The sequence below is a fragment of the Cupressus sempervirens genome, chromosome 3, assembly GCF_028749045.1.
Source record: "Cupressus sempervirens isolate cs-2001-9-10 chromosome 3, ASM2874904v1, whole genome shotgun sequence".
In the NCBI taxonomy this organism is placed as follows: domain Eukaryota; kingdom Viridiplantae; phylum Streptophyta; class Pinopsida; order Cupressales; family Cupressaceae; genus Cupressus; species Cupressus sempervirens.
In genome coordinates, this window is record NC_143120.1 from 896,163,117 (window position 1) to 896,235,205 (window position 72,089).

The 72,089-nt window shown below is 36.1% G+C and overlaps 1 protein-coding gene across 1 annotated transcript; it reads right to left on the bottom strand.

The window, feature by feature from the left end:
• Positions 1-18,496: 18,496 nt before the first annotated feature.
• LOC149569684 (coiled-coil protein) lies at positions 18,497-60,059 on the bottom strand. Its single transcript, XM_089822406.1, has 3 exons — positions 59,687-60,059; positions 19,248-19,726; positions 18,497-19,023 (listed from the first exon to the last, which is right to left on the bottom strand). Exons 1-3 carry the CDS (start codon positions 59,871-59,873, stop codon positions 18,724-18,726), a joined length of 966 nt encoding a protein of 321 aa, XP_089678532.1. The 5' UTR covers positions 59,874-60,059; the 3' UTR covers positions 18,497-18,723.
• Between the last annotated feature and the right edge of the window lie 12,030 nt (positions 60,060-72,089).

Genomic DNA, 72,089 nt, shown 5'->3' on the forward strand with positions numbered 1-72,089 from the left:
AAGATTTTGTATTAGTCATACCTAATGTCTCTTCTACAAATATGGATTCATATGTTCTAGTATTTAGTGAAAAGAAACATCTCTAATCATCAAGTGAGTATTCTTTAGGAAGTTAGCTATGTCTTGTAGACCTTCAAACATGTTGACTTGGAGGTTTTCCTCCTCTTTTAAAGATTTAGGGCTTCATAAGCTCTTCTCCAATTCTTTTCCTTCTCGGAACCTTAATTCAACTTTATCATATAGAAAAGGTGGTTGAATCCCATATTTATACTTTATTTGATCAGTTGCAATGTAATAGAAGGAGAATTAGTTTCTCTAAAAATAACACTCTTCTATGTCTCCCATCTATAAGTCCAAAAGATCCTATTATTTCACATCGTAACTATTTTTTATGAATATATATTTCATATCCTTCTTATCTAGATTTTTTTCTCTTCTCCCTTAGCACATATGCATATGCCTCATACCCATAAAATCCAAGATGTCCCAACGAAGGCTTATGATCCAATTATGCCTACATAAGTGTTTTACTAACAAGAGCTGATGTATGAAACATGTTAATTAGGTAGCACTAAGTAGCAACAACTTTAGTCCAAAACCTTTATAATAGGTCTTCTCCATGCATGTTAGGATGGATGGACAAAATATAACAGTTACATGCAAATATGACCAATATCGCAAGGGAATAGAGCACACATAAACGAACAGAAGACACAAAGATTTAACATGGTTCACCCAATCCTAGGCTATGTCCACGAAACAATGAGTCGAATATAATAATTGAGTAACTTGAACCTATTACAATCTTCAATCTCCCTTACTGGTTCAATGTTGCTGCAAGAAGCTATATATTCACTTTAGAAAACACAAACCGTTAGCCAATATTGCATGACTTAATTTGGCTTAACAAGTCAACCCTAAACATACTTGACAATTCAACTTTGGGAAATTGTTAATGAGTCAACTCAAAAGTGATTGACAAGTTAACCTAAAAAAATTAGGTTGATGCCTCGAACCCCACGACTTATGAAAAGTGTATTGTACTCCTAATTAGTCACTATGAATCATCACTCCATCTTGTTTATACTTTTTTGCAACTATATTCTACTATGAAGAAAAAAAAATTCTCTTATGCCTATGAATGCCATAATATTTATAGAATCTATTGGAGTAAGTAGAGAAAATTTTACCACCATTATCAATCATCTAACATTTCATTTTTCTTCCAATTTTTAAGTAAGCCATATATTTAAACTATTTAAAATCATTTGAAAACATCATGTTTTCTCTTTATAAAATACACCTATATCAATCTATTTTACTCATCAATAAATAAAACATAATATATGGATTTCCCAATGGTAGTAAGGTCTATGGGACCATCATATTAGAATGGATAAGATCCAACACACTACAAGATTTATGAGAACTCGAGTAAAACTATACATGATTTTGCTTTCCATAAATACAATGCTCAGATAAATCAAAATCAAGATTATAACCATTCAAACCTTTATCATCATTTTTATTTATTAAGGTCCTTAGACCCTTTTCTTTACCATGTCCAGGTCTCCATTGTAATCTTTATCTATACGTAACTGTTACCTAATTTTACCCCTGCCAAAATTTGAATTTTGAATACTTGACCCACCCAACGGCCACTTCCCATCTTTAATATTATTTTAATGCCTGAGAAATACAAAAAATCAAATGATATAACTTTATTGTATTTCTTTTCTCTCCTATTTTGTTTTCGCTGGCCTACAACATTCCCCGCTATTCGATCTTGTTAAGATCTACAGATGTCGCGTACTCGCTATGAAAAGTTGCGAGGTTGTTTCCCATAGCAAGATAGCGACCATCAAAATTTTGATGCGGTACTTAAAAATGAAGTTTGGTGCTAATTTTTGATAAACTATCGGTGCTTGCTATATCACTATCGAGAAGTTTGTAATTTTCACCGATAGCGAGATAGTGACATGCCTGAAAATAATAGACACAGCAGGGTTAAGAAAAATGATGTCATTGGAAATTAAATAATATATATGTGTGCCAAAATGTTGAGCAAGCTCAGCGATAGAGGTATCTTGAACCCACGCCCCTTTCATAAAATACATGAGGAGTTCTGATCATCAGATCAATCTTGGATCTACGATCGTCACTATCTCGCTATGGTGAGTTGCACAAGGGTTATGAATAGCGACATAGCGACAAGGGATCCACCATATTTCTCTTAAGTAATGTATCAATGTCTTCCACACGATCAATCAAAATATACGATGGTCGATATCTTGCTATGGCAAGGTGCTCACTTTTTATGTATAGCGAGATAGTGATTCAATGACACATGTCCTTGCAGGCCCGAGGAGATAACTTTGTGCTTAGCGTTGGTGGTGAAGACTGGCAGTCATGTGACATCGTGGTTAGGGAGTTGCAAGGTGGCTCAGTTAGTTGGTCAACCGTGTGGAGACCTTGCGAGGTGGCAAAAAAGATGAAAGGCTATTGGCCCATGTGGCCCATTTGGGTTGTAAGACTCGGTTGACCTGCTGATTTTTCTTATTCACGAGTTAGAAATGGAGGAGAATCAGGTTTTCTTGCACAATCCGATCTTCATGATCGATTCCAACCACTCTTGAATGAATGCTAAACTCAGTGAACGAAGGATAACACTCCACCACCTCAGTTTATCCATCTACTTGGTCAGAATAGTTTAATGGCATCGTTTCTGTCAAAGCCCTGTTTCAAAAAATATCAGGTTTCATTGTATCTGAATCTGTACCCAGATCAGATTTTCTCCAGATCCTTATCAAGACTTAATGGGAGTGGTTGTGGAGTAACTTCAGTTAGAAAATATCTCAGGTATGCCTGAACTATAAAGGCAATTTTTGTAGATTTTGTACTATCGACTCTTCTCTAACTTCTCTAATATTGCTATGCAATTTCATTGTAAATTCCCTTTGTCTCTAAACTATATGGCATTCTACCTTATCTCCTTCAGCCATTGATGTAAAGTGCAAGAACTATTTGCCTCTCATTGGTGTATTATAGAGATCTGCAATCTTGCATGACTGTATCTCTTTTGGCCTATGAATGGTATATAAGTGAATCTTCTCTTTTCTTGTGTCATTCATTTGAGTTTTCTGATCTGCATGTGATTTTTAGATTAAAGCAAGTCTGGATGTGTATATAATTTTGGTGTCATGATGGTTCAATAGTGCATGTATGGGCAGAGATTGGTTTGAACACTCTATTTTGGTGCACCACCCCCTTAGGTTAGAGTGCGTAGATTTGCTTTCATGCATTCCTTCTCCCTTTCCTCTCCAAAAGTAGTTAGGTGCACCCTGATAGTAAAGGAAGTCGACCTTCTCCGGAGACTCAACCTCACAGTTCAAGTCCCACAGCTTGGAGGTTGTTTCCATGTTTCACAAGGTTGTCCTTAGGTAAAAATTTTGGACAAGGGTGCAAACCTTTGTGACAGCAATTTTTGGTATGCCCAATGGGACAATATTCAAAAAATTTCAAGTCTACTAGTGTCTAAAGGAAGATTTCAAGATTAATACAGAGGAGATAGTACTAGCTTCAGTGTTCAAGCCTTTAAGAGGCTCATTCTTCAAGTACTTGGTGACTGTAAGCTTGAAATACATCTGGTTCCAGACCAAAGTTGTAATAATTCATGCCCAAAGTTGAAACCAGGGCATCTTCTAGAGGTAAATTTCAGTACCAAGAGCTTTCATTTTCAAATCCTAGAAGAAGGAAGACTAGAGTATCTTTATCACCAGTTAGGAGTGCAATAACAACAAATACACCTGCAAAATCCATCTCTACTCCTCCTGTTGTAAAATCTCAGCCTAGATTTCCATCAGTAGATATCAATAGATCACTTGTCTATATGGCACAGCCTATAGCCCATACTTTTACCACCTTTAACGGTGGAAGTCCTCTTTTATTGGCCCAAAGACATGACATACCAATAGCTGCACTCAAAAGTATACCAGAATTTACTAGCAAAACTTCTATCTCTCTCTTAGAACACATTCAAGAAGTTGTAAATGTCTGTAATATCCATGGTATTACAGAGGATGATGTTGCAGTTAGACTTCTAGCCTCATCCTTGAAAGGAAAAGCATTACAATGATATAGAGGTTTGGCTCATGGTTCTATAGCAGATTGGGATGGAGTAGGAGTAGGACTGTGCAAGCACTTTGAGGACAAAAGTGACCATTTGTCACTTTTAGAATAGTTGACTACTATAAAAAGAGCCCCCCATGAATGTATGACTTATTTCAACTATAGAATTCAAAAGACATGGGATAGAATACCTACTTCAGTAAAACCTACCCCTGGTAATGCCTTCTTGCATTACCTCAGAGCTTTTAACAGTGACATTGCCACTACAATCCAAACTATGGGAGGAGATACCTTACCTAATGCTTATGACATAGCAATAAAGTCAGAAAACATCCTAATACAAGGAGGTAAGCTAGCTCCAAGGCCTCCTATGCCTTTTTTTCCTGATGTTCCAAATCACCAACTAGCAATGGCTCCTCTTCCCACAACTTCCACATCACAATCCCTTGCTCTAGTCCCTCAAGCTTCCACATCTTCAAATGGAATAGATGAAATCAGGGAAATGATGCAACCTATGATGCTGAGCATAGATAAGAGATTGCAGGGCCAAGAGAAGAAGTTGGAGGATAGCTTCTCTGCAATGCAAAAAGTGAACAACAAGGTGGTGACTTTAGAGAGATAGCAAGCTCAACGTAGTAAGGCTCATCAATTACAATATCAAACTCTGAATAGTGGTAGGCCTCCAAATCATAATTATGGGAACAATTTTTTTGATCAGAATAGGAAGAATAGCCATGCTTCAACCTCAAATTTAAACCAAAGTAGGGCCATAGTTCCTCAAAACAACATGGCCCAAGATCAAGATTTTTGTCCCTCTTGTAACTACTCCTACACCTGTTGCATGTGTCAAAAGGATGAATCTTATTTGGCTTTGACCATCCAAGAGCTTGCAATAGGACAATCATACAAAGAGGACCAATTTAAAGATGCCTCGTATATGCAAGGACAAGGTGATTGCTCCTTTATGAATCATCAAGTGGAGGAACATTGTAATGTAAACCAGGATTCCATTGCTCACAACACTAGGAGCAAAAGAAGAGCTATTGAAGATGCTACCCCTCCTCCTCCCAATCAATCCTCAACTTCAAATGCAATACCTCATGAGCAAGCAGTAAATGATCAATCAAATACCCTTTAGTAGCAAAGGTGAAATAATGGCAAAAAGGATGTAAGTGATCCTCAGGTTGTTCCATCTCAACCTCCTACAAATGCAGCTCCCAAGGCTTCTACCAAGACACCTACTACACCATTCATTGTGGTAGAACAAATGAAGAGGACAAATGTGAATATTTCCATGTGGGATGTTGTTGCTACTATACCCATGCAAAAGAGGTTGTTGCAACAAGAATTGGCAAGTATTGAACCAAAGGATCAGCCACCCAGCACGGAAAGTGCCACAAACCTAGTACAACCATCAAGGGAGGAAGAAACAAGTAAAAAGGTTAGACCCCCTCCATTTTTTGTCTCTTTAATTATAGGCGTAAACTAGTCCACAATTGCATGATTGATTCAGGGGCTAGTAGTTTAGTGATGCCTAGGTGTGTTGTTGATGCTTTGGGAATGAACTATGAGCCCATTGTTAGGGTTGTATTACAGTTGGATGGTAGTACTGTCAAGACTGTAGGGATCCTTAGGAATGTAGAAATAGCTCTACATGCATGCCCTGGTTGTACTGTAACTCAAGATATATCTGTTGCTGAAGTCAAGCCACATTTTGCCATCTGTCTGTCAAGAGACTTCACTGCCCAAATAGGTGGTTACATATCTTCTAATTGGTCATATATGTCTTTTAGAACAAGATATGGGACCAAAGCTTCAATCAGAGTAGAGCCTCTAGCCCTCCATCATATTGAACCCTACACCCCTAATCTCATCAACATGAACTACACTATCCTAGAAATGGATGAGAATGACATAATGAATGAGCCTACTACTTCCCTAGAAGAGATACCTGATTTTCTCTTAGATGAATGGGCTAATGCATATCAATTTTATCCTATGTTAGAAACCCTTGAGATAGGCCTTAGTACATATTGTATATTAGAGAAGGATGCTCTAGTTCCCAATCTTGTGGAGACTAAAGAAGATGTGAGTGAGATATGGAGCATGTACTTTGATGGCTCAAGGAATAAGAATGGATCAGGGGCTAATGTGATGTTGATTTCTTCTACACAAGTAAGGTACTACTTCTCATTTAGGCTCCCGTTCAATTGCACTAATAATGTGGTCGAGTATGAATCATTGATTCAAGGTCTCCTACTTGCTCAGAAAAGAGCAATTCAAGCCTTAAGCGTATATGGAGATAGTGACTTGGTCGTTAATCAAGTGAGAAATTAGAATACCACCAAGAAAGGTTTGGTCAAGTATTATAAACATAGGGTATGGGATTTTCTTGAGGGTTTCAATGCATTTAATATTCAGAGTATCCCTAGAAAAGAAAATAGACATGCTAATAGACTTGCATCAATAGGTGCATCTCATGATGTGCCAGGGAATCTTGAGGAGAAGAAGAAGCAACAAATCAAAATGGTAGTAAGGCCTACCATCCTTGACAACAACATCCATTGGAAAGTGTTTGAATCTGATGAACAAATTGTAAGCTTCTTGCAAAATGAAGCAGAGTTTTCAGATAGAAACTAGTCGAGACTGCAGGATCAGTATGGTGATCAAATCATTAATCTCAGTTCCAACAAATTGCCTAATGGTCTCATTACCTTAAAGAGTATTTTTAATCTTGATGACCAAGCAAGAGGCAAAGTCATGAACCTAGCTGTTAATGAAGATGATCACACCCCAGTCATGGTTGCTGATGGAAAATCCTTAAACATGGGGAAGGTATGTTCTGAGATTGAGCAAGAAAGTTTTATTCATCTATGTCAAGAATTTAATGATGTATTTTCTTGAACATATGATGATTTAAAGGGTTTTGACCCAAGGTTGTTTCAGCATACCATAAATTTAATTGAAAATGTCAAACCAGTAAGACAAAAACAGAGGCCAGTGAATCTCAAAATTGAACCCTTAATGAGAAAGGAGTTATCCAAATTGATTGAGGCCAATATAATTTTCCCCATTAAGCACTCGTCATGGGTAGCAAACCTTGTCCCTATTAGCTAGAAGAAGAATGGAGAAATTAGATTGTGTGTGGACTTTAGAGACCTTAACCAAACTTCCCTTAAAGATCACCATCCTCTCCCTTCCATGGAGCAGATTTTGCCCAAGGTCAATGGTTCAAAGAGGTTTTCATTTCCTGATGGATTTTCTGGCTACAATCAAGTGCTGGTCAAAGAGTCTGATAGGAACAAGATTGCATTCACTACCAAATGGGGTACCTATGCTTATTGTAAGATGCAATTTGGGCTAACCAATACAGGTGCTACATTTCAGAAGGCAATGGAGATGGCCTTAAAAAACATGATTGAAAATTTTGTATTAGTTTACCTTGATGATATCATAGTGTATTCAAAGAGTGTAGAAGATCATTTTGAGCATTTGAGACAGGTGTTCTCAAGGTGTAGAGATTTGGGATATCCCTTAACCCAAGCAAGTGTGTCTTTGCTACCAATCAAGAAAAAATTTTAGGACACATTGTATCTGAGGATGGTTTAACCATTGATCTAGAAAGAACAAAAGCAATACTTGCTCTCCCTCTTCCTAAACATAAGAAAGGGTTACAAAGTTTCCTCGGTAGGATAAATTTTGTGAGAAGATTTATCTCTAATCTTGCTACCATGGTAAAACCCCTTACAGCTATGCTCAAGAAAAGTATGGTCTTTCCATGGACCAAGGAAGGGAAGGAAAGTTTTGAAGAGATTAAGGTAGCCATAGCCTCAACCCCTACTCTCATTAATCCAAGTTTTGAAAAGGATTTCATCCTTTATACCCTAGGTGGTGAGTCAAGCATTTCTATTGTCTTGACTCAAACAAATGATAAAGATGAAGAGCAGCCCATAGCCTTCTTTAGTGAAGGGTTTAAAGAGTATGAAGACAAATATAGCTATGTAGAGAAGCAAGCCCGTGCAGTCATCAGAGCTTTAAAGAAATTTAGACACCTCCTGTCTCATAATAAAATTCATTTGTTATTACCCCATGCCAGTGTGAAGGATTTCCTTTTGAGCAAAGATATTAGTGAGAAGAGAGTTGGTTGGATTACTAAAGTAATGGAATATGATGTTGACATCTAGATCACCAAGCTAGTAAGAGGGAAGGGGTTGTATAAATAGATGATATCATGTCAGGAATTGGATGAGGAAGTCGCTATGATACTAACAGAGCAACAAGAGACAAGAAATGATGACCCAAGGAACTGGATGGATGATATGAGAAATTTCTTATTAGGCAATAGATATCCTCAAGGATTAGATAGAACTAAAAGGAGACAGTATAGATTACAGTCAATTCCTTATATTATAGTTGATGGTATCCTTTTCAAGAAAGATTTTAATGGAGCCCTATTAAGATACATTGACATAGACCAAGCTGAAAGAATGATCACAGAGCTTCATGATGGTCCTGATGGTGGTCACTTCTCAACAAGGACAACTACAATGAAGGTCATGAGGGCTAGTTACTACTAACCGTCCCTGTTCCATGATTGTCATAGGTATGTGAGGAAGTGCAAAAAATGTGCCTTCTTCTTTGGTAAGCAAAAGCTTGCAGCTCTTCCTCTTCATCCCATTCAAGTGGACCAGCCTTTTGCTCAATGGGGATTGGATTTCATAGGCCCTATCAATCCTTCTTCTAGTTCTGGTCACAAATAGATTTTAGCTACTACCGATTACTTCACTAGATGGACAGAGGCAGTTGCATTGAAAGACACCACCGAATCTTCAGTTGTTGAGTTCCTTGATGAAATTGTGACTAGGTTTGGTGCCCTTTCAACCATTATTTTAGATAATGCAAAATCTTTTGTTGGAGCTCAGATTTGTGCATGGGTAGTTGACCATAATATCTACTTAAGCACATCCTCAAACTACTATCCTTAGGGTAATGGTTTGGTTGAGTCGTCCAACAAAAACCTGATTAGGATTATGAAAAGAACTACAGAGGATAACCAGAGGTGTTGGCATCAAAAGTTGAGGATTGCACCGTGGGCTGATAGAATAACACCTTAGAGGTCAATAGGAAATTCACCATTTATGTTGGTATATGGTAGAGAAGCAAGGTTTTCAATTTCATCAGAATTCCCATCCCTAGAACTAGCTCATCAACTGGAGTTGATTGAAGATGATGCCATGACAGTAAGAATGGCAGAGCTAATGGAGCCAGAAGAGAAAAGAAGTCAGGCCATGCAGACCCTAGAAATACATCAGCAGCAGGTGAAAAGGAGCTTTGACAAGAAGGCTAGGGTCAGAACCTTCAGAGAGGGTGATTTAGTTTTGAAATGGGATACAGACAGGGCAAAACCAGGGAGACACTCAAAATTTGATGCACTATGGAGTGGTCCCTATCTGATTGTCAGTTGCAAGTAGGCCAATGCTTTTCAATTAAGCAAGCCTAGTGATGAAATTTTGCCTATCCCAGTCAATGGGATCTATCTCAAACCATGTCTTTGACAGGGCTTGAGGTTTCATGTACATATGTAACTTAGTTTTCTTTCTATTGGTTTCCTTCTTTCCAAGAAGTGCACGAGCACAAGTTTCTCCCTGTGAGATAGCTGAGTTTTTTTTTTTGAAGTTTTGAAGGTTGCAGAAGGTTTTTTGGTCTCTGGTTCCAAGTTGCAGAGACAGAGGGAAAGTTTTTAGGGTTTTGTTCCCACAGAGGTAGGGTTAGGGTTTCACAGTGCACTTATCCAAATCTTTTGCGACTCTACAGCCCAATGGATGCATAAGGTCACTGGTCACACGATAGTTGGCTTGCGTCCCCTCTTAGTCGCCAAAAATGTTACCTAATTTTACCCCCGCCAAAATTTGAATTTTGAATATTTGACCCACCCAACGGCCACTTCCTATCTTTAATATTATTTTAATGCCCGAGAAATACAAAAAATAAAATGATTAAAACTTGATTGTATTTCTTTTCTCTCCTATTTTGTTTCCGTTGGCCTACAACTTTCCCTATCGTTGGATCTTGTTAAGATATACGAATGTCACGTACCCGCTATGAAAAGTTGTGAGGTTGTTTCCCATAGCGAGATATTGACCATTGGAATTTTGCTGCGGTACTAAAAAATGAAGTCCAACGCCAATTTTTGATAAACTATTGGTGCTCGCTATATCACTATCGAGAAGTTTGTATTTTTTGCCGATAGCGAGATAGCAACATGCCTGAAAATGACAAACATGGCAGGGTCAAGAAATATGATTTCATTGGAAATTAAATAATATATGTGTGCCAACATGTTGAGCCAGCTCAGCAACAACAGTATCTAGGACCCATGCCCCTTTCATAAAATACATGAGGAGTTATGATCGTCAGATCAATCTCGGATCTACGATCGTCGCTATCTCGCTATGGTGAGTTGTACGAGGGTTACGAACAATGACATAGCAACAAGGGACCCACCATATTTCTCCTAAGTAATGTATCAATTTCTTCCACATGATCAATGAGAATCTACGATGGTCTCTATCTCGCTATGGAAAGGTGCTCAATTTTTATGTATAGCGAGATAGCGATTCAGCGACACATGTCCTTGTGGGCCTGGGGAGATAATGTTGCGGTTAGCGTTGGCGGTGAAGACTGGCAGTTATGTGACATCGTGGTCAAGGAGTTGCAAGATGGTTCAGTTGGTCAACCGGTGGCGAAAAAGATGAAAGGCTATTGGCCCATTTGGGTTGTAAGACTCAGTTGACCTGCTAATTTTGCTTATTCACGAGTTAGAAATGGAGGAGAATCAAGTTTTCTTGCACAATTTGATCTTCATGATCGATTCCAACCACTCTCGAATGAATGCTAAACTTAGTGAACGAAGGATAACACTCCACCACCTCAGTTTATCCATCTACTTGATCAGAATGGTTTAATGGCATCGTTTCTGTCAAAGCCCTGTTTCAAAAAATATCAGGTTTCATTGTATATGAATCTGTACCCAGATCAAATTTTCTCCAGATCCTTATCAAGACTTAATGGGAGTGGTTGTGGAGTAACTTCAGTTAGAAAATATCTCAGTTATACCTGAACTATAAAGGCAATTTTTGTAGATTTTGTACTGTCGACTCTTCTCTAACTTCTCTAATATTCCTATGCAATTTCACTGTAAATTCCCTTTGTCTCTAAACTATATGGCATTCTACCTTATCTCCTTCAGCAATTGATGTAAAGTGCAAGAACTATTTTCCTCTCATTGGTGTATTATAGAGATCTACAATCTTGCATGACTGTATCTCTTTTGGTCTATGAATGGTATATAAGTGAATCTTCTCTTTCCTTGTGTCATTCATTTGGGTTTTCTGATCTGCATGTGATTGTTAGATTAAAGCAAGTTTGGATGTGTATATAATTTTGGTGTCATGATGGTTCAATAGTGCATGTATGGGCAGAGATTGGTTTGAACACTCTACTTTGGTGCACCACCCCCTTAGGTTAGAGTGGGTAGATTTGCTTTCATGCATTCCTTCTCCCTTTCCTCTCCAAAAGTAGTTAGGTGCACCCTGATAGTAAAGGAAGTCGACCTTCTCCGGAGACTCAACCTCACAGTTCAAGTCCCACAGCTTGGAGGTTGTTTCCATGTTTCACAAGGTTGTCCTTAGGTAAAAACTTTGGACAAGGGTGCAAACCTTTGTGACAACAGTAACTTTGATTTAGATGAAAAATAATCATTAGGTACCCAAAATACATGACTAGCTAAAGGTAAAACTATTACCTTTTCATGAAGTGTCCACATATATGGTCCTCAGAAGTACTGTTACCCTTAGCAATGTATGCATCCAACTAATGTAATGTGCCAATTTTGACACCTCTAGGAGTCAAAAAGAATCACTACATACCTAACTATTAGTTTTCTCATAAATAAATAAAAATATTTTAGACTACGGTGATATAGCACACTGTTTATCCTTCTTAAGTAACTTGATTCTAAATTTAGTATGACCAAAAGTATTTAAATACAAATTATCTTCCAAGTACACCTTACCTAAATCAAATTCTTCATATTCAAAAAATAAATCTTTATTAGAAGTTGTATGAAAAGATACACCTATGTCAAATAACTAAGCATCATTACATGCATGAATGGCCAAGGCTGCAATAAATGCATCATGGCTTTCATCTTGAACTTAGAATTGGAATCAAATTCATTTTCCTATTTATAGTTTATTCTTTGAGATCATTATGGTTGAATCCAGACATACTACATTTTTAGCTAATAACTTTGGGCTAGCCAAGATATTTGGATCTCCCTTTAGATATTGTACTTTTCATTCTTCTTTCTTTACGATACGCTCTTTCCTCGTGCCCTCGCTCTACCCGCAGACCTTGAGTTTGGCTCCCTCATTTCTCACATCACCACCCTTTACGACATCCCCAACTAGCCCTCTCTTTGCATCACTCCCCCCCTCCATTGTCACATCTTTACCATCTCTACCATCTCTAAGACCGTTAGAACCATGAGTTGTAGTAAGGTTGATGATGAGGAAGGCTTCCAGGCAGAACTCTTCAAGTTGGAGCTCTTGGTTCTTGGATCATCTCTTTTTGTTCTTTTCAATAGAGTGATTTACATTGGCTTTCTGCCCTCTTGGTCCCCCCATATTATCCACCTGATCCGTGAGGTTGGTCCGACCTCTGATCTTGGCAACTACAGGACTATTTTGATTGGGCATACCTTTTCCAAACTCTATGCCACAGTACTACATATCGAGCTCATGAGACAGCTAGATAGTTTGGGTTGCAGGGCTAGAGGTCAGTCAGGCTTCCAAGCTGATTTTCAAACTACCGACCATATCCTCACCCTTAGGGCCATTATTGAGGAGGCTTGGCACCATTCGACAAAATTCTATTGCTGCTTTGTGGACTTTCACGAAGCTTTTGATTCAATCCGTCAGGCTGCATTATTTCAGCGACTCAGAGATATTGGGGTCTCCGAGATTCTTATAGTGGATATCATGAGACTATGCGAGAATGTTGTTGGACGTCTTAGGAATTCACACGGCTTGTCTAACTTCATTTAGAGTTCTATCGGAGTTAAGCAGGGTTGCCTTCTTTCCCCTATGCTTTTCAGCATCTACATTAATGAGCTTGAGACTTTCCTGCGGGGTGTTTCATATACTGAGGATGGGTGTTATCTTCACAAAGTTCAGGTGTCCATCCTTCTCTTTGTAGACAACGTGGTGCTTTTGTCCTCACCTGATGAGCTACAATGTCTTTTGGATGGTTTGGCCTCCTTCTATGACTCTCAGCAGTTGGTGGTCAACTTGGGCAAGACTCGAGTTATAGTTCTCAATAGCTTGAAACCTCTGATCGTCGGTTCTTTTTCAGAGGGACTGAGATCGAGAGGACCTCCAGTTACACCTATTTGGGCATTCTATTTTCAGGATCACATTTCAGCTTGAGACTAGCCATGATGTTGCGGGTGAATAAGGGATTGGGTTCATTGACCTTGCTTGAGCGACGGTGCTTCAGACACCACTTTCAGGATACTACGTCTAAGATGTCTATCTTAGACTCCTTGGTTAGACCTATTGTCCTTTATGGTTCAACCATCTGGGGGCCCTCCCTCTTGACCACTGATTGGGCCTCGGTGGAGAGAGTTCAAACTCTCCTTTTGTGGCTCCTCATCTGTTGTTAGCCGACTACTACTACCAATAATATCTTAGTCGAGTTCAGTGCTCATCCCTTCAGACTCTGCATAATATTTGATCTAGTTTGGTTACTTCACAAACTCAGGGGTTTTACAGATTTTGTTGATGGAAAATATCGATATTCTTAACTGGTATATTAATCCTCGGCTTTGATTGCTGCCTCAGATCCAACTAGTCGTGCTCATTGCTGGTATGCTCAAATTTTTAGGCTCCTCAACACTATTGGTATTGATATTGATCACCTTCCCCCTTTTCAGTATTCCTTGGCCACTCCTGCTCAGCTCCTTCCTTCTCGATCGGAGTTGAACGAGATCACCAAGATGGAGATCTACAGGAGGTATATCCAGGTGACTTAGGTCGATCCTCCAGGGGGTCTCCATCCTCGTATGGCATTCTATGCAAATCACTTTATGGACATCCAAGACAGTGTCATTGTTCATCCTTACTACTCTCGACGATGACCCCATGCCTTACTTATCCATTTGGGTTCTTTCAAAGTGGGTTCTCACCGACTCTGTATTCAAACAGATCATCAGACCAACAGAGTTGAGAGGATTTGTCAGTGTTGTGACATGGATGTGGTCAAGAATGAGATACAGTTTATATTCTATTGTCTCATCTACTATGAGATTAGAGGGAGTTTTCATTGCTTATTCAGAGAGTGCAGGTCCTTGTGCTCATTTTTCAGGTATGATGACCAACAGTGCCTTGCTCTTTATCTATAGGAGGTTTTTAGTCTTCAGGATCTCACCCTCCGAGAGCTTTCCGCCCCAAGGTTTGTGGATCTTCGCCCGCTTATCACCTCTTTTTTCACTCTGGTTACCTTTCCTAGGGGAACCAAGCGGCCTCGGTGTCCACAGATACTCACACTAGATCGAGATCGAGGAGACCATGCAGAGACCATATGCACCACCACCATCAACAATGTACCTGCCCTCTCCAACATCAGGTTCAGACTTCTCGGCGCGCAGCTAGTTATCCCTCCGTCCTGAGCTACTTTTCCACGATTACAAACCACTAGTTTTGCGGTTTTGTAACCCCCTTTTTTTGTTGGTTGTCTTATTTTCTTTTCGCTCTGCTTGTCTCCGCTTTGTTTTGTTGTTTCAAACACCATTTAGTGGTCCTGTTGCCTTCTAGACCCTACTTGTATTCTTAGTCCCTTAGACCCATTTGTAGTCTCTTGTTGGACATTAATAAATTATCTTATCTTATCTTATCTTAGGTTCCACAAATAACTAGGGCCTTATTGGCATTAATGGATACCTTCATCATATCTTTAGAGAGAAAATAACCAACCATAAAATTATTGGTGATGGTTAAGACAATAGAATCTCACAAATCAAACAAAGAACATAGCAAGGTCCCACATTTCTCCATCTCATTCATCTTGATACCAACTGAAGCCAATTGAACCACCAACATTTAATACTTCCAAACTTTTTATAATTTTTTGATCCTCATCCATGCTAAGGAATATAAGTTCTTCATTAAGAAAACCTTATCACTAAAGATTTGGCTTGATACATCTTACCAAGCTTATTATGTAGCTTCTTTTTATAGGTCTTCCCATGGATATTAATCATAGTCTATAAGGTACAATGTGATTGGATCCTTGACTTTATGGTCCTCGACATCACATTTAGAATCCTCATCCATGTTGATAGGTTTCGTTACATTCTCATCAAAAGCGCACGAATCTTTATATATTAACAAATCCTTCATATATGCATATTTATTAATCTATATTCAACCTAAAGAACTTGGTACCACAAAAATAACAATAAGAACACAAGCTCCCACAAAAATATAGATCAAATCAAAAAATCCAACACAAGCTCTCTCTTTTTTCTTAAGACATTGAACTCACTCATGCTTTAGATATGAAAAATAACCTTCTACAAAGTTTTTTCCATGTGGAGTTTTCTCGATTAAATATAGTGCTCATTATGTATAATTCATGTGTGCTCATGTTTATATCTATTTTGATTGAGTGAACAAAGAATTAATCTAATAAGTAGAAGATATTTTTTCACCACAAGTCAAATTATGATATTGCTATCAAGATTTAACTATATAGCTTTTGAGTCAAACACGTTGACACATATTTCATGAGTAGTGATTTACACGAGTCCATCTCTCGTGAGAATAAATGGAACACTTAGCACTCACTGGATCTAGGTGATGCTCACAGAGGTGAAGCATCGAGACTCCCCAAGAGCTCACCCATCTCATTACTACTACAGCTTGAGTGCGCTTAACTACAGAGTTTCCTCCGTAATTATATCCACTCTACTTGCAACCCCATTTGCAAAACCTTCACCAAGTGTTGTGCCTTGTGAACCATTCGTTAGATAGCTCCTTAAGCTCATCAATTGATAAGTAGGAGATAATCTTCCATAGCAAGTCAAATTATGATATTGCTATCAAGACTTAAGTATGTAGTTTTTGAGTCAAACGCATTGACCCGTATTTAATGAGTAGCGATTCACATGAATCCATCTCTCATGAGAATAAATGGAACACTCACACTCATTGGATCTAGGTGATGCTCACAAAGGTCAAGTATCGAGACTTCCCGAGAGGTCACCCATCCCAGTATGACTCCAACTTGAGAATGCTTAACTACGAAGTTTCATCCATAGTTAAACCCACACTGCTTGCAACCCCATTTGCAAAACCTTCACCAAGTGTTGTATCTTACGAGTCATTCATTAGATAGCCTCTTAAGCTCATCAATTGATAAGTACAATGTATTTTTCCACAAGTCAAATTATGATATTGCTATCAAGATTTAACCATGTAGTTTTTGAGTCAAACTCAAGTATCTCTTACTTATCAATTGATGAGCTTAAGAGGCTATCTAATGAATGGTTCATAAGGCACAACACTTGGTGAAGGTTTTACAAATGGGATTGCAAGCAAAGTGGGTTTAACCATGGAGGAGAGTTTGTAGTTAAGCGCACTCACGCTGGAGTCGTGCTAGGATGGGTGACCTCCCAAAAAGTCGTGGTGCTTCGCCTTTGTAAGCATCACCTAAACCCAATGAGTGCCAAGTGTTCCATTTATTCTCATGAGAGATGTGAATCGCTACTCATGAAATATGGGTCAATGAGTTTGACTCAAAAACTACACAGTTAAGTTCTAATAGCAATATCATAATAAAGAATTGATTTAGTATTTTAGGTTTTGAGAACCTAAAGATAGAAGAGATGTAGCAAGCTACTTTTAGAAATTCAATGATGATGTGAAATAAATACGAAACCTTGGCAGCACTCTGGATGTTAAAGATGTGATGGAAAATATTTCAAAGAACTTTACCAAAAAGATGATCAATAAAATTCACCAAGGATAATTATTAAGCACTTTTTGAGTACATTTAAATTATTAATACTCTCAAGCTTTGGAATTGTCAATGCGCGAAAATATTTCAAAGAACTTTACCAAAAAGATGATCAATAAAATTCACCAAGGATAATTATTAAGCACTTTTTGAGTACATTTAAATTATTAATACTCTCAAGCTTTGGAATTGTCAATGCGCGAAAATATTTCAAAGAACTTTACCAAAAAGATGATCAATAAAATTCACCAAGGATAATTATTAAGCACTTTTTGAGTACATTTAAATTATTAATACCCTCAAGCTTTGGAATTGTCAATGCGCGAATAATTTCTAAAGCCCTGCCTTGCCTGAAGTATTTTTCTCCGTACACATTGTATTATCCTATACATTGGTGGGGTTGTTTTAAGGCTTAGTTCTCTATTCCACCAAGTGGTTGTTGAAGGCTCTTGGATCCTCTTTGTAACCTTTCTGATCACACATCACCAGATAGAGCCACTATTAGGACTGATAATAAACTAGGGCTTTTAACTCTTGTTGTCCCTGAAAGCCCAAACACTAAACCCTTGTTTCTTTTTTGGTTCTCTATCATGTTTTTCCATTGACCACCTCCTCCAGTTCCGAATTTCACCTCTCCTCCATGACATACATGGGTTGGCGTCCATTGTACAATGAGAATGGGAGTAAAAACTGTTTTAGGTCGTACGATTCTATATTAACAAGAAAAAGATAAAAATATTTCTAAACATGATAGACATTGGGTGCATGGAAACCCACTAATGAGGAAGTCATGACTAGGAGGATAATCAGTGTGGAGGAAATCGATATAGCTGAACTGAAACTCCAACAACAAACTTTTGGAACAGTTGGACTCTGCACCCCGTTGGACATTACATGAGGAAAATAACCGTGATATGGCTCAGTCAAAGAAAATTGGGCAGTACGGTCTGATACAGGCACAAAGTGATCCTGTTTATTGTTTATTAATTGTATTGATCAAATTGACTGAATGTCAAGTTTAACACCGCTGTATAAGAACAATCGATTGGAGATGCATGAAACGTCAATTCTTGTGATGTGCCAAAAAGCAGGCAATCAGATAAAGCCTCTCGTGGATTACCTTATACAGAATAGGCATATTACCTATTTTTACCCTTTAAATCTCCTGCTAAACCGTAGTGTTCCATCATTGGCATGATTGTGATATGAATTATACTTTGCAAATTGTTTACATTTTTACATATTATATGTTGAATTAGATTAATGAGTTACTGTTAATAAACTGAAAAGATAAATTAAAAAGTTGAGCTTCTTAATAATAATACAGTAACCTACAAATATAAATTACACGTGTACACAATGTACATTGATTTTTAAATGAAGATAAGGAAGCTCTTCAGGTCCAGAATGAAGTCTTTTATACAAAAATTACAATCATACAAATATTATCATATGACATGAGCACAGAAAGCAAAACAAGCATAGCTTAAGCATTCAACAGAGGTATGCAACTGCTTCTCAATCATCTTCTTCAAAATACCTTTCCTCTGCATCCTGGGAGATCTCCTTCAGCCAGTGATCATCTAATGCAACATTATTATCTATATTAGCATAATCTACATGTTCTGTGTCTTCTCCACAAAGGAATTTCTCCTGCATAATACGAGTAAATTGATCCATCTTATCTTGTATCTCTTCCCCTGAAAGGATTCTTTTGGGACGTTTTGAGTCCGATGTCAATTGTTGAGACGATGGTTTTTCCTCCTGAGCAGCACTAGCAACTCCATCATTTGCATTAGGGTCTGCATGCATGATGTCCTGCCAAGAATTACATCAAAGTGAATTCTATAAATCTACAATAAATCCTATTTTTGTTATAAATTTATAAGCCAGAGGTGAATGCAGTAGAAATCTTAAATTTACTTCATTAAGACACAGAGAATTCTTAACATGGAAGAAATAAGGAAAATTGCAAATCCAATGCTTGCTTCACAACAATCTCCAAGTTAAAGATTTTTTTAATAATTATTTTACAAGCATACCTTATCATTTTTAGAGTCTTCCTCTTCCTCTTCCTCTTCCTCTTCCTCCTCCTCCTCCTCCTCCTCCTCTTCAACTTCTTGATCTTCTTCCTCTCGGATGCCAAGACGTTCTTGTTCCTCTTTAATCTTTGCAACTATCCTGGCTTCTTCTGATTGTCGCATAAGTGTCTCTGACCAACGCTCCCCAGGTCGCGAGAAACCCCTGAGAGTTGGATCCTGATACTTTCCAACATATTCATGATGTAAAAAGGGGGCTCTAGATCTCATGGCATCTTCAGAAAAATATTGTCCATCGTCAATAAGTCTATTCATGTATGCCAGCCGACGGTTCTTTGCTACAGCTGCTTGTAATCTACTCTCTTCTTTAGTGGGAACTAGGGAACTCTTGATATGCTTCAAATGCCAAGTGACTTCATAATTGTCTTTAAGGACCTCAAACTCCTGTAGCTCTTCCACATTCAACTTAGATCCATATCGTTCTGCAAAATGAATAATTCAGCACTTAGAGCAGTTGAGAAAGATTGAATGCATATAAATAATTAAAGATATACACACTATTACACAATCATCCAAGACAATCATAACCTCATGCGATCTTTACATTGGAAGCGAGGCACTATGCAGTCTAATATCATGTGAGGCGATAAGATTAATAAAATATATATTGGTTTTAAAAACAACCTCTAGACTAATTCAATATACATACATACATGCATACATATACACAGCTGTATGAACCAAAAGCTTCCAACGAACAGCATCATTATAGTATGTGCAGACATAAAATTTACCACATAATACCATATTAAATACTACCTTCTACCATGTCAATCAAATGCACACGTCACCTATTTGAACCACTAAAAATATCACATGATTACAATCTCTAATTAAGTATATTAATCTTTATTATTTAATTAATGAGTCATATTTAATTAATTCATTAATTCTCCATTAACCAAGCATTGACAAAAGATTGATTTTCTCCATTTCCAAAATACATAAACAATAAACAAATGACTCAACTAGTCACGTGACTATCCATAACTAGTCAATAAAATTTGATCCTCTCAATCAATCTCATCCATCCATTTTCACACAGTAACTTCAAATTTTTAACTAACTTGCTTTAGAAGTAATCAAAAAACTTAAATAGTTACGATAGTTACTAGTATCTCAATCAATCTTAGCTATTTAATTCTCATACTACATCTCCAAATCCCAACCGTTCGCATCCTCAATCAAGAATCTATAAATTTACCTTATCCTCCATCAAATGATAAATGAACAATCAAGCTTTACGGGTACATACTGCCAAAAAAAATGCATGATCCTTGAGCAATCACAAAGCAGGAGCACATCCATTCAAAAATGGAGATTCTTCATTTGCTAACCGAAGGTAGATTATTTGGTCTCCTTTCAATCAATCTATAAGCTATATTTTATTTCAAATGAAGGGTTTAATATAGTTCAAATTTATTTATAATTTGTTCTAAATTTTGCATATATAGTTTGCTGCCATTCTTGTACTGAAGTCGGTCAATAAATCAAATAATTACAAAAAAGCTCCAGAGTTTTCCATAAATTAAAAAAACTAACACCAACATCAATTAACAGAAAGCATAGACAAATTACAGTTCAATGTTAAAACTTATGTGTTGTTGGCACCTGCAAATTTGACACATTTGCAGTGCCCGAAGTTCCTGAAATTCATAGTGCTGGTCACTTGTGTTGCCCTGTCACATCTGCCCGAGTTGCCATCTTTGACAATTAAATTTTCACAACTCAGATGTCTATTGGGTTAAATGTGAGTAAGAAGCTTGTTCAGTTTCATGGTCCCCGGGGTAGTTCTTGTTGATGTTAAAGCTGCAGGAGTTATCTTTCTCTCCTGTATTTGAAATAAATAAATATAATATTGAAGCTAACTCAACACAACTCATAATATCATCTTCTTTTAACGTCAAGGCAATGAAGGGTCAAGACAACGACGGGTTTTCACTTTGTAACAGCAAGAAAATGAAGGTCAAGATTATTTTATATATTCTTCCAGGAGATCATATGAAGACAGATAGATATTTTTATTTTCTGAGAGATTGATAGTAAGGAATTATTATGATCTGCATATTGATGGATGCTAAGATCATTTAGCCTAGTGTTTGGGCAAATTGTAAAACAGTCTTCTGCTCTTTCATCATATATATAAGTGATGTATTTGTGGCTGGGTTTTACTACCTCAAGTTGGAGGGTTTTCCTAGGATAATTCATCGTGTCCATCGTATCTGTTGTGTCTTATTGTTCCTTATTTCTGTTTGTTGTTTATCTTCATTTCTGATATGAAACATTAACATGGTATCAGAACCAGGTTGGGTAACAGCATATAAGGGACTTAACTTCTGCTGTTTTTGTATTCATTAATTTTCACTGTGGGAAGAACAGAGCATCAGAACGCTGCTCAAGGGATCTTTAACAGCCTCAGACGCATAATCAAGGTATATGTGGCTCATCTTTAATTTGCAAAGATTATGATTTTCTTGAATTATTTTATTTCCCCGTAATATATATTTTAGGTGCAAGAAAATGTGTTTGTTTTATATTCTGTCATGATTATGGTTGCCAAATAATGCATGAGTGTATTCCCGTGCATGGAAATAATATATATTTTAGATGCGAGAAAATGTGTTTGTTTTAAATTCTGTCATGATTATGGTTGCCAAATAATGCTCGAGTTTATTCCCATGCATGGAAACACACATTATTGGCACTATTAATACATTCATTGAGACAAATAAGAATTGAAACACACATCTCTACTGGTGTGGGCCCCAAAGTGTTTTGAGGTAGACATCTAAATTATGAAGATACTAAGGTAGAACATTTACGGTAAAGATGTGCTAGGAATATGGGCAAAATTGTTTTGCAAATATTATTCACAGAGGATTTTTTTTAAGTTCAAGCAAAATATTTATAGAATATTTGGTATTTCCAATATGTTTTAACAATTGCAGAGAATGAATATTTCATCAGACTTCATGCATTCAGAGATTATAATGTATAAGGATGGTTATTCTAAAGCCTGAAGCAAATATTAATTAATTCAAACATCCAGACTGGTTGGCTTTTCACCACTGAAAGAAATCTCTGTCGTGTCTGGTATCTATTGAGCAAACATGACAATTGTATTCTCTGGAGGTCCCAGTTGGCTGCCGTTTTATGGGTACGTTATTTCAATACTAGTGTTTGTGGCTTCTTGTAGACCAGAAACTAATCTGATCTCAGTGTTCTTGAAGATTGCTAACACTTGCTTGGACAAGCCCCTATACAATCATATTCACTGTTCATTGTGAGCATCTGCACATTATCGGGCTGGAGAGATTAATGCTATGTATGTGGATTATTTGTTGAGTCTATTGTCTGAGTGTTGGAGTGTTCTTTGTTGGTTGCAGATGGTGTGTACGCAGAGTCGCAGACATTAGGAGACAGCACATATTCCTGTAGTGCAGAGCTCCTGTAAAAACAGGAGAATTCTGTGTTTCCAGCATTGGCACGAAGAACAGTCACAATATATATATAGAGAGAGAGAGAGAGTGCATAGCTCATGTAAAAACAGGAAAAATTTTATGTTTCCAGCATTGGCACGAAGAACAGTCACATTCTAATGAGATATATATATATAAATATCCTGATGATACCTCTAACATTCAAAGGGAGTCTGATGCACCATTTGAGTCTACTGATCCAGTTGATGTACCTAAAGATTTTTCATTGGTGTTGAATACTGCTCTTGTTGAGAGGGAGTCTCGACGTCAATGACCCTTCTATGTGCTAGAATGCATATTTCTGTGAGACAGAGAAATATGAGGTGAAAGTCCTTGAAGAGATGTTGCTCTTTAATGCATATTTCTCCAGTGAAACCCTTTGAGAGATGTTGCTCTTTCCACTCATGGGAGTAGCCATGGTGGATGTCATGTTGAGAGATCCCATGACAACATTACATTGACTCTGTGATGCACACTTGTGTACATGTTAATTTCCACACATGGGAGTAGCCATGGTGGACATCATGTTAAGTGATTTCATGACGTTATCACACTGAGAGATTATATGATAAAAATCTCTTCCACAAATCGTGGGTGTCATGTTCAGTAACTCCATGACCTTATCAGGTTGAGAGATTTTGTGATAAACTCTCTTTTATCAAATGGGTGTACCCATTGTGAGTGTCATTTTGAGGGAACATAACATGAATATCTAGAAAGATACCTCCCTAGCTAAGAGGAAGTGTTGATGTTATAGCTGTCGGATTTGCCTCTCTCTTGTATTTGAAATAAATAAATATACTTTTCAAGCCAAGTCAACACATAACATCATCTTCTTTGTAATGTCAAGGCAATGAAGGTTCAAGACAATTTTTTATATTCTTCCAGGAGGAATTCATATGTAGACATATTGATATCTTTTATTTTCTGAAAGATTGATACCAAGGAGTTATTATGATCTGCATATTGAGGGATGCTATGATCAGTTAGTCTAGACTTTTGGCAAATTATAAAGCAGTCTTCTTATATATATAGATATATAGATATATTGATGGATGCTATGATCAGTTAGCCTAGTCTTTTGGCAAATTGTAAAGCAGTCTTCTTATATATATATATATATATTTGCTTCTGGGTTTTCTTCCTCAAGTTGGAGAGTTTTCCAAGGATAATTCATTGTGTATTGTTGTATCTGTTGCTAATATTGTTCTATATTTCTGTTTGCTGTTTATCTTCAATTCTGATATAAATCATTAACAGTTCTAACATGATTTTTAATATATTTGAGATTGCAACAAGGCCTCCCAAAAAAATTCAACTCTTGCAGTGTAAGGAAAGCCAGTTCATATTTTGGCCCTAATAGCTTAGGGTCAGTTTCATTCCGCTCCAAGCTCAATTGGATTTAAACAAAAACATTTTTTAAGCCTTGCACCCCCCTCAAGCAGGGGGAATTACAAAGGAGGTCCACACAATCTTCATGCAACGCAAATTTCAGAAACACGTGTTTTAATTAATAATTGATTAAGTCTCTCTGCAAATATTCACAGCTCCCAGATGTCTGGTGTGCCCATGTATGTGCCACTTTCTCACCCACCAAGAAATTCAAATAGGTGTTTGAAGTATTTTTATGCAGGGGGAGTTACAAAGGAGGTCTACACGATCTTCATGCAACGCAAATTTCAGAAACACGTGTTTTAAATAATAATTGATTAAGACACTGCAAATTTTCACAGCTCCCAGATATCTGGTATGCCCATGTATGTGCCACTTTCTCGCTCACCAAGAAATTCAAATAGGTGTTTGAAGTATTTTTATGTTTGAAAGTACTTTTTAATCACTGTTATAATTTAAATACTTACGTGAGCAGATTTTATTTGGCAAATATTGGTTATGAATGAGAAAATGTAAGTCTAGGCATTTTGCCAATTCACAAGTAGAAAACGAAATGCAAAGTCATGGCAGAGTTGTTAGTGGTGATATATCTGCTATTGGCTCAAGTTGGCTTGAAGATGCTTTCTGGGACCCGTATAATTGATGGGAATTTGTTCCAAATGTTTCTCATGACAGTGTAGTTGTTTGCAGATATTTTGATTCCCAACATTTTAACAAATATTAAATCAAATATTCTGTGGCTTTCGCTCCGTACAAGGTTTCACCATTTTGCAATTAAGGGACTATTGACAGTGTAACCCGAGTGCGCACACCCGAGTCAAAACCCCGGCGCACCCAGTGCCGGTGCGTCACGCACCCGAGTACCCCCGCCGGGAGTTTTTCTGCTGCCGCACCCCCGCCGCACCGGTCAAGCACTCGGGGGGGACGCAGTGCTTGGGTGCTTCCAGGGTGCGCGGGTGCTTCCTGGGTGCTCGCGAGGTGCTTCCTAGGTGCTTCTCGAGTGCTTGCAGGGTGCTTCCTGGGTGCTCGCAGGGTGCTTCTTGGGTGCTTCCCGAGTGCTTGCAGGGTGCTTCATGGGTACTCACTTTGATATGGCTATGATACATTATTATTATTTCATTGTTTCATGCTATTCGGCTCATTGTCATCATGAGCATCTTTATGATATATGATATTCATAGAATCATATTTGAAGAATGAATTTTGAATCTTGCATCTTGAACTAAGTTGATTTGTTAAATGGTCATTAGTAATGGTTATGAAGTTTCAAGTTTCAAGTTTGAACTTATAGTTTGTGAATCAAATTTCAATTTTCTCTTTTCATTGTATTCAACTATATTTGGTATGTTAATGTTATATAATATATTGAAGTATCATTTCATAATTAGCATTTTCAGCCATATATATTATATATATACTATGCAACCCCCTCCCTCCACTCCCCCTCCTCCCCTACCCCCCCACCCCCCCTCCGCTCCCCCACCGCCACACCCCCGCCGTCCCCCTGCCGTCCCCAAATTGAGGCTTTTTTTTTCCCGCACCCGAAACTCGTCCCGACGTCCCCCCGCACCGCCGCACCCCCACGCCGGGGTAACACTGACTATCGATCAAAAAAATTAACATGATCCTACTGATGATGGATCTTGTAGTATGATCTGAAAAATTGATGATGAAAGTTGCAGAACATTTAAACCAGAAATGCAAGAATCGAACATTATGGACTGGAAATTACATGACTCTAAAAGCTTTTAGCATATTAATTTGTCACAATACAAAGGGAAAATATAATGCAGATGCATGTACTATCTCTGTTCTTTCTATATGCTACTGTGAGATTGGTTATTAGGCACCAAAGTATTTTTATCTTGAATGCAACAAAGTTTTAGATGTTTTTATATTAACAGCAGCCAAAAAAGGGTGTTGTCCCTCTTATACAACAGCCCAGTGGGCGACTAATAGCAGATCAACAGTTACAGCATAATAAGAGCACTCTAACCGTATATCAAAAACACACTAACCATCATCAGTGAAGTAAACCATAATAGGAACCATGTCCATAGCAACTACCACTAAAATTGTCATAATCCACAAAGTAACCATGTCCATAGTTATCACAAATCATACCAATAACCAAAACACTATCAGAAACCACTTAATATCACCATTCTGTAATAAAGTCTTAGTAAGAGACCACACAAACTCAAAACAGTAGAAACTAGAAACACAGAGAGAGACAGTACTAAAGACAAGGGCATAGGGGCCCCTAACAGTGACACATAAAGGGGGAAGGGGCCCAGCCCCTGACTCACTTTGGACTTGCATGGTTGAGCAAGCATTCTCATGGCCCAATCTTCAGTAAGGAATCTGTAAAGTTCCTTGTAGTTAAATTTTAGTTTTGCCTCTTCATCCACACCAAGCATGTCTTTCTGCAGAAAATACAAAGTGGTGGCAAAGCTGTGCATAACCTTCAGTGCAAACCGAGAAACTTCTTGGAGACATTTCTCCATGTCAGATTCTGGTTTTTATTTTGTTTAACACTTCCGATTTTACCATATCATTACCAACTTCACCGTTGACTCTAATCTAGCCCTTGAAAATGACAGGTGGCTTGGATTTCTTGGATAATTATTCAAGAAGTGCTTTAGAATCTGAGTATGTTCTTATCGAACTTTATCATTGGGTTAGGATTTTTCCTCGATGTTAGTTTGTGGTGACTGATCATGCAAGTACTGTGACTGATCATGTAAAAGGTTGAAGTTATTGGATAATAATATTGGACTCTCTGTATGGTGGACATAGCCCAAGATTGGGTGAACCAGATTACCTCTATGCCTTCTGTCCATTTATATATGTTTTATTCCTATGTGATTGGTTATATTTGCAAGTAACTATTTTTTTGTCTAAGTACTCCTAACAAGGGGTATCAGAGATAGGTTGTTTCAACTATCCTCTACAGGGAGGTCTCACAGTTGAGAGGGAGTAATGGCAGATAAGGACAATTTGAAAGTTGAGAAGTTTAATGGGCAGAACTTTCAATAACAAGTGGTATCAAAGCCAGGTTAGTTGTAAAAGGATTTCCACAAAAAAGGCATTTATCTTGATGAGATATTTTCTCCAATTGTAAAAATAACTTCTATTCATATTGTTTTAAGGATTGTGGCTACTATAGATTTGCAACAACTTGATGTTAAAACAGTTTTTCTCGATGATGATTTGGAAGAAGAGATATATAGGGAACAACGACATGAATTTGAGGTCAATGGATTTAGTGTGTGAATAATAAGGTTTATATTTCTTGAAGCAAGCACCTTGGCAATGGTATATTAAATTCAATAGTTTTATGACTAAGCATGAATATTGTTGATATCATTCAAACCATAGTCTTTATTTTAAGAGGTTGGATGATGATAGCTACATTATTTTACGTTTATATGTTGATAATATGTTTGTCGCGGGATCTAACATGGATCGCACTAAGGGGTTAAAACACCAATTAGCAAATTCTCTTGTGATGAAGGATTTGGGGGCAGCAAAACAAATCCTTGGCATGAAAATTTGCAGAGATAGGAAGAACAAGATAATGACTATCTTAGGTCGATTATGTTGAAAAGGTGTTGCAGAGATTTTATATGGAGAATGCAAAAGTTGTCAGCAAACCTTTGCCTAGTTATTTGAAATTGGCTAAAGAGATGTCTCTAAAGACACAAGAATGTAGACTTGAAAATAGTATATAGACTTGGAGGCTTCATTTTGCAAGCATTATCTAATCCTACAGTTTGCATTCAAGATACCTACATTTTCCATTCAAGGCATTCAAGGATTCTTTGTGAGCATTTCCTCTTCAAGATCTAGCATATTGTTCGTCACCAAGGGAGGAGATCTACATTAAGGCATTCATCATTTTCTTCATTGATGCTCATTTAAACCATGGCTCCATGATGTGGTTATGGTAGATCCATTGCAACTTCAAAAATATCCTACACATATCGAATTCAACATCTACAACATACAACAAGGCAAAACCCTTATTGACAAGGATTTTACCAGCAAGGTGAATACTTACATTTATCTTGATACATTTACATACATTTACATTTCCAATTCAAGGTTGATTCCTCAATTTAGGGCTCATCCACCCAACAACAAAAACCTCAATTTTATGTGTGCAGGAGCAGGATGGCAAGCAGGAGCAGGATGGCAAATTTGTGATTGCAAATCTAAAAATAACTCCCCGAAAGTTTTCCGAGGAATCTCAATCAACCTTGTTAAAGTGCTCCAGGCAAACAATGTCTCTTTGAAAATCCTTCCAGAAGGATTTTCACCAAGTAGAACTATTCTCGGAGCCTCGGTCGAAAAATAAGTTTTTGCGATTTTCTAGGCTTTTCATTCTGTTCAGAGATCTACAATCAGATTTTCAGTCATGGGTCTGGATCCACACTTTTCAAAGAAAAAATACACTTTTTTCTACGTATTTCAAGGTGAGTCATTTACCTTTCATTTCCATTCATAATTTTAGCATAATTATGTATCTCAATTGGGCTGATTGTATACACTTGACATCTAGATTTAATTACTTAATCAATTAGTTCAATTTTGCATACACATTACCACACATGGACCAAAGAGAGTATTTCCTTATATTGTATTCATTTCCACAATTCAAATTCAGTATTGCCATCCCTTCCTTCATTGGGGCCTTGCTAATCTAATTTGGATTCAAGAAGAAAATATATTTGAAGAATCTCCTTTTCCCTACACACACATATTTTGAATGCTTTAGTGTAAAGTGGAGGCCTACATCCTATTACAGTGCTTCTATTTCACCATTCAATATTTTGGTACACCCGACTTGTACCCCTTTCTTTTTCGAGTTAGATTGCTTTCTAATAGGTGTTTACCTCCTTTTGGTGAACTTGATTTGCCTGCCTTTCTTTTTGGAGTCAAATTATTTATTTTGGGTATTTAACTTCTTTTGGTGGACATGTGCATTCTCTCTTTGCATTGATTTTAGAGTTAGATTTAGCTATATTTTGTCTGCGGTTAGATCTTCCTTTTTATGCTCTTTCTTACGTTTGTGTGGTTAGTTATCATTAGAATTTCCTTTTTGTGATCTCCCTTTTTATGAGCTTAATTACACTAAACCAAACCTATAGCAATCTCGTTAGAAGCCATAGACTCATCGGCTCCTTTGATCATGATTCCTCTTTTTCCCCTAGGACTCATGATGACACTTATATCTTTCCTCAAGATCTCAATCCTATAATGGAACATAACTATTCTCACTCATCCCATGATGAAGATGAAGCCTTGAGAGTTCCCCCTCCTCAAGTTGATAAACTCTCGTGGATTTGATAAATTAGAAACTAGGCTTCTACAAGAACATCAAAATCGCAATAGTATTGCTGCTATTGAGGCTATTAAGAAGCTTGTTTATAATGATGATAATAACATCTCTATTTTGCGTGGTATATTTCACCTTGTCAATACTCATGCTAAGCCTTTGACGGAATGTGCTCAAGACTTAGGATACACACCGCCTACTACAACCGTTGAGCCTTCTATTCTGATTTCCACTACACTTCTTAGTATTCCTACATATGTACCACCTCTTATGACAACTTCTACACAAACCTCCACTAAGTGTTGGTCTTCCTAACGTTCACTTCCCGTGAGTGTTCCTCCTACTTCCATGCCTTCTTCTTTACCTTCATATAATACATTTTCTTTCACATATTTCAATCCTTTACACATTCCTTCTAATTCTCCACCAACATCTTTGCATCCTCCTTACGTTGCTTACAATTTTCCTAACACATCTAATATATCTATGCCTACTATCGCATCTTCTAATCCCAACATTAGTAACTTGGTTCAATTGTCATTGTGTTGCAACAAGTGGTTCAATTCACTCAATACAAGTACAACATCCCTACATGTGATATTGCTAATCCCCTTTCCTTAGACATCCTTTGTGTTGTTATACCACAACATGTTAAGATACATTTTCTTAAGACTTACAGTGGGAAGGGTGATCACGTGATTCTTGTCAGGACATTCCAAACTATATGTAGTGATTTTGCTCATGACTATAGGCTCATGGCTAAATTGTTCACACACACTTTTAGGTATTGAGCCTTCCAATGGTATTGCTCTTTACCCTCTTATTCTATTGAATCTTTTCAAACACTTGCCAACGCTTTCATTCAACAATTTCAAAACAATACTGGTCCACAAATTTACTTGACTGATTTAATGCATTGCAAACAAAATGTTGAAGTATAAGTTATTGATTTTATTGGTAGATTTGAACACTTGTATGCTCAAATATCTTATCCTATACCTAATCATGATATTCAATGCATCTTTATTTCTAATTTGTAGAAATGCATTAGAGATAAGATTCCCTTTGCTGAGTATACCTCATTTTCACATCTTTGTCCTATGCTTCACCATTACCAGTTATAAGTGAGTCAACTGGATAGCTCTACCCCGATGGCTCTTGTTACTAGTGATAAGATTGATGTCGTCAGTAATCAAAACAGGTTTTCCAAACTTAACAACTTCATCAAAATCAAGTCAACCAACACAGTTGTTGATCAAGTGGCTACTACATCTAAAAGTATAGCTACTTTTTCCTCTATGTATCAACATAATCATAAGTACACTCAATTATCTGAACCTTTACCGGAAGTGATGACTAAGTTGATTCATGCTGAAATTCTTAAGCTTCCTCCAATTCATCTTATTGACACTAGCAAACCAATGCCTAAATCATTTGATTCAAATGTTTTTTGTCAATACCATCATCAACCAGGTCATGATACTCAAAGGTGTTACACTTTGAAGAATGATATTCAAGGCCATATTGATTCTAATGCTATAACTATTGATGTTGAGGTTAATAGTACAAATAAATATGTTGCACCTCCTACTCAAAACTTGCAAATCTACACTAATCCTTTGTCTTCACATTCAACAAATGTCAATAATCAACCTTCTTCTAACAATAATATTAGATACGATGATAAGATTGAAGAAGCTAATCATGTGGTTAATCATGTTGAGTCTCGATCTCAACCTCTGATTTTACGTCCACCCAAACATAAACAATCACCTTTAGTCAGTCTGACATGTTTAAGGCAAAGGCACATAATGGTCATCCTTACATTACTACTAGGGTTGCTCAAATTCCCTCTCATGGTGTTCTGATTGATCCTTCTTCCTCTATGAAAGTGATCATTGAAGAACATCTTTATAACAACGAGTCGCATAAAGATACCTAGAACACTTCTAGTGTGTCGATTCAAACTTGTAATAGTTTTCTTTATCATCCTCAAGATTCTATCGCTCTTCATGTCACTCTTTCTAGTAAAGTTGTCTATACTACCTTTGTTGTCATTCCTACTTCCGATCAATTTCAAGTTAAGCTTGGTATTTCATGGTTCTCTTCCATGCAAGTTGTAGCTTCTTCCAATCACAAGTGCATTAAATTTCCTTGTAATGGAGAAATTGTCACGATTAATCATTTCCTTTAAAAGCCTCTCCATCCTCCAAATTGTGTTGAGATTGATTTTTATTAGCCATCTCTCCCTTAAAAAACCACCTACTCACCCTGATCATCTTTATCGCCCCTATCAACAATAAAAGGTAGATAAGATTCTTAAAGCTTAGCCTTCCAAAAGGTGATCCTCTTACACCTATCTTACCTACTCATTTATCCCTTCGACCACTATTTTTGAACCCGTCTTACCGTCGTCATCTATACCTGAACCTGAACTATTCCTTTGACAGAACCTATGGTAGATCATCCTAATCCTTCAAATTTATCTTGCAAAATAATTTGTAATCAACATGCTTGTAAGTGTCACAAGAATCGTCAAGCTAAGGCCAAAGCCCATACTCTTGCTTCTTGCACGACATCTTCATCTCAACCTTTACCTTCCTTTGATCAACCCATGCTTGAGTTGTCTATTAGTGTCAAACACTTAGTCATTTAAAAGGCAGGATTGGTTGGTCATTACTGCAACTGAGCCATCCTATATAGGACGCGTCATGTATTAAAGACGTATCTATTTCAAGTAAGTGTCAAGCAGTAATTACTGTCTAACAAACCAGAGGTCACTGAGTACTCCAGTAATTGCCAATCTTTTTCGAGAAAGGAATAGAATCTGAGTGATCTAAAGGCCGAGCAAAGCAATATATGTTGAACATAGTTAAGGCTGAGGCAGAACATGAAGAAACCATTTATGCTGACCTCCAGTACTGTAACATATGAATTTTCCTAACCAATTTTAATTTGTATTTAAGTAGCAACTAATCCAATTCACAAGACAATGATCTCAACTAACTAACTATAACTAGAAAGATGTAACTGTTATCTAACCTATTTGCATATTAACATCAACGAAATGTGAAGGAATTAAATAAATGATTACTTTGTTATAACATGTTCAACTAAATATAAAGTAACAACTACCTTTTTTTAAAACGTGCATATATTACTACACTATCAAATTATGCTTTCATTAATCTAAAAGTAAATGGGTAAAGAACATACAGATATGATGAAGAATTCGGTTTGTCTTGTTGTTCAAGCCTCGGCATTCATGAGAGAAGCATTGACATAGGCTTAACCTCCCAACCGCGGACCATACATATCCCCACACATCCTAAATTAATAGAACGGCCCTCCCTACCTCGGGATTAGGCTTGGTATGTTCTTAAGTCCATCCATCTGAATAATCAGGTGCTTTGAGTGTCCCAACAATTATTCTCCAAAATAACTGAAGCATCTAGACAAACAAAAAAGATCTCGTGATCGGCACATCTACCTGTTTCTACCCTGGCCAAGGATTTCAAAGTTGGGTTTGTAAACCCAATCTCCACCACTTGACTTGACCACTGTTTTTTTTCATTAGGGCAAGCATGAGCTATTATATATATTTGTTACTTAGTTATCTGATCTTATTCTTGATTTTTTTGCAGGTTATCTACACCTCTTCACCATTTAAGGCAACCACGCCGGTGATTCCTAGGTGCATGAGAGATTACATCCACTCTATCTTGATTTACACCTCTTCACCTATGATGGCATCCTTGCCAGTGAATTCCTCGGTGTTTGGACTTCATGATTTTATTTACATCTCTATTTAATGTTTAAAAGGGACAAAAAATTCATTCAGGCAAGATCATTAGTTCATGGTTATCATAATAATTTTCGATCTTCCATATCTATGGTTGAGACAATCTCAAATGAGCAACAGATGACAAGATATCTGACCTAATGAATTCTGTCTAGGAAATTGTAATTATATAAATTTGCATTCACCATACAGACTGAATATATATTCAGCATCAGAATCTATTTAAACATGGAAAGAAAATGATAACAAGACACCGCCTAGCATGGTATAAAGATTTAAAGGAAAGAATGGATTCAAAAAACGCTTCAACTGTACACAGCACTTCTTAAGTGATTGGTATCAGTCGGATCCTACTCCTGCGGCTGGAAATATGAGCTCTGCACTTCCTTTTCTCTGTCCTCGCGGATAGAGATAGACATGAATATGAAAGGAGAAAGGGATGGCAAGTTAAAGTAGTTGATAATAGTATCAAAATGTCTTAACGTATGAGTTGTTGAATAGATGAAACACGGAATGCAAAATGGAAAAGGTTATAGTAAATACGATCAAGGAGACTATTTTTAAATAGTTGCTTGGCTCTTCGGCTACCTTCAGTTATAAAGATGGCCATTCGAATGCCTCTCAAATTGAATTTTAAAAGAAGGAAATAAGGAGAGAAAGAATAAGAAGTTGAAGAGTTTTAATTTTATTATTTTATTATTATTGTGCATTCTTATAAACATTCATGTGTATGTATTGATAAAGTGACATCATTAGATTATAAACTTATAATTTATTGGTGTCACCTTATTTTTATATACATGTGTTCGTATTTGAGAGTGTGTAATAATGATTAAATAATAAATTCAACTTATAAATCTTCAAAGGTATGAATTTCACATTTTTAATTTAGATTATTTAAGTTTTTGTTATATTGTTTTTCTAATAGCTCATGCAGTCCTAAATGCAACATGTTGTCAAGTCTCAATATCCTTCCCAAGGTAGCCTTAGATGAAACCTGTCGATCCTAATGACTGGCCCAATCGACCATCCCCTTCCGATGATCCCGTTTAGCAATGCTTCCCCTCTCTTCAATCTTCTTCCCGCAATCACCCAAACAAAACATTCTATCCAAGACATTAATTCAAAAATATATTAATCGTTAATTCAAAACCATTGTCGATCATCCAGTGACAATTATAGAGTTCATCAACGTCTATAATAACTAACTCATTTCACATGATCATGAATGAAATAACTCATTATCAGTTGATACAACGTATATAATTAACTAACTCACTTCACATGATCAAGAAAAGAATAAATTGATACAATGTCTATAATTAACTAACTCTCTTCACATGACCAGGAAAGAAATAAATTGATACATCTATAATTAACTCACTTCACATGATCAGGAAAGAAATTAATTGATACAACGTCTATAATTAACTAACTTGTTTCACATGATCATGAAAGAAATAATTCGTTAAACCAACGGCTATGATTAATTTAAAACTTAGGGCAAAATTTGGGATGTAACATACCCACCCCCTTAGATTTTTCATCGTCCTCGATGAACATAATAGCAAACTTAAGTAGTTCTTAGTCAATTATACAAGAAGAAAAAGAAATATTCAGTTTTCAATTTCAGAGAAAAGATTGGGATGTCTTTGAAAAATGTCATGATAATCCTCCCAAGTGACAATATCTTCGGCATATTGGTCCCACTGGACCTTGCGCTGTGTTACTTCCCGATTTCGTAAGCGTAGCTTATGTACCTCGAGTATTCTGAGCGGTCTTACCTCTACCAACCCTGGTTCTCGCACCTGCAATAATTTCCAATCAATAATATGTTCATGGTGGATAATATACTTTTTAAGATATGACACATGGAAGACGTCATGCATCCTAGCAAGGGTTGGTGGTAAAGCAATCCTGTAAGCTACTAGGTTCACAACTTCCAAAACTTCAAAGGGTCCCACATATCTCGAAACTAGTTTAGCATTTTTGCCAAACTTGATTGTACTTTTAGAGGCTTAACCCTTAGTAACACCTTATTCCCTACTGAGAATTCTCTAGATGTTCTTTTGGCATCAGCATAACTCTTATGTCTATCGTTTGCTTCCTTCAAACTTTGACGAATTTGGATGACCAGTTCCTCCATCTCTTGAAGCATTTCAAGCCCAACAATGATTCTATCTTCTAACCAACTCCAACTCACTGGAGTTCTGCATTTGCGACCATACAAGGCCTCAAAGGGAGCCATTCTAATGGTGGTTTGATAGGAGTTATTATATGCAAATTTTACCAAGGGTAAGTATGTTTCCCATTGATACTGTCAATCCATACAGCATACTCTTTGGAGATCTTCTAAACCTTGATTTACCCATTCTGTCTGACCATCTGTCTCAGGATGATACGCTGAGCTAATGTTTAACTTGATGCGCAGAGCTGTACAAAATGTTTGTCAAAATCGAGAAGTTATCCTAGCATCCCTATCTGAAATAATTTTCTCCGAAATTTCGTGCAACCTAAAAATCTCCTTTACGAACTTATGGGCAATCTCGGGTGCTCCATCGATTAAATTTCCTAGTATAAAATGAGCAACCTTCGTCAATCGGTCAACCACGACCAATATAGTGTTGCGTCGATTCCATGTCATAGGTAACCCTTGTACGAAATCCATGGATATTACCTGCCATTTCCATTCAAGTACTTCATTTGGGTGCAAAAGACCTGCTAGGTATCGATGTTCTGCTTTTACTCTCAGGCACTCCAAACATCCTGCTACAAACTTAATTATCTCCCTTTTCACCCCCTTCCAGAAATATAGAGGTCTTATATTAAATAACATTTTTGTTACTCCCGGATGTCCTGAGTATGGGGCTAAATGAAATTCACCTAAAATTAGTCTTCAAAGTTCAGGGTCGTTGGGCACATAGATGCTGTGGTGATATCTTAATAATCCATCATCTTCTAAGCTAAACTCTGAATACTTAGGATCTTGCGGGTCTCTAATAAGAGCTAAGCTGATTTTTGTATAAAACTCATCACGCTCTAGATGTTGTAAAATTTGGTCCCTCAACTTGGAGTTTAAAGTAGTTATCGCCAAGATGTGTCTTCTCAGGCTTAAGGCATCTGCCACCTTGTTTTCCTTACCTTTAATGTAACTTATGTCAAGCTCATAATCTACTAAGAATTCCAGCCACCTCCTCTGTCTAACATTAAGATTTAGTTGGGTGAAAATATACTTCAAACTATGATGATCAGGTCTAAGCTCAAATGGTTTCCCAATTAAGTAATTTCTCCACATTTGCAAGGCATGCACAATTGTTGCTAATTCAAGATCATGGGGTGTGTAATTTTGTTCATGGTTTTTCAAATTTCCTAGATTCATAAGCAATAACTTGTTCATCTTGCATTAACACGCCCCCTAATTGTTCTCTGCATGCATTTGTTATAACTATAAACTGCTTTTGTGGATTAGGTACCCTCAGAATAGGGAGCTGAAGTCAATTTTTCTTTCAGAAACTGGAAGGCTGATTGACACTTCTCTCTCCAAATAAATTTCTTTCCTTTTCTCTAAAGTGAAGCGATCGGATAGGCTATCCTTGAGAAGTTTCTAACAAACTTTCTATAGAACCTTGCTAACCCCATAAAGCTCCTAACTTCAGATACATTTCTAGGTATGGGCCATTCCTTAATTGCTTATATCTTAGATGGATCCATTGCTATACCCTGAGCTGATATAATATGCCCTAGATACTAAATTTCCTTTTGGTAAAAAGCACACTTTGATAATTTCCCATATAGCTTGTGTTCTCTTAATCTTTGCAAAAGTATTTCTAAGTGCCTCTGATGTTCTTCTTCGTTCTTAGAATATATTAAAATGTCATCTATAAAGACCAATACAAACTTTCTAGACAATCCTAAAATATATTGTTCATTAAATTCATGAAAGCTATTGGGACATTGGTTAACCCGAAAGGCAGCACTGTAAACTCATAATGTCCATACCTAGTTCTGAATGCGGTTTTATGCATATCCTCATCTTTTATTCGAAGTTGATGGTATTCTTACCTCAAGTCAATTTTTGAAATCATTGCCGCACCCTTCATTTGATCAAAAAGATCATCTATCCTTGGTATTGGGTACCGGTTTTTGATGGTGACTTTATTAAGCATCCTGTAGTCTATACATAATCTCATGGTTCCATCCTTTTTCCTTACAAATAGCACTAGAGCTGCCCATGGTGAGACACTAGGCCGGATCAACTTCTTATCTAACATATCCTGAAGTTGAATCTGTATATCCATTGATTCTATAGTTGTCATTCTATACAGGACCCGGCATATGGGTTTTGCTTCTAGTATCAAGTCTATGGTAAAATCAAATGCTCAAGACGGGGGTATTCCAAGAAATTCCTCAGGAAACACATCTTGATAATTTTTCAAATAAGGGTAATTTTCAGACTCTTTTAACTTTTGTTTGATTTTCCCATCTTCATAAATGTAGTCATCCCCATAAGTGGTGGTTTTAGGTTCCCTTGTATCCTCAATCCTAACTGCGAAAATCTCACAGCCCTTCCTCCCATATCTCTTAAGTTGCATTGCAAAAATCTGTTTTGATCTAATTTCATGTTTAATCCCTAAAATGCTTGTTGGTTTGCCTTGATCATGCACATAGTTTACAATTTTGGCAAGACAATCTACTTTGGCCTTATGTTCACTGAGCTAGTTAATTCCTATGATAATGTCGTATGACCCCAGGGGTGCTACATATAAGTTCAATTCCGTTGAGAAATTTGGAAAGTCAACTTGAGCTTCAAAAAGGCATTGCTCTACCTTAGCCCTTGACTGATTCGCATACTCGACTGTCCATGGTTTTGCCATAAAACTAGATCTTTTCAGAAACCTACTTGACAGTCTAGGTGATATAAAACATTCAGATGCTCCAGTATCAATTAATATGGACACAAGGTTTCCGTAGATCTTACCCGATGTTTCAATGGGGCCTATCTATTGCTCAGCTTGTCTATTAATCAGAGTTGCGTGAATCCTTTGCTGAAAAACTTGTTGCTGCTGTGGTAAAGGTGGTCGATGTAGCTGGCTGACGTTGGGTTTAATGGGGCACTGTTTTAAATAATGATCTCCTCCACAGTCAAAACATCCTCCTGGTGGTCCTTTCTTTTCATTATTCTTGTTGTTTTTATTCGTATAATAATTGCTCTTGGCATCCTTTGCCCCATTGCTTTTGTAATCCTTAAATTGCTTTTTCTGAGGCCCGAAATCTGCACCATCAAAATTCCAGGTTGTCTTCCTTTTGTTGTCTTAGATGGAGTCATCCTTTCTGATCTTGTGTTCTTGCCGAACAACCTTCTCTAGGGCCTCTTCCAGTGTTCGGGGAGCAAGAACATCAATAGCTCCTCCTATCCTATTGTTCAATCCCATGATGAATTTCCTCACCTTCAAATTATTGTCTTGCTAATAAGGTGGCACGTATTTAAGCAATCGAGTGAACCTCTCCCAGTACTTATGTACTGACATGTCTCCCTGTTTTAAGTTTTGGAAATCCAAAAGCTTCTGATCATAAAAGTTTTTAAGCAGCCAACGTTTTTGAAATATGTTCACAAATTTCTCCCAGGTGATCTCAGTGGTCCTAATATTCTATTCAACCTTGGTGTTTCCCCACCAGGTTGCAGCTTCTCCAGTAAAATGATATATTCCCCAAACAACCTTTGAGGTTTCCAAGAAATTCCTAATCTAAAAATATTGTTCAATCTCAATTAACCATGCTTCTACTTCATCCCTGGACTCGGAACCGAAAAACTTAGGTGGTTTAATTTTCTTAATGTCTGCTAATAAATCAGCCACTATCTCTTTCTTCTTTTACTTCTCTGATTGCTTGGGAGAGGGAGTTTTGTTACGCTCAGAGACTTCTGTCTCCACTCTAGGAAGTAGTGAGGTTTGAGCTTCCTCGCAGTTCTACCCTATCCGAGCTACCATTTCACTAATTTTTTTTCCATGGTTTCTAACTTTAGTTGTGTCTCTTGCAAGATTTGGAGTAGCTATTCATTAGAAGATTGAGGGTTCTCGTGTATTATATCTTGATTTACAATGTTCTTGTTGTTGTTCATTGTAATGTTTAAGGTTCTCACTTGTTAATTTTACAATTGTGTCAATTATGTGAAAAGAAGAGATCTTTTACAATAAAGAAAAGTCTTACAAACACATGATTTCAAATAACTTAATTTAATTTATAATTTCGTTGCTTCACTTAAGCAACCTTATTTACAAAATTTCCTCTATTGAGGAGGTTTACATCAACATAACATTCAGTCTTGCTTTACAGCACTAGATTTTGGTTCAGAGTGGTACATATCTCGCACCATCCAGGATCTATGCAACTGTAAGAGAAGATTGCTATGTCGAGCATTCCAACTTTGAATCAACTTATTTCTATATGTTGCTTTGCTAGCACGAGTCCACTTTACTCTTTCTTTCTTCATCAATTGGATTGCCTGATTCAGAGTTTCATTATCTCAAGGTATAGAACAGCAGATGTAGTCATATTTAGTCATATTTTTAATGAGATAAGGAAAGATGGGGTGTCGTGTCTTCTTACGTGGTGTTTTACGTAATTGCATCCTGTAGTCAGTCCAAAAATTTTGAGGTTTCAAAAAAGTAGGGTGCCCTAGGTTTAGTGTCGAACCCAACGCTCTGATACCATATGTAACATACAAATTTTTCTAACTAATTTTAACTTGTATTTAACAAGCAACTAATCCCATTCACAAGACAATGATCTCAACTAACTAACTATAACTAGAAAGATGTAACTGTTATATAATCTATTTGCATATTAACATCAACGAAATGTGAAGGAATTAAATAAATGATTACTTTGTTATAACATGTTCAACTGAATATAAAGTAACAACTAGCTTTTTATAAAACGTTCATATATTACTACACTATCAAATTATGCTTTCATTAATCTAAAAGAAAATGGGTAAAGAACATATAGATATGATGAAGAATTCTCTATCTTGTTGTTCAAGCCTTAGTGTTAGTGAGAGGTGAAGCATTGACCTAGGCTTAACCTCCCAACAGCGGACCATACTTATCCCCACACACCTAACTCAATAGAACGACCCTCCCTACCTCGGGATCGGGCTTGAGATGTTCTTAAGTCCAAACATCTAAGTAATCAGGTGGTTTGAGTGTCCCAACAATTATTCTCCAAAATAACTTAAGCATCTGGACAAACAGAAAAGATCTCATGATCGGCACATCACCTGTTTTTACCCTGGCCAAGGATTTCAAAGTTGGGTTTGTAAACCCGATCTCCACCACTCGACTTGACAACTATTTTTCATCATTAGGGCAAGCATGAGCTATTATAATTATTTGTTACTTAGTTATCTGATCTTATTATGATTTTTTTTTGCAGGTTATCTACGCCTCTTCACCATTTAAGGCAACCATGCTAGTGACTCCTAAGTGCATGAGAGATTACATCCACTCTATCTTGATTTACACCTCTTCACCTATGATGGCATCTTTGCCGGTGAATTCCTCGGTGTTTGGACTTCATGATTTTATTTACATCTCTGTTTAATGTTTAAAAGTGACAGAAAATTCATTCGGGCAGGACCATTAGTTCATGGTTATCATAATAATTTTCTATCTTCCATATCTATGGCTGACACAATCTCAAATGAGCAGCAGATGACAAGATATCTGACCTAATGAATTCTGTCTAGGAAACTGTAATTATATAAATTTGCATTCACCATGCAAACTGAATATATATTCAGCATCGGAATCTATTTAAACATGGAAAGAAAATGATAACAAGACACTGCCTAGCATGGTATAAAGATTTAAAGGAAAGAATGGATTCAAAAAACGCTTCAACTGTACACAGCACTTCTTAAGTGATTGGTATCAGTTGGATCCTACTCCTGCGGCTGGAAATATGAGCTCTGCACTTCCTTTTCTCTGTCCTCGTGGATAGAGATAGACATGAATATGAAAGGAGAAAGGGATGGCAAGTTAAAGTAGTCGATAACAGTATCAAAATGTCTTAACGTATGAGTTGTTGAATAGATGAAACACAGAATGCAGAATGGAAAAGGTTATGGTAAATACGATCAAGGAGACTATTTTTAAATAGTTGCTTGGCTCTTCGGCTACCTTCAGTTATAAAGATGGCCATTCGAATGCCTCTCAAATTGAATTTTAAAAGAAGGAAATAAGGAGGGAAAGAATAAGAAGTTGAAGAGTTTTAATTTTATTATTTTATTATTATTGTGCATTCTTATAAACATTCATGTGTATGTATTGATAAAGTGACATCATTAGATTATAAACTTATAATTTATTGGTGTCACCTTATTTTTATATACATGTGTTCGTATTTGAGGGTGAGGGTGTGTAATAATGATTAAATAATAAATTCAAATTATAAATCTTCAAAAGTATGAATTTCACATTTTTAATTTAGATTATTTAAGTTTTTATTATATTGTTTTTCTAATAGCTCATGCAGTTCTATAATGCAACATGTTGTCAAGTCTCAGTATCCTTCCCAAAGTAGTCTTAGATGAAACCTGTCGATCCTGATGACTGGACCAATCAACCATCCCCTTCCAATGATCCCGTTTAGCAATGCTTCCCCTCTCTTCAATCTTCTTCCCACAATCACCCAAACAAAACATTCTCACCAAGACATTAATTCAAAAATATATTAATCGTTAATTCAAAACCATTGTCGATCATCCAATGAGAGTTATAGATTTCATCAACGTCTATAATAACTAACTCATTTCACATGATCATGAATGAAATAACTCATTATCAATTGATACAACGTATATAATTAACTAACTCACTTCACATGATTAGGAAAGGAATAAATTGATACGTCTATAATTAACTAACTCTCTTCACGTGACCAGGAAAGAAATAAATTGATACGTCTATAATTAACTAACTCACTTCACATGATCAGGAAAGAAATTAATTGACACATCTAAAATTAACTAACTTGTTTCACATGATCATGAAAGAAATAATCATTAAACCAACGGCTATGATCAATTTTAAACTTAGGGCAAAATTTGGGATGTAACAAGTACTCCTAGGAAGAAAATAAAGAAGAAAAGAGTGCAGTCCCCAATTGCATTTCAAGCTAAACCTGTTGTGCTTTATGAAGAGACTGTAATACCTGATTGGGACAAATACAATTTAACAAAGGAGCAGATGAAGATATTGAGTGAATTATTTGCTAGGAAGGCTAAGCAAGCCTAGCTGAGAAGGGAACGTCAGCAAAAGCAAGCACAGAAGCAGGTACTCTATGATATTTAAGGACATATTCCTTGATTCATTTGTTGTCGATAATTTCAATGAAAATACTCCCATTGGTGAGCACTTGATTAAGATTGTAGAGAAAATAAATGACCCAGATATAGATGCAAATGAAAGATTAATGCAGTGGTCACAAAGAAAGTTTGAGAAGAGAGTTATGAAGAAGGTTGCAGCAGAGATTGTTATCAACTCTTGTGAATAATTTAGAAAATGTTTCTCAAAATGTACATACATTGTTTAGGAAGTTGTGTTATACTTCCACATTCACAAAAGATATAAGGGGAAGGATGGATAAGCTGGAAGAAGATTTACAGCATAGTGCCAATGCACTATGGATGCACGTACCAGTGCAGTACACTTATCCAAATTGAATTTTCAGCAAGGAAGGCTCACTGAATTGATTGCAGAATACAGCAGAATAAGAGCCAAATTAATATATATTCAAGCTATGATGACACCTCATCTTGAGGTTATGCAAATACATTTGAAGAGTGCAAAAGAGTTGGTCTAGATAGATCCAAATCTGTTAGTTGCAGATAATTTGGTGGATCTAGCAGCAAAGTTGGAGATTGAGATTCATGCTATTGAATCTATTCAGACAAACTGGAACAGTACCTTAGTTAACATTTTGCAAGTCCACAAACCATTTTATGATATGTTTGGTTTGCCCCTACACCCCAGCAGTCATGAGTGACAAAAACAAGCGAGAAATTTGATGATGATCAAGGGGATGAAGTTTTGAATTTTTGAACATGTATGTACAAGTCAGAGCACGTGTACAATGTTTACCAAGTCAAGGTATGGATTATATCCTAAGGGGAAGTACTTACGTTTCAGTTTTGTAATGCAAAGTTCTTTATCATGACAGTGTTTTTGCCACTAATGTCAAAGGGGGAGATTGTTAATACCTAAGGAAGAGTTGTCTATTAGTATCAAACACTTAGTCATTCACAAGGCAAGATTGGTCAATCATCACTACGACTAAGCCATCCTATATAGGCCGAGCCATGTATTAAAGACTTGTATATATTTCAAATTAAGTGCCAAGTACTAGTTACTGTCAAGCAAGCCAGAGGTTGCCAAGTACTCCACTAATTGCCAAGCTTTTCAAAGAAAGGTATAGAAGTCGAGTGATGTAAAGGCCGAGCAAACCAGTATATGTCGAACATAGTTAAGGTCGAGAGACAGCATGAAAAAATAGTTTATGTCGAGCATCAGTATGGTATAAGTGTCGAGCAAGACAGTTTTGCATATTTGTCTGGAATGGCACACAATCCTATGTAAACCATTTTTGTCGAGCTGAAAGCATGTTTTACATATCGAGGAGTTAATCAAGGGGCTGATTGAAGATTAGTAATGCTCAAATTGTTTGAAACAAAGCATGCTCTCCACCCAAATTCAAGACATATCCAAAAATTTCTTTAATTGGAGATTCTTCTGGAGCATTATCAGCAATCCACCAAGAGTTATTATGGTTCACAATGTCAGAGCGTGTTACATGTATATGATTGGAGAGATTGGAGACTTTGAGTTGAGAAATGCATATGAAAAATTGTGTGATAATGGAAGGTTGAAGGATGAGCACAAGGCAATAGTCGAGAAAGGGATAACTCTTGCCCTAAATTTCTCGAAGGTTTTCAAGGTAGAGTGGATCATAATCGTGTTAAGCCAAATACACAACATGAAACTCTGGATAGAGAATGCACCAGTGAAGATCACGTAGCCCATCATCCATCATGTCACAGGATACCCTGTTCTAGATAAAGTAACGACCATTCGCTACCAAGGAAGAGATGTGATTGAGAACAATACTCGATCAAAATGGAACAGCAAAGCTATGTCTATTACAACCATTGAGGATCCGGAGATTGAATTTGTTGTTAGAGTCATAGCTTATAAAATCTACAAATCGAGTCGCCTTAATAGTGTGTCGTGTGTTGCTATGGACATGGGTTACGAGATTGTTAAGAAAGATCATAGTTACAATCTAGCTGAGCTACAGCTTACTCAACTAGCAAAGAACCTGGCAGCTATAAGGAAGGCTTGTATATTCTTTTATGTACAAAATTCATTCCCCACAATAGGAGATGTAGTTTGTGATAAGAAGTAACTTGTTACCAAGCAAATCAACAAGTTTATCAGTCAAATGGGTGACAGTTTTGAGGCAGTTATGGACAAGTATTTTGAAGATTTTAAACAAAAGATGGAAAATAGGTTCAAAATCCCTAAGTTGGCCGTTGATCAGTATTATGGTATATGTTTCTTAGTGGATATTGATTATATTTATGTCCAAGCTATTATTCCAAGAGTTGCATGGTTGAGACCTCTTCATTATGAGGTAAACATTGATGAAGTGTCAACAACCATTACTACATTATTGGCTGAAGAGATTGACAAGAATGTTGAACCATTTGATACTTATGAGACAACAAAAATCAAAATGTTGATGCAAACAAAGGTTCCTAAGTTGGATAGAAAAAGAAAGAAAATGATAGAGAATATAGAGGGCACATTTGGTGAAGGCCCACTGATGATTTCAGAAGGAAAAGGAGAAGACCTGAGCAGTGAGGAAAGTACACCCCTATAGAGCTAGGAAAGTTAATTCCTAAAGATCTATATAATAAGATTGATAATAAGTGTAAGCATGCTCTAACCACTGAAAGGCAAATAAGGGAAGCCACATTGGCTCAGATTATACCTAAATTCAATAAAGATCAAATTAGTTTAACTTTGACGAATATACCAATAAATTTGTACCAAAGAGAATAGTATACATGATGTTGAAAAACAAGATAGAAAACGTTGTTAAAGCAAGCAAAATCATGTGGAAGAAGATTTATGGCCTAATGCCTAATGATGAAGCTGACAAGGAAGAGGAAGAGAATGAGGCTAGTCAAGTTGAACTTGATACCACAGAAGACTTTGATGGACAAGTAAATCTAGGTGATACATTCAATGACCTGGTACAGTTGAGTGAAGGAAGAACAAAGACTGTAACTTTTGATGATGAACCTCTCACTAGTCCTGTTAAGCAAATGACCAAGTCGGCACAGCATATTGCAAGCCAAGTTCAGACTGAGTTTGTGCAGTTACCAATCCCTCCAAAGATGTTTGACTCTAACCCTATATTAATGCTGATAAAAGATTATCCAAACATTGAGACACAGGTAGCAACTTCAATTGGTTGAACTTGCATCTATCCTTGTCGGTATACCAAGTCATGTTGTCAGCCAGGGTGATATACAGTCTAGTGTTGCTGAGCAACAAAGTGTGCCAGTCACTACAGGAGAGATAACAAAGAAAGATGAAGCCAAAGATAAGGGTCAAAATGATCAAGCAGAACAATCTACTACTGGCAAAGAAAGGTCACAAGCCTCAGGACCTCAAATTGAGGGAACAAAGGAGCCAAAACAACATAGTTCTACAGTTGAGCTCAAACCTACAGATTAGAAGAAATCAAGTGAAGAGCCTAAGAAGGCCAAGGAAGCAAGCACTGAGATTCAGAGACCGAGAATGGAGCTACAAACGCAAAGCTTGCAAATACCAGTGCCGAGCTCCAGTACATCTGGGAAGAAAATAAAGAAGAAAAGAGTGCAGTCCCCAATTGCATTTCAAGCTAAACCTGTTGAGCTTGATGAAGAGACCGTAAAACCTAATTGGGACAAATACAATTTAACAGAGGAGCAGATGAAGATATTGAGTGAATTATTTGCTAGGAAGGCTAAGCAAGCCGAGCTGAGAAGGGAACATCAACAAAAGCAAGCACAGAAGCAGGTACTTTATGATATTAAGGACATATTCCTTGATTCATTTGTTGTTGGTAATTTCAATGAAAATACTCCCATTGGTGAGCACTTGATTAAGATTGTCGAGAAAATAAATGACCCGGATATAGATGCAAATGAAAGATTAATGCAGTGGTCACAAAGAAAGTTTGAGAAGAAAGTTATGGAGAAAGTTGCAGCAGAGATTGTTATCAAATCTTGTGAATAATTTAGAGAAAGTTTCTCAAAATGTACATACATTGTTTAGGAAGTTGTGTTATACTTCACGTTCACAAAAGATAGAAGGGGAAGGATGGATAAGCTGGAAGAAGATTTACAGCATAGTACTAGCCAATGCACTGACTATGGATGCAAGTTCCAGTGCAGTACGCTTATCCAAATTGAATTTTCAGCGAGGAAGGCTCACTGAATTGGCTGCAGAATACAGCAGAATAAGAACCAAATTAATATCTATTCAAGCTATGATGACACCTCATCTTGAGGTTATGCAAATACATTTGAAGAGTGCAAAAGAGTTGGTCCAAATAGATCCAAATCTGTTATTTGCAGATAATTTGGTGGATCTAGCAGCAAAGTTGGAGATTGAGATTCATGCTATTGAATCTATTCGGACAAACTGGAATAGTACCTTGGGTAACATTTTGCAAGTCCACAAACCAATTTATAATATGTTTGGTTTGACCCCTACACCCCAGCAGTCATGAGTGACAAAAACAAGGGGGAAATATGATGATGATCAAGGGGATGAAGTTTTGAATTTTTGAACATGTATGTACCGAGTGCAAAGTCAGAACACGTGTACAATGTTTACCAAGTCAAGGTAGGGATTATATCCTAAGGGGAAGTACTTATGTTTCAGTTTGTAATGCAAAGTTTTTTATCATGACAGTGTTTTTACCACTAATGGCAAAGGGAGAGATTGTTAATACATAAGTAAGAGTTGTCTATTAATGTCAAACACTTAGTCATTGACAAGGCAAGATTAGTCGATCATCACCGCGACTGAGCCATCCTATATATAGGTCGAGCCATGTATTAAAGACTTGTATATATTTCAAATTAAGTGTCGAGTAGTAGTTACTGTCGAGCAAGCCAGAGGTTGTCAAGTACTCCACTGATTGCCAAGCTTTTCAAAGAAAGAAATAGAAGCTGAGTGATGTAAAGGCCGAGCAAACCAGTATATGTCGGACATAGTTAAGGCCGAGAGACAGCATGAAGAAACAGTTTATGTCAAGCATCAATATGGTATAAGTGTCAAGCAAGACATTATTGCATATTTGTTTGGAATGGCACAAAGTCCTATGTAAACAGTTTTTGTGGAGCTGAAAGTGTGTTATACATATCAACAAGCTAATCAAGGAGTTGATTATGCATCTATTAAAGGATCATTAATCCCTATGTAAGGCAATCCACCAGCAAGGACTAAGCGGCAAAATAAATGAATCTATATCGTTGATTGGGATCTAGAAGGTTCACCCAAACAACTATTTAATAATGGTTTATGACCTAGTTCGCATGTGCATGTGTATGTGTAAGCGTATATGAAGCATATGTGATTAAAGAGTTTGGTTGCATGCGAAATAGAGAGGTGAATCAGACATAAGCGACTGAGTAGTTCAATGAACAATTTTGAGCAAAGATAACGAAGATCAATCATGATAAGGTGATAATACATTGCATAGAGAAGATCTAATATCAGCATTAAAGTGCATACCAAAGGATCAGGTCCTGAACAATCTAACAGGTGTTTGAGGGTTTAAATCTCTTAACAAAGTAGCTTTAATGGGCTTTTGTAAATCACCAAATAGAGTACTCATTTACTGTGATGTAAAATCCTTTAATCAAGGTAGGACTTTACAATCTTGTAAGCCTTTAACAAGGTAGACCCCTCACAAGGTAGATCATCAGAAGTGATCAAACAGTGTAGCCTTAACAGGCACAACTTTATTGCTGCAGTAGTGAAGATTTTGTGGTCGTCATGCCCACCACAGTTTTACCTTCACCTTGGAGGGTTTCTACGTTACCAAATCTTTGTGTTAATGTGTTATGTGTTTGTGAGTGCTCTGATATAATGTTGAAGTGAATGATTACATTGATATGAGGTAATTACTCAAATGAGGGTTTATGTGAAGATATCAAATATGTTTCATGTTTGAATTGTTAAAAGTTTTAAAGATTTTGATTCAGCCACCCCCCCCCCCTCAGTATCTTACTTTCTATATTAGATTTCCAACAATGATGAGCATATTAGTAATAATGGTGAATACTGTTTAGAGTGGGGTTGTCGTTGCACCAAAAGACTGATCTGTCAATGCTCGATACAACCACTCAACTTATAGTACACAGGATGTGGTTAAGCCCTTGTCACGAATCCCGAGGGGAGCGCTGAACAAATTTCCAACAATCTACCCCTCAACGTTACCCGAGGGTCTAAGGATTTGAACCTATGACCAAGCTCTGATACCACTTATTATAGTGGGATTGTCGTTGCAACAAAAGACCGATCTATCAATGCTCGATACAACCACTCAACTTATAGTACACAAGAGACGGTTAAGCCCTTGCCACAAATCCCGAGGGGAGCGCTGAACAAGTTTTCAACAAATATATTGATGTGGATTTTGGTTTGCCTAACATGCTTTCTACACAACTTACAATCACTTCTAGTGACAAGTACAATGACTCCCACCAAGAGTCCTTGCTTTGATCTAGTTGTGGTTCCTACTATGTTAGATGTTGTTCCTCTCATAAGTCATCATCCTTTCCCTAGCATTTGAAACTGAGATGGGGGAGAGGGGGCATGCAAAACACTTGAAATGGACTTTAGCATGGTAGTCTTTGTGTTTTCGTGTTGTGTTTTCCCCCATTTTGTGCTTTTTGTTTTGTTTAGATTACTTTACACAAACCTTGTAGCTTCGTTAGCACAAGAGGATAAAGTAATCAAAACTACATTCTTCTATTTGTATCTCTCTTCTTCTATATGTTGTTACATGTAATGTTATGCATGTGCTATTGTTCGTACTTGTGCTCTTGCATAGTCTTCTTGGTTGCTTACAACATGGTAGCACTAATTCTTTTTAGTTTCCATGTTGTGGGCCCAAAAAGACTCTTCCTTGTATCTCTTACATGCCTTTTCCTCCATTGTGTTGTAGTTCTACTTCCTTTTAGGAATGATGATATTTCATTCATGATATTATATTAGATATTATCATATAATCATACTGACCCTAAAGTTGGCATCTCCCTTCATGTTCTCTCTTTCTATCATGTGTTTAGTTCCCTTGATATATTATTTCTCTTGGGGGCTTCTCATATAGGAAACGTTCTTCGCGGATGCATTTAGGAAACGTTCTTCGCAGATGCATGTATGCTTCTATTAAAGCTATTGCTCTAATTAAGGCATTTGCAATCATGTTAACGTAGCGATTGCAAATATGGATTCTGAGTATGGCTTAGAGTGCTCTAGCCTTCCATGCTTGGTATGATTTTTGGGTTACCTCAAATCTATGCATTGTTGCTTCATCTCTTTCTTTTTGCATTTTCTGTTGGTTTCCTTTGAGCTATTGACAATTCCTAGGGGTCTGGTTATTATTTGTTCCCCATTGGATTTCTCTCTAAACTACTGATAATTTGGGAGGCCCGACCCTTGCTTGCAATCTTGCTTTGAACTATTGACAGTGCGGAAATCTTGAACTTGTTTTTGATCCCTTAAGGAGACACATGCTTACGCCTGGGTTGTTTTCTGATTCTTCTTTTTGGGACATGGAGTTCCCTTAAAGTTGGATCCCCTGATGGATTGACTAGTATGCCACACACAATTGCTAGACCATTCAATTCATCTTCGATGGGTTAACTAGCATGCCACACACACTTGTTAGACCATTCAATGCCATCTCCTACAGCAGCACAACCCTTTTTCTTTTTCTTTTTCTTGTGTGGTTCACAAGAAGACACACAAACCCTATTAGGCGAGTAACTACACCCCCTTGTAGCACTATCTCTCTTATTGTGACTTTGGATATGATGAGGCCTCAAGTCTCTTGGGAGCTTGATGGTTTCTTTGTCTCCTAATTTATGATAAGATCAACTCTTTGCTTTTTGATCTACTTCAGTGTGAGTTTGAGGCACCTCATACTCCTGCTAAAGCGGGGGCTAAATGTATCGTCTTAAAACGGAAGCACCCATATTTTAAGACATTTTAGCACTCGTCTCATAGTGACTTCTTGGACCATGGATGGATCTGTTCTTGATGTATTTTTTCTCCTTTTTTTTCAACTCCACCTTTCCCAAATCTGTTTGCACTCCCTTTGAGCCTTTTGGAGGCCCTTCCTCTTCCTCTTCCTCTTCTCTAGGAACAGGTCTGGAAGAGGTCAACGTCTTCCCCAGTGATTGTAAAGCATGGGGCCAAAAATGTCTCGGGGTTCCAAATATTAATTACACGATCCCCAATTGGCTTGTATTATTTTCAAGCTTAAAAACTAGTATATAAGGAGACTTGGAGGCTCCATTTTACAACCATGATCTAATCCTACACTTTGCATCCAAGACACCTACATTTTCCATTCAAGACATTCAAGCAATTCAAGAGTTCAAGACATTCAAGCAAAGGAGTTTTCTTCAGGCAATGAAGGATTCTTTGTGAGCATTTCCTCTTCAAGATCTAGCATATTGTTGGCCACCAAACGAGGAGATCTACATTGAGGCATTCATCATCTTCTTCGTTGATGCACATTTACATCCATGGCTCCATGATGTGGTTATGATAGATCCATTGCAACTTGTGGAGATATCCCACATTTTTAATACCAAATTATCTATGACATACAACAAGGCAAAATCCTTATTGACAAGGGTTTTTAACTTTTTACAAGCAAGGTGAATACTTACATTTATTTTGTTTCATTTACATACATTTATATTTTCAATTCAAGTCAATCCATCATCCACCCAACAACAAAAACCCCAATTGTATGTGTGCAAGAGCAAGATATCAAATTTGTTGTTACAGATCCGAAAATAACTCCCCAAAAGATTTTTGACGAATTTGGGTCTACCTTGTCAAAGTGCCTTGGGAAGACTGTGACTCCGCTAAAATCCTTCGGAAAAGATTTCCACCAAGTCGACCTATTCTCTGAGGTTCAACTAGAAAATCAATTTCTAGGTTTTTCTGAGTTTTTCATTTTGTTCAGAGATCTACAGTCAGATTTTCAGTCGGAGGTCTGGATCTACATTTTTCAAAGCAAAAATACACTTTCCTCTAATATTTCAAGGTAAATCATTTATCATTCATTTCACATTCATAATTTTAGCATAATTTTGAATATTAATTGGGCTGACTATATACACATGACATCTAGATTTATATTACTTAGTCAATTAGTTCAATTTTGCATATACATTATCACACATAAGTGACGCAATGCAAGGCAAGAGAGTCCCCAAAAGAGATGTCCTTGCCCCCAACAAACAACCACAAAGCGGAATATAAACAATAACGTAGAGATTTAGATCCACACAATGCTAATTCTCATAGTAAGATTTTCATCCAACATGCCCAACTGTAAGGCCTTCCGTGTTATGGCCAAATACAAAGCAATTACAATAAAAGTTCAGCAAGATCTCGCAAGATCCAAACCACTAGCTAGCCCAGATAAGCAACCTGGTAGAGAACTCCAAGAAGAATCTAAACTCTTGCTCGCAAGCCACCAAGCAACTTTCTTGTTTCCCAAGCCACACTTAGCTACTAGCTCTGCTCAAACTTCACTATCTCAGCTACTCATCTTCTTCCACTTGTCTTCCCCAAAATTATGCCTACAACACTACCCAAGCCCTCCTTAAATACTTGCATGGCCACAAGTCGGCCTATTGCATTTACATTTATTAAATACACCCACATTAAATATATCCTTCAAGCCACAAGTCAGCTTGCTACAGATATTAAGTACACAACATAAAATTAAATACTTAGGACAGACCCCAAGTTACAATGCATAACTCATAAGACCACATAAGAATACGTGTAACATAGGTCCATGCGCTAACCAACTATCCAAATCCAAGTGCACACACACCAACTCCCTCGGCTCGAAGCTCACAAATACAATCTCCAAAGCTCTACCAGTAAATAGGAACACATTACCGACAACCACTAAAATGGCTCCAACTCCAAGACGATGACTCCAAACATCATGCGTCCTTAAGGAAAGGTTCCCCAATATGCCTCGAACAGTTCCCCAACCATGCATATCATAACTCCACAAACTCGAGCACGAAGCCCCTGCATATAGGATTGCTGACTTCCCTAGGATGCTCCTGCATCAACAAGCTAAAGAGAGTATTTCCTTGTATTGTATTCCTTTCCACAATTCGACTTCAATATTGGCATCCCTTCCTTCATTTGGGCCATGCTAATCTATTTTGATTCAAGAAGGAATCATATTTGGAGATTCTCCTTTCCCCTACAAAAACATATTTTGAATGCTTTAGTGTAAAGTGGAGGCCTACATTCTATTAGAGCGCTTCCACTCCACCTCTAAACATAAGATACCTTGTGCTTCAGCAGTAGGTAGTTTATTTTTAATGTATGCCATGGTATCCACTAGACCAGATATTGAACATGTTGGGAGAATAAGTTATTAGGCATATGAGTAATCCTAAAATTGAACATTAGAATGCAGTCAAATAGATTCTCAGATACTTGAGCGGTAGATCCAGCAAATGCTTACATTTGGGGGCTTTGTTGTTGATTTACAAGGCTATGTTAACTCAGCTTTAGCAAGGCTTCATGTTACATCCTAATTTTTGACCTAATTTGAAATATAGTCGTTGAGGTTCACATGAAGTCAGTTGACAGTTAAGTTGATTATAATCCTGTGAAATGATAAAATGGTTAGTCGTTATAATTTCATGTGAAGATAACATGCTAGTTAATTATTTATCACGAATTCACGGAATTGAAAAGGCAGCTAGTCGTTATGATTATTTATAACTTGTTATGATAATATGATTTAACTGCGGATAATTTCCTTGCAGGAAACACGATGAAGGGGTGGAAGCATTGTCAAAAAAAATTAAGCATAGGAGCATCACCATCACTGGGCAGATGGGTTGAGGACCTAGCGACTTGAAACAGGATACATCTGTGGGACCTGCATGAGCTATTTAAATAAATAAATTGAGAAACATAAATAATTGGGTTAAAATATAAAACATACCTAAAAGGATTTAATTTGAACTTTCACCTTATTATTATAATAGATAAATCTATATACGTACATATAGATATAAAAATGAGATGGCGCCATTTTATTATAATAATAAAATGATGTCACCCTATTAATATATTTACATGTACATATATAAATATAAGATTATAATAATATTCAAAATATAATAACATTCGAATTATAATAGTATTTGAATTATAATCTTCCAACTCTATTTCTTTCCTTTTTAATATTCTCTGTTTTTAACCAATTAACACTTGGCATAATAAATTGATTTAATACTTGGTATTCGAATTAAAACATTTGGAATTTGAATCGGCTACAATCTTTATAAACCAATAGAAGCCGAGAAGCCATGGCTAGTTCGTTAAGAGAAGCCATACCAAGACCTTAGATATCATCCTCATTTTCCCTGTTGCGTATCTTATTTTACATTCCAAGCCGAGTTCATACTTTCCAAGTCGTGATAAGAGTCAGATTGTTTCAAGCCAACTAACCATGCTTCTGCTACGTTTACTGCATATTCAGTCTGCTACACCCAGTCATCATTATTCCTCACTTCCGCCGAACCCTGCAAACATCTGGATCACATTATAATCACGAGCAGGTGGTGCACTAAGCCGAGCAACAATACTGGTTGGAGGACAGCAGGAGGCCAAGTTCCAAACAAAATCCCAATCGCATACATAACAGGTTACTGTTATTCTTTCGTCATGTATTATACTCCCATCTTTTCTGATTTATGATTTCGATTGTAGTCAGCTAGGTTAAGAAAGAATAACAATAGAACTGAGATTATAATATGAATACTTGTTGATGGCTCTCATGATTTCCATATAGTTCTGCTAATCTTTTTTTACTACATACTACAACCAGCACTAAGAAGTCGAAATGATAGCTGTAGAGTTTGTAATGATAATATAAACCATCACCATTATTTCGAATATCAATGGCATTAACCATGCAGTCTTGATCCATAACATAAAGAACAGAATGCTCTTAAATTCTCTAACACTTAGGATTCACCAACAAAGAAGCCATGAAATGGTGAAGACGTGGAATGAATTTGCAAGAACGCAGAAGAGAAATCAGATATGATTAAATTAATTAATGAAACAATAAATTCTACAATCTTCAAGAATATCCTTTTCAAATCACAAATTGTGATAAACTAGAACATATATGTTATTCATAAATTTGTTGGGAATCAACAGATAGAGCCAATTGCTTTGAGATCCGAACACCTAGGATTCACCAGCTGTATAGCCATGGAAAAGGATGAAGAAGTGAGATGGAGTCTTTAATGACTTAGAAAATAAAAGACAGATATGATATATTAAATCTTGAATAACATCATTTAATACCTCATGCATGATCCTATTATTGTAACTCCTGCTATCAAGTCTAGTGGTGTGGTTAGATACCAGGATGCTCAACAGATGACAGATGTTCCAAGTCCAATTTCGAGTAAGGAGGGTCTTTCTCGTTGGAGATTATGAGGGGAATAAGTTAAGGTCTGAGGTTGGGTGGTTAAGCCCCTGACAATGTTTCACCTCTCCCCAATTTGTTGGACGTACAACAGACAAAGATAAGCTATACATTCAATTGTTTGTCAAAAACCGGTATTTTTACTTTTGAGATGTAATTGCAAGACTAAGGTAAGATTAATTGAGTTTTATGATTGATACAGTTACTTTACATTTAGTTGCAAGAGAGAGATTTATCTAATTGAATGTTATATCAATCTTTCATTTATAATAAATATGAGCATATCTTCTAATCTTGAGTTATTGCTACAGTTAAGCAATCGGAAGGAAAGGAATGATACAATGGTATCTGAAACCCTAAATGATACAGTGGTATTTGAAGCCCTAATTGAATCAGTGTATCTGAAGCCCTAATTGATACAGTAGTATCTAATGCCTTAGATGAACCAGTGGTAATTGAAGCCCTAAGTAATACAGTGGTATCTGAAGCCCTAAATGATCCAATGGTAATCGATGCCCTAATTGATATAGTGGTATGTGATGCCCTAATTTTATATAGTGGTATTTAATGGTAATCATCATTTGATTTTTGATATAATGGTATTGGATAGTAGTTGTTATATGATATTGTTATAGTGGTATTTGTGGACTAATTTGGTTTATTGCAGAAGCATTGTTACAATGATTTATCGGTTCAAATTCCTTGGTATGTGGATTTAAATTTCTATAGTAAATTCATTGATGGTGTTTTAAGTTCTTAATTAAGAAATTGTGTTCAACTAATTTTAACCATCAATCTCTTTCATATGAACGAAACTAACTTAACTAACTGCCTATGGATTTCGAAGTAATAATTGTATTTCTTTGAGTATGTTAGCTTTTAATTAAGACTCGGAAAAACTGGTTGTTACACTTCAGATGCCGGAGGAGTACTATAGGATATGTACTTACTATTGGTGCACCAACAATGTGTTGGATTTCTTGATTACAAAAGGTGAATGCTTTATCCACTACAAAGGCAGTGTATATTGTTGCTACAAAGGCAATAAAGGAGATGATATGGCTACACTCTTTCATGGAAGAGTTGGGGCACTCACAAACTAGAAAGTATTTGTATAATGATAGCAAAAATGTCATTCATCTTGCCAAGAATTTTGCTTTACATTCAAAGACAAAACACATACACTTGCGGTACCATTTCATTCAACCAATTTTGGATGATGGACACTTAAAGCTAGAAAAGATACGTACAGATGACAATCCTTTACAAAGACAGTGCCAAGGAACAAGTTGAACTCCTCTCCAACTTCGCTTGGTCTTCTAGATTAAACATAATAAAAAAACAATAGAGTCCAGCGCGTGTTAATCCAGTGGGAGCTTATTGGGTAGCGGTTTAGCTACAAGATCACTCTCCAAGTGGGAGGTGGTTTAGTGTGGAGCTTGATCAATCCCCAAGTGAAAGATTGTTACTTTGTGGTGACTGATCAGACAAGTACTGTTCACTTTTGAGGGGTTAACTTATCAAGCATTTTCGAGTTGACTTGTCAAGCATTTCTACAGGATGACTTATCAAGTATGTTTAGGGTTAAGTTGTTAAGCTAACATAAGTCAAAAAATATTGGGGAAAGTTGTTATAAATCATTGAGGTTTCTTGGGGAAAGTTGTGGCTAGTGAAAAATCTTAATTTTTCTTAAACGTCATTGTAATTCTCAAACCCTTTGTGAACTTCGCTACCTATGGGTAAAATGAAAAAATGAAAAAAGAAAAAGAGAGAAAACAAGAGAAAAAATGAAAGGAAAACTCAAAGTATTTGGCTTTGGGAAATTGCAAATATCTCTACCGAGGCAATGGACACTCAACTGGCAGCAAAGTAATGTTTGTTGGAATTACAATAATAACCTCATGGGGGCTATGGATGCCTGACTGACAAGGAGGAAAAATCTAGAATGCTTTTGAAATAAAGTATCTCTATAGTTCGTCTCAATGAATTCTAGAAGTTTCAATGGTCTTGTGAGATGGAATGAATACATTTGCACACACATAGGTAATCAAAGATGAAGTATCTTGATCCAATTGTGATTATTCTCCCCATTTGAGTATGTATCCAAGTCGTTCGATAGGTTAGAGAGTATCTATCCACTGGAAGGGAAAAACCTAGCCACGCCAGCAAAATATGTCTTTTATTGATCATAAATATTCAAGTACATGGCTTTCCACTTGATTAATTACAATATATCAAGCAATCACATAAATAGATTGCATAAGGCTCCTCATATTTCACATGAAGGTCTCTTGAGTCCCAAAAATAAGACGCTTCATATTTCCACATATTCAACACTTCACATCTCCATACACATGCCTCTTCATGACATATGACACATGTCTTTTTGCATAATATTAAAATAAATATAATCGTAAATATCCCTTTCAGCTGAAGATGACCATAACAGTCATAACAAACATATTTCTATCTCATAAAATCCAAGATAAAGATCCTATTGCAGCTACAAAGTTGAGTGAAGAAATGTCCAAGGATTGAATTTTATTGCAAAGATCCAAGAGTGGGGAATAATGCTAAGTGGTAGAAGGTGTCAAGCAAGTTGCTGAGGAAGTAGTTATAAATTTGCCAAAGAGTCATGAGAATGTGGACAAGAAAGTTGTCAAGGCGAGTCATCGAAATGATGAAGTCCATAAACAAGCCAAACTGAAAACATGGGTAATGATGGAAAGTCTTTAAGGTTGTAGGTCAAATGGGCTAGAAATATGCAAATGTTAGAAAAATTGAATGATAAAGTGCTTAAGAATCTTATATAAAACAAGAAAATTCTCACCTATTCTTGCACAATAAATTGAAAATCAAGTTAAGTTCCTGACAAATGCATGTCTCAGGCCAAAATCTTCTAGATTTATAGCTTGGTAGGTGAATTTTGGTCAAGTTTTGGAGAAATTCCAGCTCCCCTTCGAATTCCCATCCTCCTTGGGATCCCATTTCTAGCGCCTCACTGAATTTTTGACCTCCTTGGGAATCCATTTCCAGCTTTTTTTGAAGAAATCCAACATGCCTTCTTGTGTATTTCCAGCTCCACTAAAATATGTCCAAGAAATGAGAGGAAATTTGCAAGGATCAGCTGGTTAGAGATTTAAATGAGGAAGTCTTTGAAAGGGAGATCAAATCTTTTGTTGATAAGATGGTTTTTAAAGAGAAGGAAAGGGAAATTTTCATGTTTTGAACAAGGAAATGAAATATTAAAGGGAAAATGTATAAAATCTAAGAAAATTTTGAATGAAAAATATAATTGAATTTGAAATGTTTTGCTCGTTTCCATCTACTTAGTGTAAATCCGTCCTCGGAGAAGCCTGATTTTTTGATGTAATATTGCAAACTGTCAAGTTCAAAACCATTTCCAGCTCCTTAACTGATTTTTTACCTCATTAATGGGCAACATAAAATGTGCAAATTTCAGACCTCATTAATTGGCAATATAAAAATAATTTCCAGCTTACGTGCTAATTTCAGAACTCACTGATTGAGGCAATTCAAGAGTCATTTCCAGCTTATGGTCTAATATTCGACCTAAGAGAGATTACATATTCTCAAAGTGCAAATCATGTCTGGATCAGACTTGTTGATGAGGCTAGTGAATTCAATTATATATGTTTTAAGATTTTGAATAAAGGGCCGGACTCCTCCACTAGTGGACACCACCTTTCATGATTATGCTGGAAGGCCAGAAATAAAGACCAAACGAATTCATTTCAATCACAATTGAAATCCAATTTGATAATTGCAGGCAGAGCAATAAGGGCCAGCAAACTTGATCCATTGAGAGGCAATTTTGAAAGGTAGGCAAGCATAAATTCAACGTTACACTATCCGGTCTGGTTATCTTAATGGCAAATCTGGTACCAGACCCACACATAAAATATTGAATTTTAGCAGAGTAAGTGCGAATTCAACCCAAGCAGGGGCAAAATTATAAGATTCAAAGGCAAATTTCCAGCTTGTATCAGGGATTCCGCCCAAGTTTTAGAAGGAATGAAAGATTGATTTGAAGATGTAACTATCCGTGTATGCTTTGATCTGAAGTTTCCAGTTATTAAGTGATTGATTCAATATTTTCTAACATTTGAAAATTAATCACCACTTTGTACAAGGTTTTGAACGTTTTCTTCAGCATTAGAATGAGAGAAGGAAATGGGTATCAGATAAACAAGTACCCCAAAACAAACAAAGAAAAAAAGCAAGTGACATACTCTAAATGACTCTATTATAAACAAATAAAAAACTGAAACATTATTCCATGCAGTAATTAAATAAATTAACTAAAATGTTAGAGAATATTTTTCCCTTCCTGCATATAACTAAATTTTATTGCATTCAAAGAAGTGGTATGATAGAAACCAGGGCCTTTTACCCTACCCTACGTAGGGTTTTACACAAACCCTAATTTACAAAATAAAAATACACTGAATTCAAAATGGGCATTTTGTGAATACAGTAAAGATTTCATAAATACCTAAAAAAAGGGCCGCATCTCTAGAAAGCAAATCGTTTAATAGAGCTTGAATCTCGACGGGTGCAACCGAGTCCTGTCTTGAACGCATGGAATGCGGTAAATGGAGATCTTTGAGAGTCGATAGCCTCTCCGAAATCCTCTTTATTACACTTTCGTCCAACTTATCCATCTCAATTTCCCTGCCCATTTTCTTACCGTACAGATTGTCAAGGCAATCTAGGAGTAATGAATAACAGACTACCTTGCAAAAATCTTCAATTGTCTGTGCTCTGCACTTTATTAGTTACTGCCCTAGTTCCTGCCAAGGGCATCATCGCATGCATTCATATTTATTTTTGTCCCCTCAAATTTAAATTTTTAAAAACATATTTGTATATGGTATAGTTTGACAATTTTATTATATTTACAAGAATTTAATAATACAAATTATTTACAATTCTATTGGTTCTAATAGAAAATAGCAATGAAAAAAAAAATTCTTCAACTTTAATTCCAAAAAATATCATCATCAGGTTAGTATGGAATATTATTTATATCATAAAATCTTAATAATGAAATGGTTTTTCCAATTATTAATTATGATCCACATAAGTCACATAAATCATGATGAACAGATGGTCGAAGCAATTTTAAAGTATGATTGTGATATTGCTATGAGGATTTAACTGTGTGATTTTGAGTCAAACTCATTGACCTATGTTTCACATGCACAAAATAGTTGAATAGGCAAACTCATTCTTATAAATTGTAAAAATTTAATTTTGTACAACTATTGTAGAATTTTTAATTCAATCTTTTTTTTTTATGTAGAATTCAGACCTGCGAGGCAGCCTAGCGAGGCACGCCTGCGAGCTACCAACCAGTGAAGGCCACCACATAGACATTTTAGGAACATGATATTGCGTGAAACCTCTTCGATTTATTAACATATTTATTTTTCCTAATAGTATTTGCACGTTTAATTTATTAATATTTTTATTTTATTAGTAATTATTATTATAGTATAATATATAATAACAAATATAATGATTTTAGAAAATATATTGTATGATTATTTTACTATATTTTTAAATGTGTATATATAATGTTACTATTTTTTAATAAATATATAATTAATTTAATTCAAGATAACTCATTTATTAATATAATTAATATATATGTAAATAATAGCTTATAATCTATTTATAAGTAAATACCAACCAGTGAAGGCCACCACATAGACATTTTAGGAACCCGATATTGTGTGAAACCTCTTCGATTTATTAACATATTTATTTTTCCAAATAGTATTTGCATGTTTAATTTATTAATATTTTTATTATATTAGTAATTATTATTATAGTATAATATATAATAACAAATATAATGATTTTAGAAAATATATTGTATGATTATTTTACTATTTTTTTAGTGTGTATATATAATGTTACTATTTTTTAATAAATATATAATTAATTTAATTCAAGATAACTCATTTATTAATATAATTAATATATATGTAAATAATAGCTTATAATCTATTTATAAGTAAATTCAAGGATTAATAAAAATATAGAATATAAATATTTTAGAACACATTACAACAAAGTGGTTAAGAATTTCATATTTTTTTAATTAAGAATATAATATGATTCACTATCTATTGTATTAAATTTGATAAATAATAGAAATATACTATATGTTATCATTTTTTTTTATCTTAAATAAGCATCAAACCAATGATAGATTGGCTATTTTTAAATCTAAAATCAAATTCTTATTATATAAGTAAATATTTTCTTAAAAGCATTTGTAAATTAAATTCTAATGTATCTTGCAAATCTCTAAATCTAAAAGTATTATACAAAGGAACTTTGACCTTTACCTCTATTATTTTCTAATATATCTTATACTTCTTGTAATGCTAGGTAATGGGTATTTTATATAATTCATAACTATGGACATAATAAGTGAAAAAAAATACAAAAATTATAATTATAAAATAATGAGACGTGTTATATATTATTTAATAATTATAAGTATATATAGACATATAGACATCAAGATATTACATATGTTATATATATATATATATATATATATATAATAAAATTGAAGATTCTAATAAGTTATTCTAATTTTTTAACTTTGTTATTCACTTGTATGATAAAAAAATTATGAGGAATTTAGAAGAATGTACAAAGATAATTTTCATTCTTGATATAAAATTGGTTAATATATTATTTATAAAAATTGTATTAAGTAATAATTGTCTTCAAATTTTAGAAATAAGTACAATTGGACCATTATTCACAAAGCTTAACTTTATGTATTACATATTTACTTTATATAAATATTAGTTTAGTTATACCTAATATTTTATTTTTACATCTAACTTTATCTCTCTCCATCTCTCTAATCTATTTAGCTTTTTGTCTTTCCTTACACAATTTGGTATATTCCTCCATCCATTACAGGGCCTTATTATTGTTTTTCCTCAACCTAATCTACAATTGGTAGGAACTTTGACACTTGTGTCAGTTGTTTATTTAGATCTTGAACTTTGAACATACTTATAAGTTTTAGCAATTGGAAAATAAGAAGATTTAAAGCAATTAAACGCCCATAAAGCCCTTGGTATTTATTTTTTTTCAATTTTGGGTTCAATGAAATCTTCATTGGGGAACGGCATTAACTTCGTGGGGCATTCACTATTGGATTTTGACAACAAAATTGTTCTCTTTATATTGGACTTAATTTTAGTTCACTATTGGATTTAGAGAACAAAATTGTTGTGTTTATATGGACTCAATTTAAGAGTTAAGAGTTATAGTTTGGAGTAATAATCACTAATGTTGTGGTAGATATGGAAGGATTCCAATGTAGTTATTTCAAAGTGTTGATTGATAAATTGATAAGTACATTACAATCACTTCAACAACAACAAAATTGTACAATTAATTTAATACATATTTTTCTATGAATCAATTTAGTTTCTTCAAATAATGGTTTTTTCTAATATTTATTTACAAGTGCCTCCTACAAATAAAGTTGCAAAAATCCCTTAATTAAAGTCTATAAATTTTAATGATTAGAATTACAAGTGGGGTAACATGTGAAATTTATTAATGAGTTTTTAATTTACTTTTTTAATTTCTTTAAAGTTAGTAATTGGGGGTTTTGGTGAGCAAGGTGTGACCTAGACGTGTCATTGAAAAAGGGTTAGTAATCGGGCCCCTTCCCTAAGGTACGCATGTTTGGCTTTCTATCTAACTTGCAAAGCCTAATAGTTGATTGGACCTAACACTGGGAAAAACTTCATGGTTAAGTGCACCCATGGAACTTATTGAAAATGTTGCAAATGTGTAGCAATCTAAGTGGACTTGAACCTAGGAGAAACTTCATGGTCAAGTGTGCTTGAGTTGGAGTAGTAATATGATGGAAGGTCTTCTAAGAAGGCCCAATTTGAGCATCAGCCAGATATAATGAATGTTCAGTGAATTATTCATTCCCATAAGAGATGGGTTTTTGTCAAATGTGCTACTCATAAAACATAGGTCAATGAGTTTGACTTGACGAATACACGATTTAATCTTATAGCAAGGCCATAATTTTGCTTGTTGTAGAAAATGTCTCCTCTTACCTTTTCTTCTTTTTTTATTGATAATGTGCCAAAGTGGATAAAATAAATTAGGAAATAAATAAAATGTTCTACTTACCTTGCATTTCCTTCATGCCTTTAATTTTGAACTCCTACAACCTCCACCTTGTTTGAAGTGTCAAAATCTAGTTAATTTCTCTAAATAGAATTAGTCAAACTTCCCCAAATTGAATTACATATTCATAATGCATGATGATCATAAATGTTTGCAATGCACATTACTATAAGTTTGTAGCTTAGTGTTTGTATTAAGTTCTCGTGGAAGATCTTTATGTATGCCTTAAGTGTAATTGTTAGAATATCTTAATAAATCTTCTAAATCTTAATAATAAACCTTATCATCCTTATGGATTTGACTCTATTTGACTTGTAGAAATCCTATTCTTTTGTACTCATACCCTTTTAACATTATCAAAGAGCTTTTGATTTATAATCATGTATCTTTGTTTCCATCTTTGATATAGTCAAGAGTTTCCCAAATGGAGATGGTCCAAACCATGCAACATGAGTCAAAACAGTAGAATAAACAACACTAGAAACAAGAATAGGTAATCAAAATGCTAAAATAGAACTTTTCATTATCACCAAATTAAATATTTACATCGAGTTGGTTTACAACATTCAGATTACACTCAAGATACACAAGCCTCAATTACAATAGAAATTCATATCCTAGCCCTAGATCTAACCTTTGAGAGGTTATTCTTACAAGTCTCAATTGTTTCCCCCACTTATCTTCAAATGAAGATGAACTTCCCAAATATATAGAACCTTTGTAAGACCTAAGTCATCTCATATCAATTAAATTCTCCAAGAACAAGAAAATATAATACAAGACTATAGGTCAAGTCCCAAATCATAAGAAGCTCCCTTGATTTGATAAAACATGAATAGTGATCTAAGAGACATCAGCCATAGATCCAAGAACATCAAGATATGAGCCATTAAGCTTTGTTATTTAAGAAATAATTTCATGAGATCAAAAAACTCAATTAACCATAAAGACTATGAAGAACATGTTGGAGTTGAGGAAAGCCAACTCCGAAGATGCCAAGATCACCTACATGCGAAACCTGTCAAAGAGAAGCCATAGAAGAGGAGGAGCATGGAGCACGGGCAAAACCCTAAACGGACATGAGAGACACCATGAATGCAAACACAAGAAGAAATATATTTACAATGCCTTATGATATTGTGATGTTGTGATAATACAAAGAGGAGAGCTCGAATATAAAGAGCTCATGGAAGCTTGTAGAACAAGCTGGAAGGTGGTAGAAGATAAGTGTGACAACTAGAAGGGAACAAACTCCCGTGTTGTCAACAACTAACCACTACATGCATTAAATATAAAATATTAAATAAATGCATGACCTAAGTAAGCTTAAGCAATAGAATAAATAATTAATAATTAATTATTTACTCTAACACCCCCCCTTAAGTGCAACTTAGGGAAATGCCTTAAGCTCACAAAGCTAAGATGAATGCATAATGGGTCCCGGCAACGAGGCCATTTTAGGTACCCATGTACAATGCAAGAAGAATGCAACCTCTGTAAGCGAGGAAAGAGAGAAAACCACATGGGAAAAACCCTCCCCCAAAAAGAGGTAAGAACCCAATGAAGAACGGAAGAAGTCTCCAACTAGGGAAATTGTCCCCTAAAACAGGAACAAGAAGTGATCATGAAGAAGCAGCATCACTGAAGCATGAAGAACCACAAATCTGCCAAACTGCTGATCTGAAGAACCTCCATGGAAGAAGAAGGCACGAACCGAGCATGTCTATATGGTAGATGATCCATCTTACCGAAATGCATAGGTAGCCAGCCACTGCAATCGCCTTGTACATAGGATCAACCACTGAATACATAGTTCACACTATCGAACCATCGAACCAAGGATGCATTAAAACACAGCATAACCCCCCCTTAATGCAGACGGGGTGAGATGACAGGCAATTGAGAAGGTGAGCCAAAATCTCCTGCAAACGAACCAAGAACGAGGAAAGAGGAAAAGAGGTACAAACACCGATAAAGACACGGTCTAACTGACTTTACATGGGGCTAATGTCATGGAAGGGACACTCACTTGACAAAGGGAGAATGCCTAAAATAGCAAACAAATAATCCCCCCCATGGTGCTTTATGAAATAGTGCATGCACAGCGGACTCAAAACAACGTTCATGACTCCCGACATACAAAAGTGACAATTTATCTCAGTGCAAGAATAAAAAGTGCTTCAAAATGATAGCTACAATGATCAGAACTGAAAAAGAGCTTAACCAAAAGAAAGTACAGTCGAAAAGAAAGCAAACCATGCCAAGAAAACGATCCTCGGGCCTAAAATACTCAAAATATCAACCATAGAGCAAAAACACCAAAACTATGATAGAAAGAGTAGAGGCCAAAAACGAAAAAAATGACTACTTTTCTAAAAAGTGCACAGAACCAGCTTTCCAGAAATATAAAGTTTTCAAAAAATTGACATTGGACGCAAAAGATATGCATGCCGAAGTCAAAAAAGGACTTCAAACTTCGATAGAAAAAAAAGGCAATAAAAAGGCATCAAAACCAAAAAATACCTACACCAAAATCTCCGTCTCGAAACCAGCTTTCTGGTGCTTCTTTCAGATCGAAAAAATACCTCCGTATGCAAAAGTTATGGTCAAAAAACCAAAGGTAGGTCCAAAAGCAATTGGGAGAGGTGCATGCAAGGGCTGATGCAGCGCTGACGTCAGCAAGTCAGGAGATTAAATTTGACGGTTTGGTGGCCGTCGCAGCAAAAAAGAGTGCCACGTGGCAAAATCGTCGTGGCGGGTCCACGTGGCAAGTTGCCACGTGGTGCCCAGGCCACGTGTCACCCCCGCAGTGGCTGCAGATGCTGACGCAGCGTGCACAGCTGTCGGGTGGAGGCGTCCGAGCGGAGGTGGCCACAGGGCAGCGGAGTCAAGTTGCGCCGCTAGTGGAGGTGGCCGTAGAGCGGCACCAGAGGATGAGCCGCCAGCGGACGGGAGGCGGCCGAGCCGCGGTGGAGCCCGGGCGGTGCTGCCTGCTGTGGCCGCTGCGGGTGGTGCGCGGGTGGCGTGATGGCGGCCCCACGATGGCGCACCCGAAAAACTCTTTTTAAAAAAAATTTACGCTCTGCATCCGTACGATCCGTACGGCAGCGACTTGGAGGCTTCAAAAAATCTCCAAAATTGCCCTGTGTCCAAAAATGACAAATTTTATATGAATCTTGACTGCAAATGGCCTTCCAGATCCAATGGTGATGTCCGTTTGGGCCCAAAGTGTTCTGAAAATATGCTGATCCCCTGATTTGAAGAAAAATTACACAAACAAACTAGGGTTTGTGACTTCAAATCACAGCTTCAAAATTCTTCAACGAAGCAGCAGCAGGAAGGCTCTGATACCATGTTGGAGTTGAGGAAAGCCAACTCCGAAGACGCCAAGATCACCTACATGCGAAACCTGTCAAAGAGAAGCCATAGAAGGGGAGGAGCATGGAGCACGGGCAAAACCCTAAACGGACATGAGAGACACCATGAATGCAAACACAAGAAGAAATGTATTTACAATGCCTTATGATATTGTGATGTTGTGATAATGCAAAGAGGAGAGCTCGAATATAAAGAGCTCATGGAAGCTTGTAGAACAAGCTGGAAGGTGGTAGAAGATAAGTGTGACAACTAGAAGGGAACAAACTCCCATGTTGTCAACAACTAACCACTACATGCATTAAATATAAAATATTAAATAAATGCATGACCTAAGTAAGCTTAAGCAATTGAATAAATAATTAATTATTAATTATTTACTCTAACATAACACACATAACCAAACAAGAATCTAGAATATCTCTATTGTAATTATCCAAATGAGGTCTTGAGCTAGACATAAATAAATAATGATGTCCATATTATACCTGGAGGTTCATAACAAAAAATGATCCATCTTAAAGGAGCGGTACCAAAAATAGTGAAACTAGAAAATAGGAACAAAATTAAAGAAAATATTTTGGATGATGCAATATTGCCAATGACCCAAGGATGCTTCTACATCAGACACCCTTGGTTAAAAGAAGTTGCTCCATAAGAGGGCCTTATGAACTTGTTATAGGATTCATGACATAAATATCTTGCTCATTCTTGATTAAAATATCCTCTTTATCTACATCATTCACTCTTTGTAGTTTTGTTAAATGCCTCGTCAAATCCATAAACTCATTGTGTTATACAATATGTAGCATAGCATCACAAGATAGTAAAGGACTTTTACTACCATCTTTCTTGTTTTACAGATCTAATTTGCCTCTATTACCAGGCTTTAGCCACTCAACAACCAAGTCCTCATTTTGTTGTTCAACTTCACCATTTTTGCCATCTGATGTCATATTGTTCTAAGATTCTCCTTTGGATCCAAGTCTTTTGTCAGATTAACCTTTTAATTCTAACTCTTAGAGTAGTAATTCTTCATAATGCTCAAATTTTTTGCACTTTTTCCCTCTTCCTCCTTCAAGGGAGTCAAAGTAATCTTCTTCCATACTTCTCTATTATGACCAAGTTTAATCTAAAATTGTGGATAGTTCCCCTATCATATTTCCAAGATAATGTAAGGGCAATCTAAAAAGCATGAAATTTGATCAAGAAAAATCATGTAATTTCATTGAGTATAAATAGTGTAGTAACAGTACAAAATTGTCAAGCAATAAGGCCTACTTTGTAGACCATTGTGTATTGGTCAACATTGGACAAAGAGGCCATTAGAATCAATAGATCACATAGTTCACAGGAGTTTTCATCAAGCCATTTTAGCAATATTTGACACGTTGGAAAGCAAGAAATTCAATTTTTTGCAATGTTACAAAGGTTGTCATTTTGTAACTTTAGATGTTGAACAATCAACTTTGTCCAAATGCTTGGGAAGTGCAATAGACAACTTGTACAAGTTTTAAGGAGTTAATATTGTATTACCTTAAAATGAGGCACTCCATGATAAAACCATTTAGCCCTCCTTTTTTGGATGTCTTGGGCTCATCTTTGTCTTTTTTCATGATATTTACCTTCTTGATTTAGGAGCTTGATAAAACCCTTTTCCCCTTTTTTGGAATCTATTGTGCAATTCATGTTGTTTCTATAGTTTCATAAAGACCCTAGGCCTAATCCTAAGATATTTGCCTTCTAGGATGGGGATGAGGTCATCCCTATCCTACAATAGTGATGAGGTAAGTCCTTTCCTAATGGAAAAAGATGAGGTTGGCTCTGTTCAACCCATGTCTTGGAAAAGTAGAATCTTTCCAAGGTCAGCTCTCTCACATGTATACTCAAGATTTCATATCTAAGGAGGCCTTACCTTTTCATTTGAAAATAAAAAAGAAGGAGAATCAAGATCCAGTATCCATCTATCATTGAGGAGTATACAAGCATTCTAGGTGTTTAAGAAAATTCTCTATATTCAAGATAAAGGATTCAAGCACTCAAGCAATTCAAGGAGTTTATGAAAGGTCTTTCGTAATATTTTCAACATTCAAGATCTCCCTTCATACATTTGAGATCATTCATTGAATCTTCTACATTCATCTCTCCAAGATCTACATTCATTCCCAAGGTGAATTTTAAGAACATCCATTCAAGAAGGTTTTGGTTTGCTTTGATTTCCTTTTCTAGGGTTTTGAAGTTGAATCAAGGTTGTTACATCAACATATGTAATTACATTCTAAATTCAAGAGCATGTTCATAGATTTGCATTGCTTCATGTTAGATCTACTTCTACTACTTGCTAGCATTTCAATTTCAATTTCAAAGGTTAATTCCTAAATAGGGGTTTGACCAAGGAACCCACCCCCCATCAACAAACAAAAACTATTTTTCTTGTAGATTATAGGTCTCATAAATTAAAACACAGTACAAATTTAGATACCCATTTCGTTGAACATCAAATATCTAAAATTGACTTTGAGATCAAGAATAAAAGGACTAGGACACATTTCTTCTCCATCCTGAAAAGTCATCTTTTTCCTAGAGCCAAATGGTTTATGAGTTTTATAGATATCGTATTTTTGAGTCTAGAACCCAAATTTTAGCAATTTTTTATATCATCTGACAACATATTTATAGGTTTTTATTCCTCATCACGAGTTTTCTTCCCTTTTCTATTATAATACATATTTTCATTTGATTAAGATTCAAATTTATATTACATATCTACCTACATAAAAACCTCTCTTCTTGGAGGTGCGGGAGAAGTAATTCAAAGCAATTCACCCATTTTGCATAGGTTAGGAATTGACACTTTATCTTGTGTTAATCGTGCCTACATTAGGAGGTAAATCTTGGTTTTCACCATTCATCTTTGTACAGGGTAGTGGATTCATTCCCCCCTCCCCCCTCCCTATACATTTTGGTGAACTCAATGTGTCTTTTCTTTTTGACTTTGCTCCCTTATTTTGTATCAATTTCACCTATATATTTTGGTGAACCTAATATCCTATACCTCTTTCTCTGAGTTAGATATTTCTCCCTTGAGATCTCTCTCACTTCTGATCTTGGTGATTAGATTGTCTCTTTTGCTTTCTTGGAATTAGATTACACTTTGCATTGTTAATATGAAGATCTTTATGATGATTTGGTGTATGGCTATCTTTCTTAATAATAATTCCCTTGCATCTCTTTATAGCTCTTATGAGGTATATGAGAGTTTCTTGCATCTCATAGTGCTTATGACTCTTCATAATTTCTTGCTTATGCTATAATGAGATTAATAAATACATATTTTCCTTCTTTCAAACCTATGGTTAGGTATTCATGTGGTTGACTTATTTCTTCTTTGGATTATGTGAGGGCCTTAGTTGATGATCCTCTTCCTAGTCCTCCTAATTCTTTTCCTAACCCTCGTAACCCTCTTCCTACTTATCCTTTTTCATATTTTCAAGATCAAAATATAATTTATAATGAGGGTGTTCAAGAGTCCTTTGATGCACCTTCTCTTCCTTTTCCTATTCATGAAGATATTAAAGGAAAATAAAAGGCTACCTTTCCTCCTCCTCTTGTTGTTCCACCTTACACTACATTTTCTCATGATTATCATGAAAAAATTCCTCCTAATGAAGCTTTGCAAGATACGTATACTACAAGATATAACGTAGTTTCTAAACAATGAACAGGGTATTAAATATCCTATTCATATTCATCCTAATAAAAATAAGCATGGTTTATGCTTTGAGATGACAAACTTCAAAGTGGTTGATTATCCGCCTAGACGTCCTCTTCATCTTCTATTTCCTACTTATGACCTTGATTATCCTAATACTCATCAAGACATGGCCAAAATAGTGTATGCTCAATTAATAGCTTATAAAAAGGAAAAAGTTATATTAAATATGTTCTCTCTAGCTTTAAAATGTTTTTTGATTGTGAGTACTTCCATTTGTATTTAAGGGAAAAAAATTCTTTAGGAAATATCCCCTTTACATGGGAGGTGATACAAGTTCTTCATGATTTCGCTTAGACTTTCCTTTTCACCTATTGGGAGGGTTCACTAATACATGAAAAATGAGCATCCATAATCACTCAATAGGTTTCTCTTCCTTTCCCTTTGGTTGGGAGGCAAGGTTCATTTATTCCTCTCTCTTCTTTTGGGAATCTATTTGTTCTTCCTATGTGTATGTGTTTCTTTTAGATATATTTTTATCTATATTTAATAGGTAAGGAATTTTATATATTGTATCATAATCCCTTGTAGGGAGGTTATTTTTTTATCTCCTCTTTTAAAATTTTCTATCTATTTCTAAGACTTCACTTTGTCTCTTGGAAGTTGCATTTCTTTTATATTGTGATATCCTTCCTTGCATGCATTTATTTATGTTTTCTTGAAATCGCATGTCTTGGAAATGAGTAAGGGAGTTAGTGTGTTCCTTTTTGTCGTCCAATATTTCATGCTTGCTTTTGTCTTCTTGTGATTTGATATTCTTTCTTTCTAGCATTTTTTTGTTGTACTTTAATGTTGAAACCTTATGCTTGTTTAAAATTATATTCTTATTGCAAAAAGATCTTGTGCTTGGGATATATTGGATGTTCATCATTTCTTTGGATCTATTATCTCTATATGTTACATCTCTATGAGCTATGTATGTGTTGAGTATAACTATAATTATTCCTACCTTCACTCTATTGCTTATATATATAGGATGTCCTTTAGACAATATAATGGCATCCTTCTCTTTTTATCTATGGATTTTGCATTATTCTATGACACATTTTCTTTTACTACGATATAGTTTGTTTCATGCAAGATCGAGTGTCTCTGCCAATACCTAAAATTAATATGTTTTCGTAGATGATTCATTTATCTTTATCTTGCATTTACACTGGGGGGCAAAATGACATGTATATTCTTTTTCTCTTATTTTCTAAGAATATACTTTTCTTGGGCTTAAGAGATACTTGTTTATTATGTGACATTGTTCTTTCCTTATAAAGAATTGTGTCTTGATTATGGATTCTCTCTTCACAAGAGGTGTATGTCTTGCATCATCACCTCTTCTTTATCAACAAAGCTATGTCCATTTTAAACACTTTCCCTTTCTCTGGGTTAAATTTCCCATCCTTCATTGAAAATTTCTATCTCCCTTGGGAACATGGGGCTAGATAGTTGAATATTTTTTTCCCCTCTTCTTTGTCTTGGAGATGTTATCTTTTTGAAGCGCTCCTCTTAGGTAGATGTCATATATCCAATATTTCTCCCTTTTCAGGATCCTCTTTCTGTAAGTGAT

What these genes read in the sequence shown, in the direction of transcription:
- LOC149569684 (XM_089822406.1), bottom strand. Translation starts at nt 59,873, where the DNA reads ATGGGCAGGGAAATTGAGATGGATAAGTTGGACGAAAGTGTAATAAAG. An exon ending in AGATGCGGCCCTTTTTTTAG is followed by an intron (nt 19,727 to 59,686) that starts GTATTTATGAAA and finishes TTCATTTTGCAG; the next exon opens with AACGATATGGATCTAAGTTG. An exon ending in AAGACTCTAAAAATGATAAG is followed by an intron (nt 19,024 to 19,247) that starts GTATGCTTGTAA and finishes AATTCTTGGCAG; the next exon opens with GACATCATGCATGCAGACCC.